This window comes from Arachis ipaensis, chromosome B6 (genome assembly GCF_059453495.1).
Source record: "Arachis ipaensis isolate K30076 ecotype BB chromosome B6, ASM5945349v1, whole genome shotgun sequence".
Lineage (NCBI taxonomy): Eukaryota > Viridiplantae > Streptophyta > Magnoliopsida > Fabales > Fabaceae > Arachis > Arachis ipaensis.
Window position 1 is genome coordinate 33,291,522 of NC_142441.1, and position 72,089 is coordinate 33,363,610.

Sequence of the window (72,089 nt, forward strand, 5' to 3'; positions counted from 1 at the left end):
ATAATCATGATCCATATCCATCACCTTCACTGGTGAATATTTACGGGGGCGAGCTCATCCGGGACTTTCACAGTGCCCGGCCACACTTACGACATAGGGTCAAAAGAGATTCGAGTCTCAACCTGGAGCACGTGGTGGCTAGCCACTGCTTCCTCCCAAGGAAACTCTCATCTCCGATAGTGGAAGTGCAACATTCACATTTATCAATGATTCAGCATATACATGCATTCAATCTCATCCATAGATCAACATCTATCTCAACCATCCGGCTCACGGTTCAGTCCAGAACCAGCCAATATTCATATCATACATAGCCATTCCGGCCCACGGTTCAATCCAGAACCAACCAATATTCATAATCATACACAGTCATTCCGGCCCATAATAAAACAGCACTTCCACCATTCAAAATCATCAAATTCATAAAATCGGCAATTAAGCCATAAATCACTTTTTCTCAAATCATTTCACTTTGAAATCAAGTTTCAACTCTTTTTATCCTTGGCTTTAAATATCTCATTACTCAAATTATCTCAGGCTCATAAGCCACTTTTATTCAAGGAAAGTTCCCTTTTAAAACAAGCCACTCTCGGCTTCCTCTTTCCAAAACTTCCAAAACCATGGAAAGTTAAAGATTCCTTTTGAAATATTCAAAACCACCCATCCAACAATGGGATTTTTGTAACAAAAGTTTCTCGGCAAAGTCCCAAGTCCTTAGGGGAGAATAGCATAACTCATTTTGCCAAATTCATTTAAAATCATTAAAACCTTGGCTTTCCGATTTGAGTAATAAAATAGGATCTAAGCCAAACCGAGTCACGTAATCATTTACTTCTTTCAAAGCCGTTTCAATTACTTAGGCAAAACCAACTTCAACCCCCATGATAAATTCTAGAACGTTTCAACTGTTCAAAATTGTTTTAGTCTTGCGAGGATTCAGAATTCAAAGAGTACTTAAAACCTTTCTCAAAACATTTCAAAATGAAACTTGTCAATAGACATTCAGGTCCCTTCAAAATCATTAAAACTCTTTAATTGAAACCCCCAAGTCAAATTCAAAGGCATAAACCCTTTTCACATTCAAACAGCTTTAAAACACAAGTTTCATCTAAATAACTTTCTCCTGAAAGAGATACAATGCCTTTCTTAAGAAGCAAGACTAAATCACAATTTCCTCTTTACTAACTCATTTCGAAAGCATGAATCATCCTTTTCTTGATAATTCAAATAAAATAGTAGAAGTCTTTAACTCATTATTTGCCTGACAACATTTCAATAAAGACTCGGATTTTATAGAAATTTTGGCAGCACCTCCCCTATAACTTGGACTTTGCCACCCGCTTCGGGTCCCAACTAAACCGTTTCACAATCCTTTTCAACAACCCAAATTTCAAAATTAGTCCAAGGCAAGCCAAAATCCAACAGTCATCTCAATTCCATATTTCAAGAGAACCGTTTCAACATCAAATCATTATCGGCCGAATAAACTCATTTCTAAAGCTTTAAAGAAAAGGTTCAGCAACAATCATTTATAAAAAATCAGATCATTTAAAGCCAGCCAAGCTGAAATCAAGAGTGTATTCTATTTTACACATTCTCAAGAAAATCCATTCAATTCAAATCAATTTCAAACGGATTCAACTCGATCTCAAAGCTTTAAAAGAATCAATTTTAAAAGCATTTCGTTTCACAAAGCCACACAACAGTCGAGTCAAACAAACACCCATAATCATACAAAACAACCAAACAATACATAAGACTGATACAATCACCAAATACACATCCTCACATCAGTACCCAACTGTAATAATTCCAATATACAAAATATAGTTTTCGAAAAGTGCCCCTACCTCAAAACGCAATTCCATAACCCAAACGCCTCACAGAGTCCTTTCCGCCTCAACCCGAACTGACGGCAACCAAAACCTCAGCTCCCAGCCACTTTCGCAATAACCATAGCAACTCTAATCGCAACATATAACAACCAAAACTCAATCTTATAGCAATTAACGCCACAAACCTCAGTGTGAGATAATAGAACCATAACAAAAGGGCTTTCAAATCGAAACGCTTACCAAACCGAAGAAGGAACGGCTAAACCGAAACAGCGGCGATCTCTGAACCGGTTCGGCGGCAGCCCGGCAGCCACCTCAAGCGGCAGCGATGACCTGAACCATATGCAATGACAATGAGGTTCCCAGAAACTCAACGGAAAGGAGAACCAACGTAAAACCCTTACCGATAGAATTTTCCAGCGATGGCAAAAGCAGCCAGAAGCTCCGGCGGTGCTCCCGGAAGTCACGGAACCACTCCGGACGGTCAGAATCACAAAGACGCATCTCCCTTTTCCGGTCGCGACACCTGAAGCGGTCCAAACCCCTTTCTGACGCGGCAACTTGGCTTACCATCATCAACAGCGGCGAGCTCCGGTAGGGGCAGGGGCGACCCTAGCGACGGCGACCACCACGGTGACAGTAGTGATGGCAGCAGTGTTGCTTTTCTCTCTGGATGTCGCGTTCACTCTCCCCTAGACCCGAACGGCGACTGACCACCTTTAACGGCAAAGGAGCAAGTGACAGCGGTGGCTGGGCGGCGATAGATCCGAAGCAGAGAGGCTCGGCCGCGTGAACAGAGCCTTCCCTCCGCCGATCTCCCTCTCTCACATTCGCACAGTTCATGGCAGTGGTAGAAGTTTTGTCCTTGGCGACGCTGCAGCGCGGTGACATATCGGCAGCAAGGCGCGGCTCTACGAAATGGCGATGCATGCGAAAACGGCGGTGGTGAGGCAGCAGACGTGACCGGCTGGATGACGGCACGGCATGGTGGCGAACTGAACGGCGGCGCCAAGCCCTTTCCCTCTCCTCCCCTTCTTCTGGCTCAATCCCCCTTTCCTGATTTGTTTCGTTCCTCCATGGAACAAGAAAAGGAAATCGTGGGTACTGCTCTGGGCTTCAAGTTCGGTGAACTTGCTGAAGGTGAAAGGGAAGACAGGGTAGGGTTAAGGGGAAAAACTGTGTTGAGGGAGGTGAGGCTGCTGCCTTATTCCTTTTCCCCTACTGCTGCTGCGCCTGAATGGAGAAAGGGGGGAAAGTGTATTGCTAATGGTGAAACCGGGTAACCGGGTCAGTGTTTTAGGGTTTTATTTTGAAAATTAGGGTTAAGGGCATTATGGTAATTTCACTCAAAAATAGGGATAATATAGTAATTGAAACCCAAATTAAATCCAACACTAATTGTATATAGAAAATACTATTTGCTCCTCATTTTTATAAATTATTTTCAATAAAATGTCCCAACCAAATAATTAGAAATAATATACTTAATTTCTTCATTTTCCAAAATAGTAATATTAATATTTAAAATATTAATTACTTAGTTCAATTCATATAAAATTCTTATTATTTCACAACTACCAACTTTATAATTCAAATATAGAAAATAATCCAATAACTATAAAATTGGATAATAATCATAACTCATCTCAAATCCAATAAATCAAAACTTGCCTTAATTACCTTTAATAAAATAATTTCTAAAATTAAGGCTATAAATAACCATAGGATTTGAGACTTGATCATAATAAGACTTTTCAAAAGTTCTGGGTCTTACATTCTACCCACCTTATAAAAATTTTCGCCCTCGAAAATTGATACAAAACGAAAGAAATTTCATATCAGTTCACCCTTGAACACATTTAGGAAAGAAGCAAAAATATCTCAAAATATAAACATATGTACGGTTTTCAATTACTTAGATTATTGTATGCATAAGGATACAAAGGTAGGAATATGGTTGCAAAGCAAACATTACAAGGTAGGCTCAAATGCAAAAGATGTCATGGTTCGAGTATGTGGTAGTAAAGCAAGGCATTGAAAGTTATAACACAGGATAAGGTTACAACGACGTGCTCAACATCCACACACTAATCTCATCTCAACCTCAGAGCTTCAACTCTCCAACTCCATCAAGCACTTTACAACCTCATAGCCGATTATAAGCCTAACGACCGCAAACTCGTTCGCAAGGAACAAAACACCCACAACTCTTAACGTTGCATACCTACCGCTTCAATTTTCGTATGCACACATCACGTCTTAAAGAACTAACGCATCGCGTTACTACATCTACAGATCGCACGTGATATCAAAACAATTCTCGAGTCTACTCAGAAGAATACGAGATCTTAGAAAGGAGAGACAAATGTCAAAGACAATACTCATAGATTTGAAAGAATATATCCAATTCCAGATAAACAAGGATGCTCAAGCAATGAAGTTTGCTAGACACAATTCAATTGAGAACTTCAAAGATAACCCTTAGATCAAAGAAGTTCAATAGGATCAACAAGAAGAAAACCAGCGCATCATTTTGAAACAAACTCAAGCTGAGTCGAGGAAGCATGAGGTTTATAGAAGAGAATATTTCAAACCCAAGACAAAGCTCACAGAACTCAAGAGCATGATTAAAAATACTTTCGAATACATTGTTCATGAAAGAGTCGAAAAATTGCGAAAAAACCACTTTGCAGCCTAGAAGAAAAGTTGAGCAACAAACATTCTTCAAGAGAGTAGCAAAAGCATAAACGTGGCTTTACTTCAATACAATTTCATGTTTGAAGTAGATCATGTAGAGTTTTAAAAACAAAATGCACACAAGTTTGGCTAAGAGCTAAAATATTTCCTCAAATATTTTAGAAAGATAGTTAGGTGCATAACTTAACCAAAAGTAATTCATAAAACTCGGAAGAAATCAAATGCTTGTTCAAAAATTTCCAAAGTCCATATTCAAACAAGCGTGTATAACATTCATAGCAAGGACAAAAAGAGAAAATTAAGCTCTTTTTAGAAAAAGAAATTCCGAGATAAAAATTTGCTTACAATTTGGTAAAGGAAATAAGTGGTGCGTTACAAACAAACCGGTTTCTACTAAACAAGGAAACTTTCCAAAACCTCATTTAAAATAGTGCATGTCAACTTTAAAAACATTTTGTCAAAAATTGAACAATGGTTTCAATTATAACCAAGCAACTGAAAAATAAGTTCGATTTGGAACTTCTTCAAAGAGAATTCAATCTGCTTTATAAAATTCAAAACAAGATTCCAAAAGTATACTTGAAATCACCATATCACAATAATATTCAAGAAGATTAGGATGTACTTGAAAAGGAGTCAAGCCATACAAGAAAGGATCTTAAATCAAGATAGTTAAAACAAGATCCACTAGGCTCGAGACATCAAACAAGTTTTAAATTGACCCTAAAGAATACAAAAGTCATAGAAAAGACAATTCAATGATTAGTGATTTCTCAAGGATAAATCTTTGACTAAAAACTCTTGTAAGACAATGAGAGGATAAACGATGCACTAATTTGAAACGAATCAAACTAACTCACATAAGAATGAGATTCACAAGAGAGGACAAACCAAGATCTATGATAATGTTCACAAGAGGTAAACGATTAGTTAAAAATAAGGTCAAGCATGACATTCATGAAGATGGAAGGCCTAAGAGAGACTTTAGTCCGTTCATAAGATGAAAGCCATGAGTCCAACATTTTCAAAAGAACAATGGCATAAACCATGTAGCGGGCTAAATCAGACTCAAATCAAAATGAATTAAGTAAAGTTTATCAAGCGAAACTCAACCGGGATAAAAGCGAGAAATCCCCTTTCTTTCCAGAGTTTTGAAAAATACCCCAAATACATAATCAATTGAAGATGTGCATTGGAACTATAGTAAAATTACTAGAAAGTCAATTTACTTTTAAAGTAAGTGCAATTCTGTAAACCAGTAAAAGTAGAGGCGAGGTATTAGAGATAAATAGTTGTTAAACTGTATAAGAAATCTCAAAGTTTCATATATAGATAAGTATATATCTAATCAACAGCAATTTTTATAAAACCTCAAAATTGGCTATAATCACTGTCAAACAAGAGAAAAACTTAATCAATAATTTTTCAAGAATGGACTCGGAATCCGGAGTTAAAAGGCACAGCGCATTAAGACAAGTTCAAAGCTATATCAAGGAATATTTGAATCAGGAAGAACTCAAACAGAGAAAGACAGATGCAACAAGAATTCCAAACAAGCATATGCAATTGAGATCAAACAATAATGCATATGAATAGAGAAATATAGTGGAAACATCCAATTACTTTTCAAGAGGAATATCAAACAAGAACTTCAAGCTAGGATATGAAAGAACAGGTCGACTCGAATAGAATTTCAAGACACACAACTGAATAGCCTCGAGAAATAGTTTCCAAATTTTCCAAAACCCGCGATTCGCTTTACTCAAAACTCGGATTTCATCTATGATAACCCATCAGTGCTCTCATATACACAATTCACTAGTATTAAGCCGGCCAAACTTAATACCAAGAATTATGCAATGCAAGACTAACAGCGTTAATCAATAGATCGTCATGTGCATAAAGCTCTAATCCTCGTCCTTCGACAAGACCTAATACATGACAAACGCTCAGAACATGCAACTGAAGCATAGTTGGTCCATTCCTCAGGCTCTACAGGAAAGACCGCTCTGATACCATAATGTAACACCCTAACTACCAAAGCTCATGCTTCCGGCTGCGCGACTCTGATAGCTCGGACATTACGACGACACTTATACTATTTTATACTAAAATATGAGCCTGTTTAAAACTTTAAACCGTAATACCGCTCCCAAAAATACTTTCGTTCAATGACGTACATCCATAAATACCATACAACTTACAACAACTCATAAAGAGTACATCCATATATATAAATACATATATATAAATATTATTACAAGCATTACCAAATACAATTCCTATCCCTCTTACAGAATATATCAAGATAAAGGCGAGGGTATAAATAATAATCTAAAGCAATACAGGGCATTTCAACAACAACTAAATAAACCCTTCGTAACTTCTGCGCTCATATCCTGAAAGGGGAAAAATGTTGGGGGGGGGGTGAGAACATCATCCTCGAAAGGGTTCTCAGTAGAGGGTTTTTGAGAATTACTATAATAGGATACGTGAAGATAACCGCACCAGTGATTTATAATCGTCTTATGCCTCTTTTCAAAAACAACGGTTTACCATAAAAGTAAAGTCAGAAATCTTTTCTAAAAGAGTAACCGTTCAATTCTCAAAAACTCAAAAGCCTTTCAAAAAGGTTTAACCATGTTGAACCAAATTAGCATTTCATACTTTTCCAAACCAGAAACACAAAAATCGAAATCAACCATCGGTTCATCTCATTCCAACCACGGCCCTAGGCCCAAACAATCCAACCAGCAACCAATCACCACAGTCCAACAGAGTCCCAGTAGCAAACACAAATAGGAAGATGCGAGCACAAACAAACAGTTATTGCAAGTAGAACAATTAGCAATTAATCACATAGGCAAACCAAGTATAATATGCACACCCAAACAATGTCACATAGATGCATATGATGCATGCCTGTCCCTAGTGGCTGATGATATCATCTGTCGGTTATAGAGCTAACCCGACAAGTCCTGGTAGCTAACCATTGGACTGTCCCTCTGTCGCGCATCCCCAACTCGAGTTATACTCATCATAAACTTGATCATAATCATGATCCATATCCATCACCTTCACTGGTGAATATTTACGGGAGCGAGCTCATCCGGGACTTTCACAGTGCCCGGCCACACTTACGACATAGGGTCAAAAGAGCTTCGAGTCTCAACCTGGAGCACGTGGGGGCTAGCCACTGCTTCCTCCCAGGGAAACTCTCATCTCCGATAGTGGAAGTGCAACATTCACATTTATCAATGATTCAGCATATACATGCATTCAATCTCATTCATGGATCAACATCCATCTCAGCCATCCGGCTCACGGTTCAGTCCAGAACCAGCCAATATTCATATCATACACAGCTATTCCGGCCCACGGTTCAATCCAGAACCAACCAATATTCATAATCATACACAGCCATTCCGGCCCATAATAAAATAGCACTTCCACCATTCAAAATCATCAAATTCATAAAATCGGTATTTAAGCCATAAATTACTTTTTCTCAAATCATTTTATTTTGAAATCAAGTTTCAACTCTTTTCAGCCTTGGCTTTAAAGATCTCTGGTATGCGAAATCGTGATCACTCAGATTTAGGTTTGTAAAATTATTTGTTCGTTCTTTCCCTGGCAATGGCACCAAAAACGGATGCACAGAACCATGGTCCAAACATAACTTCACAACTTCGCATAACTAACCAACAAGTGCACTGGGTCGTCCAAGTAATAAAACCTTACGTGAGTAAGGGTCGATCCCACGGAGATTGTCGGCTTGAAGCGAGCTATGGTCACCTTGTAAATCTCAGTCAGGCGGATATCAAATGGTTATGGAGTTTTCGAATAATAATAATAAATAAACAGAAAATAAAGATAGAAATACTTATGTAATTCATTGGTGAGAATTTCAGATAAGTGTATAGAGATGCTTTCGTTCCTCTGAACCTCTGCTTTCCTGCTGTCTTCATCCAATCAGTCCTACTCCTTTCCATGGCTGGCTTTATGTAAGGACATCACCATTGTCAATGGCTACTTTTCATCCTCTCTGTGAAAATGGTCCGATGCGCTGTCACTGCATGGCTAATCATCTGGAGGCATCGCCGTTGTCAATGGCTGCATCCCATCCTCTTGTGAAAATGGTCCAAATGCTCTGTCACAGCACGGCTAATCATATGAGTTTCTCGATCATACTGGAATAAGATTCACCCTCCTTTTGCGTCTGTCACTACGCCCAACACTCGCGAGTTTGAAGTTCGTCACAGTCATTCAATCCCAGAGTCCTACTCGGAATACCACAGACAAGGTCTAGACTTTCCGGACTCTCATGAATGCCGCCATCAATCTAGCTTATACCACGAAGATTCTGAGTAAGAAATCCAAGAGATACTCATTCAATCTAAGGTGGAACGGACATGGTTGTCAGGCATGCGTTCGTAAGGGAATGATGATGATTGTCACATTCATCACATTCATGTTGAAGTGCAAATGAATATCTTAGAAGCGGAATAAGTTGAATTGAATAGAAAAACAGTAGTACTTTGCATTAATTCATGAGGAACAGCAGAGCTCAACATCTTAATCTATGGAGTGCAGAAACTCTACTGTTTGAAAATACATAAGTGAAAGGTTCAGGCATGGCCGAATGGCCAGCCCCTCTGATCTAAGAACCAGACGTCTCAAGATGTCTAATACAATAGTAAAATGTCCTATTTATACTAAACTAGCTACTAGGGTTTACAGAAGTAAGTAATTGATGCATAAATCCACTTCCAGGGCCCACTTGGTGTGTGCTTGGACTGAACTTGATTGTTACACGTGCAGAGGCTTCTTTTGGAGTTGAACGCCAAGTTGTAACGTGTTTTTGGCGTTCAACTCTGGTTCGTGACGTGTTTCTGGCGTTTAACTCCAGACTGCAGCGTAGAACTGACGTTCAACGCCCTTTTGCGTCATCTAAACTTGGCCAAAGTATGAACTATTATATATTTCTGGAAAGCCCTGGATGTCTACGTTTCAACGCAATTGGAAGCACGCCATTTTGAGTTTTGTAGCTCCAGAAATCCATTTTGAGTGCAGGGAGGTCAGAATCCAACAGCATCAGCAGTCCTTCTTCAACCTCTGAATCTGATTTTTGCTCAAGTCCCTCAATTTCAGCCAGAAAATACTTGAAATCATAGAAAAATACACAAACTCATAGTAAAGTCCAGAAATGTGAATTTAACATAAAAACTAATGAAAACATCCCTAAAAGTAACTAGATCCTACTAAAAACATACTAAAAACAATGCCAAAAAGCGTATAAATTATCCGCTCATCAATCTCATTACTCAAATTATCTCAGGCTCATAAGCCACTTTTATTCAAGGAAAGTTCCCTTTTAAAACAAGCCACTCTCGGCTTCCTCTTTCCAAAACTTCCAAAACCATGGAAAGTTAAAGATTCCTTTTGAAACATTCAAAACCACCCATCCAACAATGGGATTTTTGTAACAAAAGTTCCTCGGCAAAGTCCCAAGTCCTTAGGGGAGAATAGCATAACTCATTTCGCCAAATTCATTTAAAATTATTAAAACCTTGGCTTTCCGGTTTGAGTAATAAAATAGGATCTAAGCCAAACCGAGTCACGTAATCATTTACTTCTTTCAAAGCCGTTTCCTTTACTTAAGCAAAACCAACTTCAACCCCCATGATAAATTCTAGAATGTTTCAACTGTTCAAAATTGCTTTAGTCTTGCGAGGATTCAGAATTCAAAGAGTACTTAAAACCTTTCTCAAAACATTTCAAAATGAAACTTGTCAATAGACATTCAGGTCCTTTCAAAATCATTAAAACTCTTTAACTGAAACCCCCAAGTCAAATTCAAAGGCATAAACCCTTTTCACATTCAAACAGCTTTAAAACACAAGTTTCATCTAAATAACTTTCTCCTGAAAGAGATACAATTCCTTTCTTAAGAAGCAAGACTAAATCACAATTTCCTCTTTACTAACTCATTTCGAAAGCATGAATCATCCTTTTCTTGATAATTCAAATAAAATAGTAGAAGTCTTTAACTCATTATTTGCCTGACAACATTTCAATAAAGACTCAGATTTTATAGAAATTTCGGTAGCACCTCCCTTATAACTTGGACTTTGCCACCCGCTTCGGGTCCCAACTAAACCGTTTCACAATCCTTTTCAACGACCCAAATTTCAAAATCAGTCCAAGGCAAGCCAAAATCCAACAGTCATCTCAATTCCATATTTCAAGAGAACCGTTTTAACATCAAATCATTATCGGCCGAATAAACTCATTTCTAAAGCTTTAAAGAAAAAGTTCAACAACAATCATTTATCAAAAATCAGATCATTTAAAGCCAGCCAAGCTGAAATCAAGAGTGTATTCTATCTTACACATTCTCAAGAAAATCCATTCAATTCAAATCAATTTCCAACGGATTCAACTCGATCTCAAAGCTTTAAAAGAATCAATTTTAAAAGCATTTCGTTTCACAAAGCCACACAACAGTCGAGTCAAACAAACACCCATAATCATACAAAACAACCAAACAATACATAGGACTGATACAATCACCAAATACACATCCTCACATCAGTACCCATATGTAATAATTCTAATATACAAAATATAGTTTTCGGAAAGCGCCCCTACCTCAAAACGCAATTCCATAACCTAAACGCCTCACAGAATCCTTTCCGCCTCAACCCGAACTGACGGCAACCAAAACCTCAGCTCCCAGCCACTTTCGCAATAACCATAGCAACTCTAATCGCAACATATAACAACCAAAACTCAATCTTATAGCAATTAACGCCACAAACCTCAGCGTGAGATAACAGAACCGTAACAAAAGGCTTTCAAATCGAAACGCTTACTGAACCGAAGAAGGAACGGCTAAACCGAAACAGCGGCGATCTCCGAACCGGTTCGGCGGCAGCCTGGCAGCCACCTCAAGCGGCAGCGATGACCTGAACCATATTCAATAATAATGAGGTTCCTAGAAACTCAACGGAAAGGAGAACCAACGTAAAACCCTTACCGATAAAATTTTCCGGCGACGGCAAAAGCAGCCAGAAGCTCCGGCGGTGCTCCCGGAAGTCACGGAACCACTCCGGACGGTCAGAATCACAAAGACACATCTCCCTTTTCTGGCCGCAAAACCTGCGGTGGTCGAAACCCCTTTCTGACGCGGCAGCTTGGCTTACCATCATCAGCAGCGGCGAGCTCCGGTGGGGGCAGGGGCGACCCTAGCGACGGCGACCACCACAGTGACAGCAGCGATGGCAGCAGTGTTGCTTTTCTCTCTGGATGTCGCATTCACTCTCCCCGAATCGAATGGCGACTGACCACCTTCAACAGCAAAGGAGCAAGTGACAGCGGCGGCTGGGCGGCGATAGATCCGAAGCAGGGAGGCTCGGCCGCATGAACAGAGCCTTCCCTCCGCCGATCTCCCTCTCTCACATTCGCACAGTTCATGGCAGTGGCAGAAGTTTTATCCTTGGCGACGCTGCAACGCGGTGACATATCGGCAGCAAGGCGCGGCTCTACGAAACATCGACGCATGCGAAAACAGCTGCGGTGAGGCAGCAGACGTGACCGGCTGGATGACGGTGCGGCATGGTGGCGAACTGAACGGCGGTGCCAAGCCCTTTCCCTCTCCTCCCCTTCTTCTGGCTCAATCTCCCTTTCCTGATTTGTTTCGTTCCTCCATGGAACAAGAAAAGGAAATCGTGGGTACTGCTATGGGCTTCAAGTTCGGTGAACTTGCTGAAGGTGAAAGGGAAGACAGGGTAGGGTTAAGGGGAAAAACTGTGTTGAGGGAGGTGAGGCTGCTGCCTTATTCCTTTTCCCCTACTGCTGCTGTGCCTGAATGGAGAAAGGGGGGAAAGTGTATTGCTAATGGGGAAATCGGGTAACCGGGTTAGTGTTTTAGGGTTTTATTTTGAAAATTAGGGTTAAGGGCATTATGGTAATTTCACTCAAAAATAGGGATAATATAGTAATTGAAACCCAAATTAAATCCAACACTAATTGTATATAGAAAATACTATTTGCTCCTCATTTTTACAAATTATTTTTAATAAAATGTCCCAACCAAATAATTAGAAATAATATACTTAATTTCTTTATTTTCCAAAATAGTAATATTAATATTTAAAATATTAATTACTTAGTCCAATTCATATAAAATTCTTATTATTTCACAACTACCAACTTTATAATTCAAATATAGAAAATAATCCAATAACTATAAAATTGGATAATAATCATAACTCATCTCAAATCCAATAAATCAAAACTTGCCTTAATTACCTTTAATAAAATAATTTCTGAAATTAAGGCTATAAATAACCATAGGATTTGAGACTTGATCATAATAAGACTTTTCAAAAGTTCTGGGTCTTACAAACAACATCTTGAAAACAATTTCTCCTAAACTTCTAATTATTTGGACTTAACGGGATACGTGACATATAATCCTCTTATATTTGGGTAATTAGGGTTTTTGTGGCATATAAACTAGAATTGAACTTAACCTTCTAATTAGAATCAAGTGACCAAGGAATTAGCAGTTGATGAAGGTTAGAGGAAACTAAAAAGGTCTAAGGAATTAGGGTTTAGTCACATATAGTTTGTCATGAATTGAGTCTTGCATGATTAAAATAGTTAGTTAGAAAAGTCAATCCAAAAGATAGATATCTCTAAAACTTTAACTGTTTTCTCCATATATATTCACCTCAATTTATTGCTTGCTTTCTAATCTTTTGAATTTACTGTTTGATGCAATTGAATTCTCAACACTCTTTTCTGTTTGTCTAACTAAGTAAGTCACTTAACCATTGTTGCTTAATCCATCAATCCTCGTGGGATCGACCCTCACTCACCTGAAGTATTACTTGGTACAACCCGGTGTACTTGCCGGTTCAGTTGTGGTATTCTAATTCCGCACCAGCTATATGCAAGAAATTTGTTGTAATGCTTTCAATTTGAAATGATCTTGCTCATTTTCGGCATAGTTTTCACTTTCCAACTCAACTTATGCTTGGTGTAATAGGATCCATGAATGGTTTTATTCTGTTGTCATTGAAGATCATGTTCCTCTTCTATAATTACGGTTTGGTTAATTCAGACGAGTGAGCAACCTTGTTAGTAGCTAATTCTGGTTAAAATAAGATTGTATTATGTTAAAACTCTTTATCAAAGTATATTTATAAAGATATTTGAAGAGGAATATATTATTCTGAAAAAAATTTAGAATGATATATGAAGAGGTACATCACTACATTACATTATTTTGATAACTAGAAATACAAAATACCACAGACTAAGTTTGATCGTAAAAAGTGATATATTTTAGAAACTAAAAAATTTATTGAATATATAATCCAGCAACTCCAATACACTGCATGTATCTTGGCACTAGTAGCAAGCACTCAGGTCAAATGAGTCCATCCCAGATTAGAAGTGCAGAGCAAATCTGCATCAATATGCAACCAAATGGATGTATCATGTATGTGGATATTCTACAAAATATATAGAACCATAAACGCACTAAAAAAAATCAAACTGCATTAACAAATCAAAAATAGAACAAAAAACAGAATTAGAACATCACAAATAGAATCATTAACACAGAAATTGAAATCAGACTCATAAAAACAAATTTCAAAATTTTATAACCCTCATAAATATAACAAAAAAGATTCAAACAAACATATAACCAGAAAAAAACAATTGAATGAAATCAATGAAGCAAATTCATACAAAAAATTGAACAAAAAGATAAATGGAACAAAAAAATTGAATTAAATCAATGAAGCAAATTTATACATGAGGCTGAGGATCCATTGGAACTGAGACCTACGTCGCCGCTACTTGCTAAGGACTGAGGAGTGAGAACGACGATGGCAGAGAAAACAACAACACTCTGAGGTTGATAACGAACAACGCAAAGAGAGATACCGAGAATGAACGACGCGGAGAGAGAGGCTAAGAACGACACCGGGAGAGGGACTGAGAACGGAAGCAATTGCTGGGCTGGACTGCGATGGCACAGATCCAGAGAAGAGTAGTGGTGGTAGTGATAGTGGTTCTGTGTATAGAAAGGAGAGTGTAGTGAGTTTGGGGTAAAGAATTTAGGGTGGCTCAAAATGAATTTTAAAAATATTATATTTGAGTAAATATAAAAAATTAATAATTATTATTAAACCTCCTTATGAGTCATATTTATGATTTATGTATTGTGCACATCACAAATACTCAAAATACTTGAGCTTACTGAAGACAAACTCAAAACTCATTTGAAGATTATCTTACTCTTTTGTCTTTCCTAATATAAAAAAATATTTTACAAAGTAAAAAGAACGACATATAAAAACTAAACCGATAAATTGTTAAAATATTTTTTAGCAGCACGTTGTTAGTTTTTCTATGATTTTTTTTTTTACTTATATAATTTGTTTATACAAGGTAAAAAAAATTTCTTAAATAATTATTAAAACTATTATATCAAAATGTATAAAATTATTAAATTATAAGTTATTTTTTAGAAAATTGTAAGCCGTAAAATTTTCAAAATGAAATTTTTAAATAGAATGTTAAGACAAAATTTAAAAAGAGCAGTAGTAGTAATAATAATAATCAACATGCATGAATAATAAGCGACATGCATGAGGAGAGTAAAATATTAGGATTATCTGTTATCAAAGCTACATATTTATGTATTTTGTAATAAAATTATATTTATAATTTTGTAAATTTTTTAAGAGAATCATCTGAATAAAGCGTGTAACTGAATTGGGTTTTTTTGCCAGCTTTTGGATAGTATTTATTTATTTATTTGTTTGTTTATTTATTTTTCTAAATTTTTTTAATAGGGTTGTATGAATAAAACATTTTTTAATAAATATATTATAAATACGTTGACACTGTATGTTGTATTTTTTATGTATTTGTAATGAGGTTAAAAAATGCAACCAACATATGTATTGTATTTGAAAATTCAAAAAGTTACTGTCTCTATTTCAATTTTTAAGTCAGAGTTGCACCAAATTGAAACATCGCTCTTAATTATTATTATTTAATTTTTTTGAGAAATATATCTATTATTAATTTTTTTTTCTGTAATTCTTCTACCACTTCAACGCAACCTAGAGCCATCTCTTACTTCCAGCCCAATCGAGAGGTTTTATTATCGAAGCCCAGTCAAACAAAAAATTAAGGCAACACTGTTTACGGAGCCCAAAACTATTAACTAACATTACATTGCAGAAGACGTTGCTGAACCATTATCACCTGAACAAAGCCATTAACATCCTTTGGACAAGCCCTGACACATATATGCTCCGAATCCAGTGCACCCCACGTGTTAATCAGCAAGAGAAATACAGAAAATATTTTTATCTCTGTATCAATTTACATCTGTACACACTAGTACTCCCCTCATAAAAAAATGCTTATAAATTAATGAAAGATTAATTTCTATACTTGATGAAGAATATTCTAGTCGAAAGCCAAGAAATTAATAGACAATTGGTTAGGATGATAGATAGTCCTTTTTCTAACCAGTAATGTTAGCTTTAAGTTTATCAGTGTTTTAAAGAGGGAATTTTTTATTTAAATTAATAAAATATAATTTTTATTGAAATGCGTATTATATAGATAAATTATAATTTTACATATACATTACACATATTGGGTATATAATCTGAAAAATCAATAATAACTGAATTCGAATACTGTGTACCCAAGATACAATACATATTAAAAAAAAAAGAAATTGGTTGCACTCGAAATATGTAAGACCCAGTTAATTAACGGCTAATTAACCCATATATGAGAATTTATTCTAGAAAACCAAAAATGATATTTTTATGGCTTAATATGATAGAGGAAATTGAGACGAGAATTTCGGTACCAATTTTATGGAAATCGGACCAAGATTGGACCGAACGGGCCAAACCGGTCCAACCAGACCCAAAGTGGGCCCTTGGCCCAACATAACTAAACCAAAACCCTAGTTTTCAGCACTCTCTCTCCTCACACAACACTAATACACGCTGAAAAAGAGAGGCCATGGAGGGAAGAACACTCTCTCAAGTTCTATCTCTCACTTGATCTTCAAACCACCATAACTTTTGATCTAGAGCTCCGATTGCCGCTCCGTTTGTGGCCACACGTTCACAGCGGAGAGCTCTACAAAACCCATACAATTAATCTTGTGGTAAGCCACGTTTTACTGTTCGAAATTCCAGCCCTTGATTTCGAGTTTCATGAGCAAAAATGTTGAGATTTTGGGTTCTTTGATGTTATAGGACCCAACTCTCTTGAAGGAGAAGGTTAATCTTGTCTCCTTGGACCTTGGGTGTGGTAAGATTCTCAACCCTAGTGTAATTTGTTGTTCTATGAGGTTTGGGTATTGAGATGTTGTGTATGGGTATGATGATTGTGGCTTAGGTTGTGTATATGTGAATATTGGAGCTTGATTGGTGATTTTGGAAAGCTTGGAAGAGGGTTTTGTGTGATAAAATCTGTTCTTGGAGGTGTTGATACCTTGAGAGCTTGTGGACAAGTGGTTTGGAAGTGCTCCGGTTGAGCTTGGGAAATTGGCTAAGGTATGGTTTCGGTTTCCCGTATCTAATATGTAATGTGGTAGGAAATACTTAGGCTAGAGGCCCTAAGATAGGCATTGAATTGATGATGTTGCGGAATGGTTGAGATATATGATGTGATCATATGTGTGATTATGAATATTGATGCCTTGATTGTGTGATATGTGAGAAAATGCATGTTGTGATATATGCTTGATGAATGATTGAGGTTGAATTGATGGGTGGTGCCATATTGTTGGTGAGTATGATGATTATGTATAAAGATGGTTGATTGGAAATTGATATTGTTAGAAATTGGGATGAGAAGGATGTATGACATAATATTGTGTTTATCCTTTGGCCTTTTGATTGAGAAGTGTTAAAATGGTTGGAGGTAGTTTTGAGAATTTTGGTAAAATGTCAATGCGTGAGTTGAGGATGGCTTGTTGTTGAATTTGGTACACTTTGATTGATTTCAAAGAAAAGGGATGAAATTGGCATGTTTTAATTGATTTTGAAAAGAGTTGAAAGTGGCTTGTTTTGAAAATGGCACTTTGTGGTTTTGAATGAAAATATGGTTTTTGGGCATACTTTGACGGGACATAACTTGGACTACGGATCTTTGATTTGTGCCAAATCTGTTTAGAAATGAAATTGGATCCGGGATGTCCATGCCGTTCGAAGAACGGGTGAAAAATGATTTAAAATGAGAGAGTTATGACCGTCGGAAGATTGGGGGTTGAATCTGTGAATTCTGCAGCTTTTAACTTAGAAAATTTTTAGCAGAATGACCCCTCGCGCATAGGCGCACTTGGCGCGTATGCGCCGTTCTTCGAGAAAGCATCATCCACGCGTGCGCGTGGAGTGCGCGTACGCGTGGCCCTGTTTTCATCCCAAAGTTGATTTTTGAGTTTTAAAAGCCAAACTTCATACTTCTAAGCCTCCGATCTCACCACTTATGTCTTAAATCATTATGATATGCCTAGCATGAGGAAAAGGGCTAGTGAATGTGGTAACTTGCGAGTGAAGCAAGGGAAAAATGAATGATCCATGAGGATCAAAGATGATTATGTGAGATGTGGAGGATGGCGGTGGAAGTGCTTGTTATGCCATGGGCCGAATGGCCGTAATTGTTAATGAATTGGCTGGTTATGGATTTAACCGTGAGCCGGATGGCTGGATTATGCCGTGTGGCGGCGGAGCCATGTTTATGGCTAAGTATAAATGCATATATGCTGTTGAATGAATTGTGAATGTTTGCACTTCCACCATTGGAGATGAGGGTTTCCCTGGGTAGTAGCAGTGGCTAGCCACCACGTGCTCCAGGTTGAGACTCGAAGCTCTTTTGACCCTATGTCGTAAGTGTGGCCGGGCACTGTGAAAGGCCCGGATGAGCTCGCCCCCATAAATATTCACCAGTGATGGTGATGGATAAATATTCACCAGTGAGGGTGATGGATATGGATCATGATTATGATCAAGTTTATGATGAGTATAACTCGAGTTGGGGATGCACGACAGAGGGACAGTCCAATGGCTAGCTACCAGGACTTGTCGGGTTGGCTCTATAACCGACAGATGATATCATCAGCCACTAGGGACAGGCATGCATCATAAGCATACTACATGAATTGTTTGAGATTGCCTATTTGACTGCATATTACTTGCTAATTGCCTAAATGCCTTATCTGTTACTATTTGTAAATCTCTTGTCTGATATAACTGTGTTTGCTATATTATACTCCTGCTGGTGGTTGGGAGATCTGAAGGAATTGGAAAGGGAAGTATTAGTTAGACTGAAGAATCTTTAGTCAGTTGCCACTTACGGTTTAGCTTGTTTATAAGCTTTGATATTATCTGGAGGAAGTTCTAGGATTGCCTTCGGCTTTCCTCTATTATTATGTATTATATATGTGGAAGCTATTACCGTGCTGGGGACCTCTGGTTCTCACCCATGCGGATTTTGTGGTTTTCAGATGCAGGACGCGAGGCTTCTCGTTGAGGCATGCTGGAGACTTCTGGATTAGCGAAGATCCTTTGTTCTCGGGACTCTGTTTTGGTTTATATATCTTGTTTAGATACTTTTATCTCCATTAAATAATACAAATTTTGATGACTCCTCTTATAGGGGGTTTTGGAGAATAGGTTTCTGTATTTGTGTCCCTTTGGGTTTCCTTTGGGGTTTCCTTATTTTAACATATGTATATATTGCTATGCTCAGGCCGGTTATCTTCGCGGCCGGATTTTGAGTCTTGATATTCCTGTTTTTGACACTCTTTTGTATACATATGATCTTGCGTTAGCTTATCCTTTGCTCGTTACGTTATCGATCGGAGTGTTGCGCGTTCGAGATTACGGTTTTTGTTTACCCCCTTTTTCTACAAAGGCTCCTAGTTATAATCAATTATTCATACTACTATACGTACTAAATTTTTGTTTTAGAGGTCGTAATACCTTGCCATCTCTGAATTATGACTTAAGCATAAGACTCTGTATGGTAGGGTGTTACAAAATATAATATAATTGCATAGTTATATATATATAGGGTGTTGAGTACCCGAAAAAAATCAGAAAAAATTTTGGTCAATATTCCCAAGATACATGTACAGTTATCTAAGAGTTTCTACACCCAAGATAACTACATAAAAAAATTCCTATATAAAGAGCTTGTTGGCTCGAAGCTCATCACACTACATCCATCTAACTACTTTCTGTTCTCCTTCTCTTTCTTCTTTATATACATGACTAGTAATTAATTTTTTAGTAGTTTATCCCAATGAGATCATAAGAAACGATGAGGAGTGAATGATATTTGAGTGCAATTCACCTGTAATGTTGCGCACTTGATGTCTTGATTCTCTAAATACGCTAAAGAATGCCATCTTGAGCAACATAAGGTATAACATGTGATAGAGTGATATGTTGCTGTTCATGATATAGGTAGTGGCTGTTGGCCGTCCTCTTCGATCTCATAGGCAATTCTGGTAGCAGCAACACCAATTCACTTTGCTGAATCTCGCGATAGTGTCAACGAAGATGGGAATGAGTCTAATTCAAATTACGTTGCTGAAATCGGATTGTCTAATGAGAGTGATTCCTCTTAGGAGTATGTGCTGGAGACTCCAGCTGGTGGGATGCTTGGATTCTTCTTCCTCTTCCTTTAGCCATTCCACAATTATCAAAAGTTTTAAGCCATTGTTACACTCTTAACTTGGAAGAAATGTAACTAGATGATTCTTTCAATCTTGGCGAAAGGAAGATTACAACACAGATGATGACGTGGAATTTCGGGTGGACCATAGTTTTAAAAGTAGAGATGTTGTTCTCATGGCAGTAAAGAACTACAACATTCGAAAGAACGCTAAATATAAAGTTTTGGAAACGTATAGGCTGAAATATCATTGTCGACACAAACAAATATTTGCTAGGTGTCCACGGAGTCTTCGTGTAGCACTTGGCAAAATTTGAACTACTGGTAAATGTCGTCCTTTGCAATTTATAAAATTAACAAGTAAATATTGATTATGTTATATATTAGATAATGGAATTTATGAGTACTTTTGTAGGGAGGTGCGTAGGTTTGGGGGCCACATACCTATTTGGCGCCAACTATATTTCAAGACCATGCTCAGTTGGATAGTAGTCTGATTTGCAATGCGATCCTACCAATTATATATTTTGATCCCTCTGTTTCCATCCCAGTATTGCAAAGTGTAATGCAACAGAGTTATCATTTTAAGCCATCATATCGAAAGGTATGGATGGTAAAGTAGAAGGCGATTGCTTATATTTTTTATGATTGGGAATAGTCGTATAATAAGATTTTCATCCTATTACAGGCTTTGCAACAATGCTTCCCTGGCACCATACATGATTGCATTATTGTTCCTTATTACAATATGAACATAATTGACAGAGATTTGTAGGAAGCTTCATAAGGTGTTTTGAGTCTTCCTTCTATGTGTCGAAGCATTTAGTCAGTTGACGATACACATTTATATGAAAAATACGAGGTGTATTGTTAATATCTATGGCCTAAGATTGTAATAACAACATTCTGTCCACAGCTTTTGCACTAGTGGAGTCTGAATATACTGAGTTATGGTCATTTTTCCTAACAAATTTAAGGCAACAGGTTACTCCATAACAGGACATTTTTCTTCTCATATTTGATAGATCTCAAGCCATACGCGTTGCCCTTAGTGCACTCAATAGTAGTTGCCATCCTCTAACAGCTCACCATGCTTATTGTATACGTAACATGGCTTCCAACTTCACTACCCAGTTCAAGTCGACAGAGGACAAGAGGTATATTATCAATGTAGCATATAGTCCAAGCAAGGAGATATGTAAGTGGTACTTGAACACCTTAAGAGGGTTATAAAGGGATATGTTGGAGCGGACATTGAGGTTTCACTACAAAAAAAGGTCTATGGTCACGGTTTCTAGTGAAAAGGGTGACCATAGGTCTATGGTCATGATTTTTGACTTATGGTCACGGTTTTTCTACCGTGGCCTATTCTGGCATGGTTATAGGTCTATGGTCACAATTTCTATGGTCACAATTGCTGTGCCTAAATTTTGACACTTTAGGCCACATTTTTTTACCGTGACCATAGATTACTTTATGGTCAGTCTTTTGTAAAATCGAGACCATAGCCTAATCTATGGCCACCATATTTTAAAATCGTGACCATAGGCTGATCTATGGTCACAGTTTTAGCGTGACCATAGCTTATCTATGGCTGCCCTATTTTAAAACCGTGACCATAACTTACTTTGTTTTCTGATATTTATCTTTTTAAAGTATAATCACATTCCAAAATTATGATAATCACAAAATAAGTCTAAAAAAGAAAAATTCAAGAAATTTAAATCATAAAATTTACATTATAAATTAGATATGTTTTTAGTCCAAATAACACAAATTAAAATAGGGTGTGATTTATCCATTACATGTAATACTGGGTAAAGTCTCTTAAAAAAAATATAAAAGACATGAAATATTACATTTACATAACTAAAGTATATATGGGATCCATCCCATCTCATATTTCGATGAAAAATAATATTTTCTTCACATCAAGTCCTCTTGCTAGCAAAATAAATAAACATGTTAGAACAGGGAAAAAATACTTTCGATAACACAGTACAGTTGAGTAATGAATATGTGACACAAGTTTAATAAGTCAATCAACAATAAAAAGGACTATATTAACAAATAAATCAACAATAGAAAGCTGGTACCTGTAAAAAAAATTTTCAATGACAATAGAGGGAAAAAAAGGTGATGCTGGTCACAATTAACAGCACATCTAAATGAAAGTCTCAAGACAAAACCATCAAAGAGTTTGAATATCATGCATCATATAATTCCAGTAATACAATGAGAAATAAACTTAAAAAATTACCACAAACTAGGCTATTTTACTCACATGATTGTAAAGGCACTCATTTAGACAACCCAACATAAATAATGTCAAATCAATTTTAAGACTAAAATCATTACACATATTCTATAAGGAATGGTTGACTACCCACCAGCAATTCATTCATACCAATTGGTCAACTACAAACATAATCAAGAGGTACTTAGCTAGCATTAACTTGCATACACATGAAACTTTGATATGCTTTTTATTTATGAATGATAATTATAAGTTTATAGAACATGAAAGTTTGATTTGCTTTTTATTTATGAATTATGATTTTTTTTTTGAAAATTAAATTAAGAAGCTTATCTACAGTTTAATAGTTTTTAGTCTTTTTTATTTTTTAATATTGATGTTTATGTAACTTACAATACACGTATAGAAATTAAACTTCTCGATACAAGATATGTATCTTGATTGCATTGTTCTATTTTCTGCGTATTTTTAAATTTGGAACTCTCTTTAACTTCTTAAATTATTATGACAACATCTAGAATATATCAGAACTACAATCAAGAAAATATGGCAGCAAGTGCTCAAAATGGAGATATATGTATTAATATACAAAGCATATCTATTTCATAGCTAATTGATAGAGACATGTTCACGTTAATTAAACATCATAAACTAGTGAGAGCACACAAATTTCAGAATCAAATCATTACAAGTCTAAAATATTATATTCTTGATTATATAGTGAAGATTGGTTCACTTTAATCTCTACAAGTAACAAGTTATCATATATAAAATTTTGTATAATCAGAATTCATCTCCCTTGAATGAAAGAGGAGAACCCAATGGAAAGCTTGTATCAATAAGTTTGGGATTGAGAAACACAAAAATCACTGTTATATCATCATGGAAATGTCTTCTTACTCCTTGTTCAATCTTTTGGAGGTCTACAAATCTCATTTTTCTCTTCTTTGCTGCTTCTCTTAGTGCAACTTTCACTAGTCTTCTTGCAATTCCCTATAACAATGAAAATGCTTACTATTGGTTTGGAATAATTTGCTTACATAAAGAGTGACCAACCAATTAGGTAGTACACAGATAGTAAAAGACTTGGAATTTGGTAGAGTCAATTTTTTAGTTTTGTCTGATAAAAAGAATTATAATAGAAAAAGTGGAAAGAATTATAATGTTCAGTGATATGTTCAATAACAATTGAACTTATGACAACAAATTCAGCTCAACTCAGTGATATTATCTAGCAACAAAATTCAACTAAGTATTCAATAACGTTATCCAGCAACAAAAAACTAAAGCTCAGTGATAAATTCAGTAACAATTCAACATACGACAACAAATTCATCTCAATCATAATTTGCAACAACAAATTCAACTATGATAATTTTCAAATGCTCAGTATTCAGCAAAACAAAATTAGCTAAATCATAATTTCTGCAACAAATTCAACTTTCAACAACAAATTCAAGATGTACTAAAATGAAATTGAAAGAAAAATAACAGGGCCAAAGCTGAAACTCACTTGCTCAGAGACCAACTCATGGCAAAGGAAGCGTTGATGGCTGAAGCAGGAAGATGAGCCTACGACAATGACAGAGCGCGACGAGCTTGCGACGGTGACAGAGCGTGACGAGCTTGCGCGGCGACGAATTTAGAAGGGAACTATGGCTCCAACATTGGGATGGAGGTTGTAGGTATGGTCACTTGACGACGAATTTCTTAGAGCATATCAATAGTGTTTTAAGGGGAATGAGGAACTTTCCCGTGGCGGCTATTGTGAGGGCAACTTATGAGAGGCTACAACAGCTATTTGTACATAAAGGTCATGAAGCGCACGCTCAGTTGCAAGGTAGCTAGGTTAGCTGACTTGTTCGTAAATAAATACCCCCTAATCAACATCAATAAGTAACATCAGACATACTAGTAGAGAGTATCTGGATCTGTCCTTTACGGAATATGTACAACTCTATTTTTGAGCTAAGTCATCTTCAGACTGAAATTCTGCTTCTTGTCCTTTGACTGCGGTGGAGGTTTGTCGCTGAGCAAGTCCTTAACCCACTGTCATATTACTACTGGAAATCTCTAGTGCAACCCCCAATCGACTTACCAGCTGTGCACAAACTAAGATGGTAAGTCACATTCTAGAGTATAAGGGTGACCTCACCCCAAAGGAGGTGGAAACTATAGGTCTCAAACCTCCACCACTCGACAAATGCAGAAAGAAATGCATTTTCAAATATGAAACCCTTAGTTCTATTGCGCGTACTACGTGTCCAAACCCAACCTCTCTAATGTAAGGTAGTAGGATGCCAGACGGAGGGATAGATAACGTCACACCACATGGCAAGAGCAACCGAGACGTCTATAAGAATAAGATTGATTAATCTTTTTGTAATTGCGTATAACAATGCGTTAATAACTAAATTATAAAAGTTAATCTTATCTAATTCATGAACTTTTGGTATTTAATGTAATTAAATTTTTGAATTAACTAATTAAATAATTTCATTAAAAAAAGTACAAACAGTCTTCCAACTAATATTACAACACCTAAATTATTAATATCCTAATATAAGTATGTATTTGGTTAAGAAAAATAACTTCATCTAAATTTTAAAAATTAATTAATCATATAACAACATTAATTACTAAAATCTTAATATAATTAAGTATTCGATAAAAAAAGAACTTCATATAAATTTTAAAATTAATTAGTCATCTTTTAATATTTTCTTCTAACTAATTAAATCCAACGACCTAAACATATCTATTAATTAATTAAATCAAAATATGTTAACATGTCAACTAAATAACTTTGAGAGAATCTCAAGAAAGCTTTCTAAATTTGAAAAAATCAACCAAATGAGCCTTCATCTCGGCTGCACCTATATAGGTGCATCTGTACATATCTCAGGTACTAAGATCTCAAAAACTGTTAGAACTATATTTCAAGTGTACAAACCTCAGTTCATACATTTATTATATGTTTCAGGTGCACTTAGAATATCACTACAAGAAAGAGTGTAATTATCGATGCCAAAAATCAACGGCCAAAATCTTCGTCGATAATTTTCAACGGCTTGTCGTCGATAAAATAAAAAAAAATTAAAAGTAAAATATTAAAATCGACAACATGGTCGTCTGTTATTTTAGAAATTCAATGTTAGCATATATTGCCCATAGAGATGGGGTGAGATATTTTTTCCTTTAAAATCGACGACCAAAGGATGTCGATAAATTTGAACGATGAAGATTTTTTCAAAATTAGATGAATGGTTTAGATTTATTATATAAAATAAACGGCTAAAGTGTTGATTTTTTTTTCAAATAAAATTGACGGTATTGCTATCGATTTTTATGAACAAAATTTTCACCCGCGTTTACTCCCCGCGCCCCTGGTTTTGCCCCAATTCACCTCAATTTACCTGAGAATTTAACCCCAATTCGCGCCTTCTCCATTTCACCAACCCTCCCTCTCCGATGCCGTCGCGCTTCTTCGCTCTGCTGCCACTGTGTCGTTGCTCTGCTGCTCCCGCACCCATCGTCGCCCCGTCACACTCGCGTCGCCGTCCCTCTGTCCCCTGTTTCAAATAAAAAACCGTCGTAGCACCTCCTTCTCTATATGAATCTCCAGCAATATGTCACATGAAGTATTACGAGTGCTACTTTAATTTGTAACATATGATTTCACAGTTCTATTAGTCTGGCAATATTGAATAAGGTTCAGTTTTCCTTTTCTCTTTACTTTTCTATGTTGTTTTCCTTGTTTTGTGAATTGTGATCCTAAATTTCCGATTTTCGAATGGAGTTCTTCATCTTTGCTCTGCGAATTATTGATTTCTTTCTTTTTTTTTTTTTTGTTCTCTGATTTTTCTCTTGGACGCACAATTGATTGAGTTTCGTTTTCTTCTCAGATTATGTGATTCATTTTGTTAATTGTAATTTCTGAGTATGCGATTTCAGTTAATATCTTTAACGTTTCAGAGATGTCGATTATCGGAACAGGTATGCAGACTCTCGGTGATTCTCACTTGATCTTCATCTTCCTCTCTTCGAGTCTTAAGTAACAAGCACAAACCTTTGCTATTAGCATGATTTTTAATTTCTAATTGTTCCTCTCTTTATTCACTACAACAAAAACGCCATTTAGCGGCGGTTCTTGGAGCCGTTTAGTGGCGGTTTTGAACCGCCGCAAAACATTTCGCGGCGATTCCTGGAGACGCCGGAAGATAGGGCGCGACAAAACGGATTGCGGTGGTTTTAGTCAACCGCTGGAATAACCGCTGCAAAATGCAATTTGGGTTTGGCGGCGGTTATTAACCGTCGCAGTATGTGAAGAAAAATTGCTGTTACCCAATTTGCGGCGGTTACGAACCACCGCTAAATGTCGGACAGGAAGAAAAAATTTTTAGTTTTGCGGCGGTTTCAAAACCGCCGCCAAATTTAAGTTTTCAATTAAAATTTTAGATTTTCTATTATTTTGCCTATTTTGACAAAGAATGTTTATTAAACTTTAATTTTTTTACTTTTTAACTAATTTAAACAAATTTAAACCAAGTAACACAGTTCAATTAATATAACCAACCAAATTAAACATATGCAAACATAACATATATAACGAAATTGTCATAATATCATCCAAAATAAAGTAAGAATGCTCAAGTTGGATAAAATAAGCCTAACATACTAAACCAACTTAAATGTAAAAGGTATCCAAGACCATTAATTGAAATTCAAAATTTTTGTTGTGGGTCGTGATTTCCAGATGAAGATGGCCCTGCGCATGACGAGTCCAGTGTACCGCCCACAAAAGCCAGCTCTTCAGCAATCTCAACCGGCAAATTGCCTCATAACTGTTGGACTACATATCCCAAGACCTTATGTATTGACTGTCTCTTCGCCCGCTCTTCTTCTAGCTTAGCCGTCAATTCTGCAATCATCCTCTTATCCTCTGCATTGGACTCTACAGAATCCGACGGTTGTCCAGCAGCGTTACCAAAGACTTGGGTGGGACATGGTCCAGCACCTAGGGCACGAACTCGTCCTGGGTGCTCCTTTCCGAGAACTTGTGCTAGCGAGTCATTCTGTGAAAGGTGTTTAGAGGATCCATCCTGCCTCTCAACATTCACAATTGCTTCCTACGAATATACAACATTGGAAAGGAAGAAGTTAACAGTAGCGCAATATATACAGTAAGCTATATATTGCTTCAAATTTTCAAACATGACTTACACTAACAACACGCGCATCGGGGTGGATATACGAGCTATCTTTTTTCTTATGAGTCATGATAAACAACTCTCCTCTACCAACGGGCCTTCCTTGCTCTCTCTCCTATATCGTTGATATTGACACAATTTAGTAAACAACAACAACATTTTTCAAGAAGCTTAATCAAAATCTTAATGCAAATGATGACTTATTACCACTTCGTCTTTTTTTCTTGCCAAGGTTTTGGAGCCCCCAGTATGTGTGTAAAGTTGCTTGCTCCGATTTAAAGTGTTCTGTTTACACTTTTTCTATGAACAAATTACAAAACAAATGAAAATGAGAAAGATATGTTGAATATAAAATGTAAGGGAATTACTATGTATACACATGTTTTATGTGGAAATAATAAAATATACCAAGGCTTACCTGTGTTTCTTCATTCAGGCGATAGTCAACAAACTTTTTCCAATCATTTTTGTCTATTCCTTTCGGGTGATGCTGAAGATTTTCCTCATAAGTCCTTATTTGTTTGTAACACCTATGAAACAAGTGGTGCCTTGAATCCTTTCAGTTCTTTCCTATCCTCTTCAAAATATCACGCTTTATTTTTCCCCCGGCATCGTCCTCATAGTAAAAGACCCGCTGCAATTAGTTTACATTGTAGTTAACGAAGACCATCAAACAAGTATAAGATTGATATATTTAAGACATGCCACAACCATTACAGGCTAATTTAAATTGTTGAAGTATGACCCTCAAATCCAATACAAGCAGTCACACTTACGTATAAATGAGAAGTGCTTAAATGATGATGTGAAAAACACAATATGAAAATTTTACTAACCATATAATTTACCCATGCAAAAGACCTAAAAAAAACTAAAAACTAAAATTGCTTAAATTGTAGAAGCTTAAAGTTGTACCTTAAGCATGTCGTACGCATGATCCCTCTTTACTTTGCTCACCAGCTTCCAACTTTCTAAGTGTATGGGGAACTGGGAATAATCCACACCCAAACTCCCTATGAAACCACTCAGTAATCCTGCTGCTTGACCAATCGGTTGCAGCTCACTGTTAAACGGGAGTACTATCTTCGTATTGGAAGGGAGGGCTATAGCCTCCTTCACGCTCAGCTTACAAACTTTTCTCACACCGTCCTCTAAGAAGTGTATGGGAAACAAAATTACTCTCTAATCATTGCACAAAAGAAAAATAGAAGTAAATGACTATAAAGATAACTGTTTATGAAAATGGGAGGATAAAAATGTTTACCGATAACAGTAACTTCCCAGAAATCTGTATCTTTGGTTTTCTTGTTGTTATGCTGACCTTCGACTTCTTGGGCAGCAAACAAGTCGTCGATGTGGTCATCAAACGACGGAACTTCTCATCCGCCTCTGGATCGTAATCCTCGTCTTCTAATTCATGATCAGCCACTTCCGCGCGATGCCGAGTCTCTATGTTGTCTGTTGGAGTTTGAGGGTCATCAGCAGTACTCGACTGTGCATTCCTATGATCGATGCACGGTGCACGAAATGGTTCTTTCATACGGGTTGCCGGAGCTCTATTAGTTGAGGATGATATCCGAGGAACCCTATCACGTGGGAACTCCTGTGATGTCTGAGCTCCTCTAGTCGTGGTCCCAACCTTAATGCAATGTGAAACCATTTAGAATTATATCTTAGAGAACTAATTAATATTGAGAATTATTTTATTTCATAAACTAATAATTTTGCCGGGAGGAAAATTAATGCGGTTCGATGAGTCAATTGAAGGACATATAATTTTCACATAAGGTTACGTCAAGAAAAGTTAACCACAAACACTAACCGTTGTCTCTTCAGTACTGGCATTAGTTCCGGCATCTTTCGGGGGTTCCCGTATAATGTTGTACCTTGGTTTCCTAGGCATCCTTAAAAACCTGTATAGAAAACAATATTAGTAGACAAATTATATTAATATTAGATAGTGTTCTTACCTGCAATTCCACATATATAGATAGTATTAATATTTACTATATATAGTATTTCTTACCTGCAAGTCCACATATATAGATAGTGTTAATAACATTTGGCTAATAATTGATGAGTTTAATTTTTGATGCATTTATACGTAGATTGATGTATTTAAATTATTTTTTAAGTAATTTTTGTTGTATATTAATTATTTTTATTAATATGGTAATACATAATTGGTTGTCTTCGACATAAAAATTAAAGTTATAATTGGTTAATATTGGTTAATATACTAAATTTTCTATATTTTATCAATTTTATACGTATGAATTTAGTATATTTTGCATCCACACGGAATGTGTATGCTAATTGACAGAGGATATGCACACATGAATTATTATATAATTTATTGTCTGAATGGTTTAGGCTTGTTACCATTTAATAAGGTGTCAAATAATTCAGATCTTATATAATTATATTCTTATCTTATAGATAGGAAACATGGAAGGTATCATGGTTTCTCAACATGTGTGATTATTCATTGCCACTCATCTTCTCTTCTAACATAGTTTTATATACATTAACAGTATGGTAGCTGATGTTCATCGAACATTGCTATATGGAGGTATCTTTTTGTACCCTGCTGATAAAAAAAGTCCTAATGGAAAACTACGGTATGTCAAGCCCTGCATTACTAAATTTTTTATTGGCCCTACATTATTAATAATTTAATATTCTTACTTTTGTTCTATATATGGAGCCAAACGAAAAAGAAGACCAAGATGAAGAAACAACCTTAAATAATAAATTATGAAAGAATGTAAGAAGAATAGTATTAAAAAAAGAATAATGGAGAAATATTAATACAAATTATTTTAAATTATTTATTATATCAACAGTCATCAGACCTTAGTTATAATGTGAGAGAGCAGACTCAAGTAATCTAAACTAACAAATTCGGTACCCGTTAAATAATTAAAACAAATAAATTCAAGTTACGAGAGTGAGGCACTAAGTATTATTAATTAATCCATTGATCCCCTAATACTTCCTTCCATTTTCAAAGCTAGTATCTAATCACTGTCATGTAGAACTGCTTACGGATAAGATCCCCTATGTTAATGATCTTAACTTGCTTGCAAAGACAGTACCCAATGACACAAAAAGAAAAGAAGAGGAAAACACACATTAATAAAATTTTAAGTCTTGTCCTTGCTTTAGATGTTTATATTTGATAGTAATCATGATTCATGACTTATTGTAAAAAGGGATGAGAGATAATATTAGACGAAAATGAAAAAGCTTAAATAATTAGTATTCTTTAATGTTTAACCTGTCTAACTTTCATTTGCATTAAATAATATATAGATATACTCCATTTTAATATATCTTAGCGTTTAGTTCACAACCTTTTGAGCTCTACGTCAATTGCAGGTAAATATTAAGATCTTGTTCTTCTCCTACAGATGCACAAACAAGATGCAAGTTCACACATCAAAGTATTCCAATCAAACAGTGCTCGAGCATTGCCATCTCTTAAGTCTTAACCAACGATAATAATGCTTTATTTGTTTTATCTATTTACTTAAAAACTTTGGTAGGGTCTAAACTCAATCCATCAAAACGGTGGCATGTGATAAAAGCACTAGCTAGGATCTATCTTTATTATTATATAATGTCAAAAATCATCGAGTTTCATGCCTTTATCTGTAAGGATTGGATGCTCAATCCTTGAGAAATTGATAAACTGTTAGTATTTAGTCAATGTCATTATCCAAATAAAATCTGACGTTACCCTCCCTCTCATTTAGATGGAATTGATTGATAGGCATATAAAGCGATGGCTTTAGTTTCCAGAAAACAAAGAATTAAGTGAAGTAATCTGAGCTGAAAGTGTTTTCCTTGTTTCAACGGTTTAGAAGAGACCAACATTCGTTTTGGGATAATCTTTGAATTCTAGATCTGTAGTTCACCCAAGTGGAAATTGAAATTACTCCCTCAAATTGCTAAGCTCTTATATCTACGTTGCAATTATGATTGGTTTGTTCTTTTGGTTTGAAATGGAAGAATACTAGATTCAATTTTATGAATATAAAAAGCATATCAGAAAGTTTGTTTGAGAGGGGTGAAAAATGGAATCTTGTGATTAGTGTTTATCTAGCTCAGGATAAAGTTCAACACTGGTAATCTGATGTTCTTTGAATTGTTACTTATGGGTAGATATTCCGGGAAATGAATAGAATCTTTATCAGATTTGATTCCATTACTTGGAAGTCACATATATGAGACTAATTTTAAAGACCTTTCACATCAATAGAGCACTTCTATCCACCAAAAAATTAAAATTACAGACTACAGAGCATTATACTGGTTTACTACAAAGGATCCGATCCCTTTCATCAGTTGAACTAATGAGGTTTCAAATTCATCTAGGTTTAGATAAATGAGCACAGAAAAATATATTTTCAATAGTTTTACTAATGTTGATGCTATTGTTAGTTTTTGTTATGTGGAAATGTGTGTGACCTAAGTTGGTATCGGAATCATACTTACTCTTGAGGTAAATTTTTACTGATCTGTCTTTTGGTGCAAAGACCAGATCACTGTATGTAGTCATCTTTCAACAGGGGATGATAAGGTGTACAACATATAATTTAAACATATATAGCTGATTAAACAATACTTAAGCAGTTGCTTTCTAATTTTACCTCTTTGTTAATTAACAAAGGACAACTTTTAAAGAAAAGCGTTTATCTATGTATACAGTAGTCTTTACCTATATAAATAGATGAACAAAGAATATAAAGTTTTTTCTGTTAAATAAAGATTTCAGATATATTTTCAATAGAATTTTGTATACTTTTATTTTTTTAGAATTTTATAAATTTTTTTCTTATATTAGTACTGATTATCATATTGATTGCACATATTTCGCTCCTAAAATTTATAAATATATAATTTTCTTTTCACATATTAGTATCTCGTGACATATTCTGCCATTATTTTTCAAACTGGATTTTTAGCTACCGGTGTATCTCTTATAATATTTAATTAAAATTTATTTTAAATAAATATTTTCATAATTAAAACGAAAAAATGCCCTAAACAAAGTAAATCAATTAAAAAAAACCCGCAAACATGAACTCATATGAACATAAATTAATATTCTTTTCGTTCGTAGCCTATGGAAAGTCGAATTAAAATGAGATTAATACAAGTAATAATATACCCAAAAAGCAGTTTTGAAACAGAATAAAACAAGTTAAGGATATAAAAAAATTGAATTTTTTATCTTCCGGCAAAAAAGTGCATCAATTCAGAAATGTAACACGAGAGGTTCATGAAGCTAAATCAGAGTAATTTGGATACTGTAGATTACTTAATGTTGAACGATATGTAAATGAAATCTTAAGTAAGATAAAGAAAAGAAGAAAAACAATGTACCTTAACTGCGGAAAGACAATCTTATGGGATGTTCAGCAACGGAAAAAACTCTCGAAGAGACAGAGGACTGAACTCACGTAACTGGTTTGAAATGGAGAGGTCTCTCACCTGCTGAGAATGACATGCAACTGATAGGAGAGTTTCATATATATAGAAATTTTGGGGTGTATGGATAAAATAGAAAATGAGGAGAAATAGGAGGAGATCACAACAACATTTGACAAATTGATTTAACGTTAATCAATTCAAATAGTTTGTTTTTGTATTTTCTTATCACTTTTAAATTTGTATTATGCAGTTCCTTTTTTGTTGCACCAAATCTGTTATGAAGTTACCGTATTAACTTAAACAAGATAACTATTGCTTCTTTTAAAAATGTAATCTGAACCACCTGCATAATTTAAATGGACTTAAACAGTTAGGATAACTTAAAAGTAGTGAATACTGTTTGAATTTCAAAAGTTTGTTGAAATATTCAATTATAAATATCTGTGATTCTCAAATGTTATAAACGTGCTTATTTAATTATATAAATGTCACTGATAAGCATTACAATCAGTTGACATAAATTCAGGAAAAAATTATTTCTGAAGCCAAATTCACCTATCTGGTTCTCCTCTTATTGGGTTTCTCTATAAATATTTTTCTATATGCTACTTTAAACTATTTCACATTAAATTGTTTTGATTTCTCACGACGAATCTCGTTTTTTGTTTTTCAGTTTGTTGAAGTAATTAATTTTCACACCAAAAGCCAAGTAAATGGATCTTCAACCAGGTAAGTAACATTGTGTTTCTGTGTCTCATGTATGTTCTATTTGAAACCTTGTTTTGTAGTTTTTCTAATTTCAGTCTAAGAAAAATTAAAGGCCCCTTTAAAAAATAAGGTTTTAATTGAAAAAAAAGTATATCACCAACAAAACTTGTTCCCAATAGCATATAAAAATTAACAAAATTCACAAAGTCAAATACAATTCATTATCAGTACCTTAACCCAGCAGCTCAAATAATATTATCAACACCAAATTAAGAGAACAAATCAAGCAAAACGTCAATATCAAATTTTTCAAAAGGGGCATAATGCTGAATAGATGACCAGAGGTAGGGACAGAGAGACATCAGATAAACACTCATTATAAAAGGATGACAATCTCAGCAACTCACAATACGCAGAAAAAAATAAAATCTCAACACTACCCGAGTAACTAAATCAGTAATTTTTTTAATTAAGAACAGATCAATAAAACAAGAAAAACCAAACTCAGGCAGTGTTTAAGCTAACCAGAGGAAGGGACAGAGAGACAGAGAGCGAGATTGACGGCGACAAAATGCGAGCTCCATGGCAACGGCGAGTAGAACAGAGACCTCGACTGCGACGGTGAGGATAAGAGAGACTTCGGCGTTGACGGCGACGAGAAGAGTGAACTCGGCGGCGACGGCGAGGAGAAGAAATAGCTCGACAATGGTGACGGTGAGGAATCTTCAACCCTGCGTCTGATAACCAGACGACGTCGACGAAAACAGATCCAAATCTAATCGACGATGAGGTTAACGCGGTGCTATAGAGCGGTGAGGGCTGCTGTGGTTGCGCTGGGCGATGGCTGCGGAAGGGGTTAAGAGAAGCGGTGGCGGCTAGGTTTTGTTTCTTTTTTATTTCAATTTTCAGAGTTGGGGCTGGGAGGAGTGTGGGGCTTGCGGGTAGTCCATTAGGTTTATTGTTTTTTTGTTTTTTTCTTAATAAAAATCAAACATTATCGTGTTGGGGGATTATTCAACCCAGACAAACCATAATTAGCAATCGTATATTTTTTTATGCCTTTAAATAAGTAATAATTATAATAAGAATGATATTTATTACACTATAAATCGCTATTATTATACTTATAATACCTATACATATATTAAAATCATAATTGCGTATAATAGCCGTAATTTATAATAGTTACAGATATTTATGTATTAATATCCGTATAAATATTTATAAATGATATCTTTATTAATGAACATAATATTATTCTTATCATAATTTATTGTATAATGTTTATTATAAATATTATAACTATTAATATCCTTATTAATATAATTATAAATATTATATTAATTATAATTTATTACAATAATTGCTTATAGTTTATAACCATTAAAATTTTCGTATATTAATTTACAACCTATAACATTATTATATTATAAGGATATTTTAATATTAATAGTATTATTTAGTATAAAATTATGTTATTAATTATTATATGGTATAATAATTTTTGCAAGTTATAAAAATCTAGTAAATATTGTCTTCGCTCAATTTTCTTTGTTGCTAAAACCAATTCTATCACAATATATAAAAGGATTTAGTATGTGTTTGGATTTCAGTTTGCAAACGTCAGTTTGCATAAAAGTGATTTTACAAAATTGATTTTGATGAAAAGTAAGTTTGGATTAACATGATTTATGTTTGGCAATATTTGTATCAAAATTGATTATAGTAAAATAAATGTTGTTTAGATTATACTAATCAAAATTAATTTTAGACAAAAAATTAATATTAGAGGCATTAATTTAAATTATTTTTTTATATACATACAAAAACAGATCTCACAAAAACAATATAAAAAATATTTATTATATAAATAAATAAATACATTAAAAAAATATGAAAGAGTGTACTATAAATTTTATAATGTTAAACAAAAAAATATTTTAGTATTTTTCTAGCATTACCCGTACTCCTTGATTTAGAATTATTTTGGACTATAAATTTTCATTATTTATGGATCTATTATTACTTTTAATTAATTTTTTTATTTATTTTTCGTTTTTTATAGGATCATAGTTTATATTATACAAATTTTTTATAATAAATGTAGTATATAATAAGTACAATAACAAATTTTACAAAGTGAAAAAAAAAATAAAAAAATTAATATAAAAGAAAGATAGAGTACATCAAAGAATAGAAAAAAAATCATACAGATATCAAATAATAAAAATTTCATAAAACCAACAACATATATCATATAAACAAAAAAATACAGTAAAAACTAAATAAAATTCATATGAATAAAGTAAATAAAAAAAATTCATACACAACATAAATACAATGTAATAAAAGATAGAACAAAAAGAATTTATATGAATAAAAAATAATAAAAATATCATAAAAATTAATAAAATACCTAAAAAATTATAGCACTACAAAAAATAAAAAAATCAACAACATTCGTCATATGAATAAAAGAAATATAATAAAATAAATAAAAAATCATATAAACAAAGTCAAACAAAAATTAAAAAAAATCTTAAAAAATATATATATAACAAATAGTATAGAAAATGATAAAGACATTAGTTACACACTGTTCACTTTGAAGTACATTGACAAACTCTAAATAATAACAATGCCAAAACCATAAAAAATGCTAATAAGACTATATGTGGTGCTATTTTATGAGAGTATTATTCGTCATAATTTCTCGTATGACAGTAAGCGAAGGAAGCATATTTTTTATATTTTGCAAATCATTTTAAATTTCATATCAATTGTAATTCGCTAAAACTAAGTTGCTAGCTAAAACTATATCGTCATAATTCTGATGGATGCAAAATTTTACCAGTTTGTTCTCATCATATTTTCTTACGTCACTATTAATTAGTTCGATATATTTTGATACTATACTAGATATTGATAAAACCTGGATTTCAAAATCACGGAGTAGTGTGGAATATAGGTAAGGACTGAACCATTTTTTAGACTTTGCGTTTGCGAATACATCCTCTGATGGCATGATAAAGTGTCCATGTCCTAAATGCGGGTTTCAACTTATGCAAACAAGAGAGGATGCATATGACCATCTATTGTTACGACCATTTCTCCCTGGATATACTATTTGGGTGCATCATGGTGAGAAGCCGGTTGAAGAGAGACCTGGATTGGGACAAGTAGATGACAATCTGATATCCCAAGTGAATCAAATGCACCAAATGGTCAACGAGGCATTCAATTTCACGATACAACATGGGAGTGAGGACATCACAACAATCGAACATGCAGAAGATGATGAAGACGTGTTACCGAGCCTGTATGAAGGTCCAAGTCACACGGCACGGGATTTTAATAATCTACTGTCAGATGGAGAACAGGAGTTATATCCCGGATGCGCAAAGTACTCCAAATTATCATTTTTAGTGAAGCTTTATCATATCAAGTGTATGTGCGATGTGAGTGACAAGGCAATGACAATGATTCTTGACTTACTACGGGACGCATTCGAACAAGCAAAACTTCCAAAGACAGTGTATGAAGCCAGGAAGACAATAAGAAAGCTGGGTATTGAATACGCCAAGATAGATGCTTGTCCAAATGATTGTATGCTGTACCGAGGTGATGATGCGAACCTGACTAGGTACAAGAAATGTGGGTGTTCAAGATGGAAGCAGAAGACTAAAAATGGCTCTATTCTTAGGCTCAACGTACCAGTGAAGAGAAATGGAAAACCTATAGCAGCCAAGACCCTTCGTTACTTTCCCCTCATACCACGACTGCAGCGGTTATTCATGTGCAGCAAGACATCGAGTGATATGTTATGGCATAAATAGGCGTCTAATAACGATGGTTTCCTTAGGCATCCAAGGGACGCTGAAGCATGGAAAAAGTTTGATGCAAAGTATACTAATTTTTCGGCGGATCCGCGCAATGTTCGCCTAGCCTTTGCGAGCGATGGATTTAATCCCTTTGGGAATATGAGCACAAAGTACTCCATCTGGCCTGTGATTCTTATTTCGTATAATCTACCACCCTGGCTTTGCATGAAGCAGACATCTTTCATTCTATCCACGCTTATTCCTGGGCCGAAAATGCCAAGTAACAACATAGATGTTTATTTGCAGCCTTTAATAGATGAGTTGAAGAAATTATGGGATGGTGTTGAGACCTATGATGCCAAAGAGGGAAACATTTTCAAGATGCGTGCGGTACTGATGTGGACTATCAGCGACTTTCCAGGATTGGGAAACCTATTCGGCTGGAATACGCACAGTGGGTTAGCCTGTCCTACGTGTAACTTGGATGCTAATCCACATCGGCTGAAAGACAGTCAAAAATGGTGTTTCATGGGCCATCGACGCTTTTTGAATCAGGGACACAAATACAGACTAGACCGGAATAGATTTGACGGGCAGGTCGAAGGTAGAGATCCGCCAAAGAAGTTATCAGGAACAGATGTATTGAGGTAATAGTCTAATGTGCACATTTCATTTGGGAAGAGTTCAAGTGTGACATCCAAAAAAAGACGCAATGGCCAGGATACGGATGAAGATGACTCACATTGGAAGAAGAAGAGTGTTTTCTTTGACCTCCCGTACTGGGAGGATCAGATGTTGCATCATAACCTCGATGTGATGCATATAGAAAAAAACGTGTGTGATAATATAGTCTTCACTATCTTAAACGATAGCGGCAAATCAAAAGATAATCTTAAAGCTCACAGAGATTTACAATGCATGGGAATAAGGCCTGAATTATGGCCGGGGGAAGGTGGTAAATATCCTTTTGTGATATTTGCAATGTCAAATTCACAAAGGGATGTATTCCTGAAGACTTTGCAGAATGTGGCCTTTCCAGATGGTTACTCTAGCAATGTTGCTCGTTGTGTTGATTTGCGACAACGCAAGTTATATGGGTTGAAAAGTCATGACTGTCATATTCTGATGGAACAATTACTCCCAATTTTAGTGAAGAATGCACTTCCGAGTCCGGTGTCCAATGTGATTGCAAATTTGTCGTCATTTTTCCGAGAACTTTGTGGGAAAGCCATAAACCCTATGCAGCTTGCTGAGCTTCAAAATCATGTTATGCAAACCTTGTGTCAGATGGAAATGATTTTTCCTCCATCCTTCTTCACCGTCATGGTTCACCTCACCGTGCATCTCGTTGATGAGGTTACTCTTGGTAGACCAGTACATTATAGGTGGATGTATCCAATAGAAAGGTTAGCTTACTGATAAACCCCTTTAGTACATTCAGTTCAGTTAATTGTGTATATACTGAGCGTTTTATTGTATTTATATAAAAGGTATTTAGGACGTCTGAAGCAATATATTCGTAATAGGGCACAACCAGAAGGCTCAATTGCAGAACGCTATTTATCTGAGGAAATCATGACTTTCTGTTCTAGGTATTTGGATAATATTGAGACTAGAATCAACCAACCAGGGCGAGTTGATGATGAGCCTGTTGACATTCTTCATAACTCGGGGGAGAGTATGTTCCCAGCTACTGGCAAGGCATTAGGGGTAGTTTCGCATTTCGAACTCACTCCAATGGAAAAACATCAAGCTCATCGTCATGTGCTAGTCAACTGCGATGCCGGGGTTCCGTTCCTTGAGTAAGTATACGCATGTATTTCTAAAACACCAATATAACTCTTTTCTCCCGATGACTAGTTGGACTAATTTTCTTCTCTCAAATAAAGTACATTTAGGGAAAAGACAAAGCAAAGCATACGTCATCAGACAAGGTCGCAAGCTAAGATAGATAGTGTCGTCCATGCAGAATTTCCTCGGTGGTTCAAGCATGAGGTTGACAGAATACTAACCTGACTAATGTTTTTTTAGCCTGGAATTAGTACATATGCAAACCGATTTTAATATAAAGTATGAATGTTATGTGGTTCCAGGTTCTTATGGAAAGTACAGTTCAATCAAAAGACCTGAACTTGCTTGCGTGCGGTCCCATGATTTAGGCCAGACGTTTTGGGACGTACAATGTTAACGGGTACAAGTTTAGAACTATCTCAAAGGAAAACGGTATGAAAACACAAAATAGTGGAGTATATGTATCATCTAATACAAGAAGTTATGCAAGCATGCGTAATGATAGAGTAGCTGTTGGTGGTGTTCCATATTACGGAAAAATTGTAGACATAATTGAATTAAATTACAGCTGTTCCTTCACAGTGGTATTGTTCAAATGTGTTTGGGCTAATACCACTACTAGTAGAGGCATCAAACAAGACCATTTGGGACTTACCAGCGTTAATTTCTCTCGTCCAATACACACTGGTAATCGTGAAGAAGATGAACCGTACATATTGGCATCAGGGGCTCAGCTTGTATACTATGTGGATGATGAAGTAGCTAAAGAATGGAGTGTTGTGGTTCATGTGAAACCAAGGGATTTGTATGACATGGGAGAAGAGAATGAAGAAGCTGAAGTTGGTTTTTCTCCACAGCCAGGGTTGAACATGTCAGCGAAAGGTGACATTGGAGATTTACTATTGACAAGGGAGGAAGATATAGAAGACCTCATAGAAAATGCCTCAGAGAATTTCGATGATGTTGCATAATGCATTGTATGAAGCATTTTAATGTAATTTAAAAATGATCTTTCTGTCATAAACTAAGTTAAATAATCTCAGCGTTGTACGTTGTTTTCTTTGGTTACTTTATACTTGTGTAGTTTTTTTTTTTTTTTTTGCAGTTAAATATTTATGTTATTGTGAATTCTCATGAGTAAAAGCATACTTTTTGGTTCTTTCAACGATTTTAATACGAAAAAGTTAGTTTACGTTAAATCTTTATTCCTTCTACAGTTGTTGTGTTTTTTAGGGTTGCATTTTTCATAATCTTGCTATGTATTAAGCAATATAATTTCATTAGTTTTACGTTTTGAAAACAATAGTGAATTTAACATAACGGTGGAATAGGATCGATGAAAAATGAGGACTTTTCGTCATTCTCTGCAAACACAACAATTGCTACAGAGCTTCTATTTAAGAAAATTGCCCAAACTACTAACAAGGGTGATGGTAATTGTCGAAAATTTGCGTTTTATTTTAAAATTGTCTTAGCATCTTGTAGTTTGGTTTTTTGTCTAAGTCAGTATTTAATGACTCCAGAGTTCTCAATTTCTTCTATGTATACTCATTCTATTATGTGCATGTTGATATTTTCAGTCTTACTTGAATATTCTGGAGAAATAGTTCGTGACAGTCTAGATGGAGAAGAGTGTGATTCAGAAGACATTTTAGATGATGTATCCTCTGTCGCAATCGATAGATCCATGCAGTTTGATCTGAATAAGGTTCCAGATGAAGAGGATGAAACTTTAGAAGACCAACAGGATAAACAAGATGATATACATGTTAAGAAAAGGTGCTTTGATCGGAATAAAATGCCATGGTATGGAGATGAAATATCAGATCCTCTAAAACGTGAAGCCCATAGATTCATAACAGAGTATTTTTTGCTGGGTCAATACGATGTTGGAGAGAAATTTTGATCTTTTATTATAACAGTTACGCTGATTTCCTTAGTTTAATGATTTGGGTCGCAGTTGTACATGTTTATTCTTGATTTAGGTTTAGTAAGGCATAACTTCAAAGAGGAGTAACTTTGATTTATGCTCTCTAGAACTTTATTTTAACTTCATAAATATCAGAGTTTGATTTTATTTTCTTCTTTTACATCCATGATTGAATGCAATTTTTAAATGCCAATAACGTAATCAAGAAAATCTTAGTGGTAAATTTGTTCACATGAGGTAACATATAAAGGTTACAAGTAACTTGTGAATTTTTTATCGTAAAACGAATGTAGAAAAAGTGTATGTAGCTTCAGATAGTAATCTTCACTTAACTAGATTATACCCAGATGGTTACTTCTAAAGAGAACAATGCAATATGTGGTAACACGTATTTTGCGGCGGTTTAAACGTAACCGCCGCAAAATGCCTAACAAGAAGACACCGGCGGACATATCCCGGCGGTTTTCGAAAAGACGCCACGAAATGTAAACCGGACCGGCAATATAGTGGCGGTTTGAAGAAAACCGCCGCTAAATATAAACCTGACAGCAATATAGTAGCGGTTTTAACAAAACCTTAACAAAACCGCTGCTAAATGTCGGCCTGATTGCAGCCCCAACCTCTAACCGCTGCTATATGTGTCGCAGTTTGTCTTTTCGCGGCGATTTTACAAAACTGCCGCAAAATAAGCGTCGCTATCTTAAGGAATTGTTGTAGTGATTAGTTTATAATATTAGTGTTTTTGTGAGTAGTCTCTATTACTGGTTATGGAAGCTGCTTAGAGGAATTTCAAGCTTTGAAGTTTTTTAATTTGATGCTTGTAAAACAGATGGAATGCTTTCTATAAAAACCATGAGTTAGTTTGCTTCTTTTTCACTGAATATATGCACACACGTCAAGCAAAAATTAGGAAAGAGATAGCTATTTTCTCATCTGCGTCATTACAGAAGTAATGTGCAAGCCTTCTGTATAAGCCTCTGGGCAAAATTGTTTTACTCTTAGGTACATGTTGTATGAACTCCTCAATTTTCATCAACCATGTGGGTAGGGTGCTATTCTGTATAATTGTTCTACATCATGGCTTAACATTGACATAGATTTTAATTATTTAATAGCAATACTGTCTTGAATATATTTGTTATCAGGATTCTAATTGTAGTTTATGCAAATTGTAGGTATTAATGATACTGAGATACATAACAAATTGTAAATTCTAACTGTGACATTTAATTTGTTTGTTGCAAACTTGCACTATGAAGGTCGTCTAGCTATGGTTTTGTGGCCTTCAAATCCAAGAAACAAGCTGATTCAGCACTTAATGAGTTCCAAGGAAAGGTAACTCTCAAGGTTTTGTACTTCACCTTATTTACTTGAATTAGGATTCATGAATATTGGTAGTGCTTATTCTTGTATTTTTTTTAGTTATTGTCTTGATTCTTGAACTCGTTTTAATTGGAGTGTTGTGGGAAATATTTGTTCTTATGCAGATATTTATGGGAAGACAAATCAGGGTAGCTCATGGTAGGCAAGGAGAGTAAAACATCTGAAGATACAACTTCTGAGTTGAATGGTGAAGAAGCTGCCAAGGCTGATTGATACCATGGTTTCTCGTCTAGATATCAATATTGTGAGTGCTGGTATTCCCTTCTTTGCTCATTCTTTCAGCTCATGCTAAATCTTGATTGATTTAAAGTCATTTACAAGGGATGAAATATATCTTCTTTTCCTTCATAAGTCATAGCCTAATCGTTTTGGGGATTCTGGGTGGTTGGGAAACAATCTAAGACATTGATCTGCTAGCAACTTCACTCTAGTATATGCAAAAACTATGTTATATGTGAAATTGGTTTTATCCTAAACTTAATTTAATTTGGGGTTATGTAATGTTATGCTTCTATTCAAGTTAAATGTCACAGCTAGAATCTTCTTATGTTAGAATCTTCATTGTTGATGAAGATTCACACTGCTATAAATTAAGTTACATTAATAATGCCAGTGTTTGGTTGGTTCCATAGGAAGGTGCTTCAAGTCATGTTTGAGTTTGTCTTAAAAATTAGACTTTCTAATAATGCTGTCAGGTATAATAACATTGCCAAGTTTGCGTATGTTGCAATGGGATGATCCAAGTTCACAGTAGAGAAAGACTCAAGCCAAAGCGATTCTCCAACTTCACAAAATGCTAGTAATGTAAAAAGACTAGTTGGCATGGGAGAGTAAGGTTCAAATCCTTAGTTTCTTTGTTCTTTTCTATTTTGTGTTAATTATTATTGGATTAATCCATGGTAAAAAGATTCAGCTACGTTGTTTAATTCACTCAGGGTCATGATTGGAATAGGAGAGCATGTGTACTCAATATTCCTTCTAAGTGTTTTCTTTCTTGAATATTTAGAGATTTAAATAAAGCTATCACATTGCTATCAACCTTGATTTTAATGTTTGTCTCATACAACACACCCACTCTTTAGACATAGATAGAGGTGCTTATTATAACAATTTTTTGTGCAAAACTGCATTAATTTGTTTTCTTGATCTTCCTCGTTGATCATTGAATTCAACAATGCTTGAATAATTTTGGAAGCTCTAGTGAATGATATTTTAGTAATACAAGCTCTTTGTTTTGATGCAGGTAATTTATTATAATTATAATGGTGATCTGCCAAAAGCTCTTGATCACTTTCTTCAGTGTGCAAATTGGCAAAAAGCTCACACCGTTTTCGTAATACTGATTAATTCTTATAAAAGACCTGTGCATTATCACCTATAATTTTGGGGTACTATTGTTTTGACCCATTATATTGTTTTGTATAGATGAAAATTGCGAGATTTTTTCTCCTTAAATCCAAGCAAGTGCATCATCATAAGTAACTACTTTAATATCTTGTGCAGCCAAACACTGAGATATGGAGGATTGCAACTTCCATGGAGAACCAAAAATCTGAAATTGATAATTGGAAGCCAGGAGGTGGAATATATATTTCATATTATTTGATGAGAAACTCACTTCAGGGAGACACCAATGCGATCACTCAATTGGTATGCCAATTTATAAAAGGAGATCCCCTTATTATCATTCATGTACACATTGATTATTCTGGAAGTGCAAATTTATCACACCATAGAATGGTATTTGGGGTACATACAATTAGGAGTTATGAAAGTATGATTTGTTAAGTTAGTTTACAGTCAAATAAAAATAAAGTTGGTAGCTATGAACAATTGGAAGATCGGATTTTGGCTGTGTTTTCATGTAGCTATTGGGCACACTTATTTATATGTTAAGATGATTGGATTCTTTGGTTACTAGTGAAGCAAGTAATGGATCCAAATATTAATAGTAGAAGCAAAATATATTGGAGATCTTGTAAAAGGAGAAACAAGATATGAAAAAAACTAATAATATATGGCTATTAAAATTGACGGTAATGTTGTCGCTTTTTAAATTTAATATTGACAAATATCGACGACTATGTTGTCGATTTTTAAAGTAAAATAGACAAAAGAAAATGGAGAATATGTCGACAATTTAATAATTAAATCGACAGCTAATTTGTCAATTTTAATAAATCAAATATCGACACAAGAGTCGTCAATTTTAGATAATATTATCGACAATCAACATGTCGGTTTTATTAAATATGTAAAAATCTTAAAATTATATTATCGACACGGTAGCCGTCAATTTTATTGAAAGTTTATCGACAACCCAAAAATCTGTCGATTTTATTAGCTTTTTGAAAATTGACACATTTTAAAGCGACGGCTAACATCATCGATTTTACCGTCGATTTTTAGTATTATCGACAGCTTTGCCGTCGATTTGGCCATCGATTTTAACGATGTTTCTTGTAGTGTATGTAATGTCCTCATTGTTTATTCTGGTAATTGACTATCCAAAATGTACATTTTTACTTCAATGGATCTCAGTATTCTAAATGTGACACATTATGTATATCGATAAATCTTTCACTGTTTATATATTTCAGTAAATATTATATTTTAATAAAAATTCCTTAAAGAGCCATATTTTCTAAGAAATCTCAAAGCATTGAATAGGATTAGTTAGACTATTACACTACACCACATTCGGCAGTTAGCGGTGGTTATGGAGTTGGATAGCAACGATTTTTAACCGCTGCAAAACGGATAGCAGCGGTTGCCAACCCGCTGAAAGATAGGGGTGCGGCATAACCTTTAGCTAGATAGTATTTTGCCGCGCTATGTTTTGGCAGAGATTCTAACCACTATTAAAACGTAATCAAGCCTACTTTTAGATGGCAGCGATTGTTAACCGCTGTAAAATGCTATCTGTCAAAAAGCTGTGTTTGTAATATAGCTGCGGATTTGTAACCACTGTCAAATGTCATGTAGTTTTTTTTAATCCAAATTTTTAAATATATAATTCCTTTTATGTTCTTCCACTACGTAAGTTGCTTTAATTTATTAAAAAAACCAACAACCAATTAAACTTAAAAACACAAAATAGAACAAAAATATATACGCAAAAGTCAATCATTATAATAGTAATTTGTCTTCAGTGCATTAATGTCTGTAAACTAGAAATAAATAACTCAAGAGTCATTAAATAGTGAACAATTTAAAAGTGTTTAGATTCAGGTGGATCTATTTCTGTTGAGTTGATTCCATGATTTATAATTCAAATCATTAGTGCCAGAATATCATCTTACACAGGATAAGGTCGGTGCACTTCCCAAAGAATCCAGATCTGTAGCTACGTCAGGTGACAAATTATCTCCTTGTTGCTGGATTAGGTATATTAACAAACTTTCCATTGTCTGTCTCTTTGCCTTCTCCTCTACTGCCTCTGCCTTTAGTTCTGTTGCCTCTGCCTTAAGTTCTACAATCTTCTTTTGATACTCCTCAATCTGCACACCAAAGTCCGACTGCTATGGAATATTACGGAAACACTGAGTGGGACATAATCCGAAACCTAGTCCACGAACTCGTCATGGGTGCTCCTTTTCAAGTACTTGTGCAAGGGAATCGTTTTGTGAAAGTTCCTTGCTAGATGCATCTTGGCCCTCAATATGTGCAATTGCTTCTTGCAGACATGTGAGATTCGGAGTTACACTAATTTTAAATCCATTTTTGTAAATTCAAAAAGAAAGGTGAAAAATTAAAGAACATGACTTACACCAACAACACACGCATCTTCATTTATATATGAGCTATCCTTTTTTTTATGAGTCATGGTTCATGTCTCTCCTCTACCAATAGGCCTTCCCTGTCGTTACTCTTATAACATTCATGTGGACACAATCATATAACAAACAACACTATATTACCAAAACCAAGGCAAAAATCTGAAACTGAATTTAAATTGATTACTTCTTTGTGTCTTTTTCTGGCCATTGTTTTAGAACCTCCAGTATGTGTGTAACGTTGCTTTGAACGATTTATAGCATTTTTCTGCACTTCTCCTACAAACAAAAAACAAATATAAATGTTAATGGGATAAATTAATACAATGTTAGAGGTCTATGAAATAGCCATACATGGTTTTGAGAAAAAAGCATAAGGTAAAGGTATTTTGAGTAGATGTTTTTCTATTATCACAACAAATTCAGCATATTTAGCAATAATTCAGAGGGTTTGGAAATGAATAGAATGAAATACAACTGAATATTTGTTACCTTTGTGTCATCCTTCAACTGATATTCAAGAAACCATTTCCAGTGATTTGCATCTATTCCTGATAGTTTATGGCTGGCATTTTCCTCAAAAGTCTTTCTGCTATCATAAAACCTATGAAACAAATTATTTCCTGTGTTCTTCCAATTTCTTCCTATCCTTTGTATGATTCCCCACTTTATTCTTTCTCCTCGATCAACCTCATAGTGAGATTTGCTAAACATTTCACATAATAAGTTAGCAAAATCAATGAATGTAAATAATCTTATTTGGGTACGTGAAGAATATCAATATTACCTTACTTGGGTACGTTTGCAACTTCTATTAGATGAACCAATGAATATCACTATTTCATATCATATAAATAATCCTTTATTAAGGCATATTTATTTGTCTATATAGCATTTTTGTTTTATTTATAAAAATTTCATCATGAGTTAGAAGAAAGCAGTTCAATTGTATGTTAGAGAATAAAATGACAAGTATGGCGTATATATTTCTTTTCAGTTCAGAAACTATTATATATTATCTTTGTTTCCATATGAATTTAAAATATAGCTATATGTTATAAAATTTTGTAGATACTGCTTACTGACATAATATACAATAGACATTAATAATATATTATTATTGAAAGACATGTAACCTAAACGGACAAAAAAAGCACCAAAATGTTACAAACCCACTCATAGATACTTTATTTTAGACCACCTGCATGCACAATATAATCTATATAATATTATATATTATATTCCCTCCAATATGCAAAAACTATGGTTTAGAATTTTCGAATACATCAATATGAGATATGATTGTGAATCTTACTGTGGAGAATTCCAAAAGAATCGCACTGATCTAATGCTTATTGATGCCTATACTTTCTTGGAATCTTTTTTTATTGGATGATGCGATCCTTTAGAAATTTTTCACCATCTCTAAACTTCTCTTCTTCATGATCCCTTTGTGATGTAAATATAAAAAACAGCTTCAATAATTCTTAAGGATGGTATTTTGTAAGTATAATGTATTTGATATCCTCTTATTCTATCTATTTCAATTTTATATATATCTATTCATCTTGAATTCCTTAGGTTATAGGTTCTAAATAACTAACTATGTTTCTTCATACAATTTGATATATGGTTACTTCAATTATATATAAACTACTTGCACAGGTGTGTTATATAGAGAACCTTTTTTGGTAGGTTCTAGGTTATATATGGCTAGTTTAATACAACAAGAATGTCCTGCTTTAGTTTCTTAGATAATCAAATCAGATGCTCACACCAGAAAAAAAAACAAATGCAATTGATTTCCAAATGAAGATAGGATGATGGTATAGAAACTCATCATGTTAATGTAATATATAGTCAATACATTATCATAATATTGTTTAATTAGCTGCATTTCTTAGATTCACCAATAGTCAAAGTTATTCAAATTTACTATTTAGTGGGAGAAAATTAATACTTGTACTAGAGATAAGATAAGATGCATGATAAGGATCTTCTATCATATAGTGTGCCCAAAATCGCAAAATCATCAACCAAATACGTCGGTTCACAATTTTTTATTTCTCTTCACATTTAAGCAAGTGTTAATTTAATTTGATTCTTGCATTGTGTCATGTGTGTGCGTCTTAAATCTTCTCCTTGCAGTATTGATTTAAAAGAAACAAAAAGAAATATTTTACACTCAAATTAAGTTTGAACAAACTTAAATTAACTTTAAGCAGTAGTAAAGCCTTACTATATTAAAAAAGTTTAAAATTACCTTAACCTGGTCAAACGCATGTTCTTTCATAGCGTTGTTCATTGTCTTCCAACTATTTTTACAAATCGGCAACTGTTGAAAATCAGCCCCCAAACTCCCCAAGGACCCGCTTAATAGGCCCGCTGCCCGACCAATAGGTTGAAGCTCTCTGATATATTGGAGTACGATCTTCCTTCCAGGAAGAAGTGCTAATACCTTCTTAACAGTCAGATCCATCTGTTTTGTCACACCATTTTCTAATCAAGAAAAAAGGCGTACAACATTAGAATTACCCAGAGAATTAGAATTCAATGAAAAGATTAATTATAGTTTCTAAGATGCTGGCAAAAAAATTACCAATGACATCAACTTTCCAAAAATCGGTGTCCTTTTGTTTGTTGCTGGCATTGCCCTGATGTTCAACTTCTTGCGCGGCAAACAAGTCGTCGACATGGTCATCGAACGACTCCACCTCATTCACCTTCAGGTCATAATCTTCATCTTCTGAACAGACATCGGCAACTTCATCGCGATCCTGATGCTCTGTGCGTGTTGCAAGAGCTCAAGTGTCACCCATGTCACTTGACGAAGCCAACCATGTTTCATTGCGCGGTGGTCTAAATGGTACATCATTACCACGAGAATGTTGAATACCGTTGTTAGATTGCGGAAGTGGAAGCGCTCTAGCATGCCGCTTGTGCGGATTTAGAATGTCCACAACTGAACCGGCAAGTGCACCGGGTCGTCCAAGTAATACCTCAGGTGAGTGAGGATCAATCCAACGAGGATTGATGGAGTGAGCAATAATGGTTAACTGATTGGTTTAGTCAAGCAAACAAAAAAGTTGGTTGTGTGGGTTTTAAGAGCATTAAACAATAAATCAATAGTAAAGAAAGCAAATAATGAGTTTGGTGTAGAAATTAATGGGACAAAGCAGTTAGGGTATTGGAGATGTTTACTTTTCCGGATTAAGGTTTCTTACCAACTATTTTAATTATGCAAGATTCATTTCATGGCAAACTGTAATTGAATAAATCCTAATCTCTTAGTGATTTAGTCTCCTCTAATCTTCATCAACCGTCAATCTCTTGGTCACTTGATTCCGATTAGAGGTTAAGTTCAAATCTAGTTTATGGCCACAAAAACCCTAATTACCCAAAGCTAAACGGATTATATGTCACATATCCAAATTAATTCAAGTAATTAGCAATTTAGGAGGAATTTACTTTCAAGCTGTGTTCAGGTGAGAGACCTCTCCCAAAGGTCACAAGAACGCACCTAGAATAAGGGTCATACTCTCGTTCCACCAAGATTCATAAAATTAAGAACGAAAGTAATCCTTGAAACTGAATCAGTACATTAATTAAAATAGAAGAATAATAGTCCTAATCTATAGAAATAAATAGAGCTCGTAACCTTAAGCAAGAGGTTTAGTGACTGATGACTTACAGAGAAAACAAGGGTTCTGAAAAGTGTGGAAGAGAGAAGATCCCCCTAAAGGGTGAATCTTTTTTCCTTTTATATCTAACCTGATTTGATTTGAAAATAAAATAAAATAATAAATCCTAAAACTAAAAGATATTGTTTTTAAATAAAAATTACAAAAATAAAAGATAAGATAACTAATAAAAGCTAAATCCACTAGAGATGCTCTAAAAGTGTGGGCTTTAATTTGGATTGCCTGGCGCTAAATGCCCAACGCCAGTTGGGCATTTAGCGCCCATAGGAGGCAGAGGAATTGTTGTTTTGTGGGGTTTGTTGGTGCTAAACTCCAGTTGGGCATTTAGCGTCCAGAGTGGCAGCTCCCAATCTTCTCCTTTTTGCACAAAACTCTGCCAACTTACTTCGAATTTCACCTAAATTAATAAAAACACCAGAAAAACTCAAAGTAGCATTCAAAGAGGATTTTAACACTAAAATATAATAAAACTTAATAAATTCTAACTAAAAACGACTAGAAAACAAGGGAAAAAAGGGTACAAGATGCTCACGCATTACCGTTGTGCACTTGAAGTATCACCTCCCATATCCGTCGTTCCATCCTTTAGTTAAAATCAAAATAGTTAGGAAATCAACCAACCTTTTTCAGTATTCCCACAAATGATATTGACCAAAAAACTATCCTAATAGGCAGTTCAAGAATTCAAGCTCAAACCAGCATTACTTAACTCACCAAAGTAGCTCGGGTTTCATAATCACGGGCAGCACCAGTTCCGGCTGCACTACTAATGGTGTAGCGAGGTTTTCTAGGCATTTGATTAATCCTTTACACAAGATAACGTCATTAGACAATTAGCAAGAGAACGACAATTTATAACTCAATAGTACATAAAAACTCAAACCTTCACCAACATAATTCAGTAACAAAAATAATTATTCCAAAAATGCAGAGGATAAGTTAATTTATTTTTTATGTGCAATGTATGCTTGGGTACCATTATTTGATTGAAGATATTTTTTCAAAGATTTATTTATCCTAAGATTTTTTCAAGTAACGAAATACACATAATTGAACATCTACAAGGTTGACGAAAGAGAAACACAGAGAAATCGTTGGTTCTTTAAGTCAACATCACAAACAAATGATAGAGGTGTGTAAGAAGCATCGTCTTATTTTGTTTTCTTCATATTCATAATGGATTAAATAAAAAAATTTGTGCATAACAAGAAAGGAAAATAATAGGACTAAACTTATTTGTCCTAATCCTTCAAAGGTTTCGATTGGATAAACTCTATCCCTTTCTTTCTCCGTGCGAACTGAAAGATCTTCAATTGTGCACTTTCAGCTTTTTGATCGAGGCTTTAAAAAACATATAAACGACATTCAGTTTTTACTTTATTTAAATTAAACTCAAATTAATTTATTTGCCGATACCATAAAAATAAAATAAAATATTAAAAATATTAATGTTAAGTGAGTTATAAAAAATTCAGCAGAAGGCTCACATTTTTTTGAATATCTGAAAACAAAAAAAAAGTAAAAAAGAAAAACGGTTCGAAAACAAAGGAATATTAAGGGTCATTGTACGAATATTATGAGAAAAGACAGTTCAAATAATTTTCTTTACGGCAACTACAGAGGCAACGAAATTAGGACCCACGTTGACGAGGATTTGCTAATCGATGAACACAGAGACGCCGTTGCAGGTGACTACGGAGGCTGTGATGTCGACAAATCCAGGAAGTCCAAACGACGAAGAGGGGGGCGACCTTCCACGGAGCAATGGCCAACGACACGCACGATGTGAAGCGACGACAAATGATGGCAGTCCGGCATTAATGGGTGTCGGCGCTCTGGAGGATGAAGCTGGTTGGAGTTCTTGCGGTACACTTAAAAGGGTTTGTTAGCTGAGGTTTAAGCTGCCTTAGGGTTTTTTTCTTTTGGGTGAAGGAGGCGCGGAATAGGTAAAGAAGATGGGAGAAACTGACGTCTAAAATCTTGGGTGAATTTTGAATTCGTATCAATTTTATCTCAATCACATTATTCCCTGATTACTTAATTAGCCAACGAATTTAGAGTTTAAGACTTTAAGTTATCATATTTTAAAAACCTGTTTCTCATGATAATTATTTTATCCTTTTATTAACTTAATTCTATTTGAAAAATTATCTTCTATTTAAAAAGTAATTAACTCAAAATCTGGTGATATATAGCAAATACATTTTTTTTATCTTATCTTCAAAACAAACTTTGTTATTAGTTATATTTTAAAGGTGTTTGGAAGTCTATATAATAACTTATATTCTCTCGTATAATCACAAATTCATATTCTCAAGTATTCTTCTTCTAAAATGTTAGGGGCTAACAGTGTTATGTGATTTTCTTTTATTTTTTTCCTCAAGTTCACATTCATCCAAGTATCATATTACCAGTGCTGGATGCTAACTTTTTTCTCCATGTGTATCCTCTAATATTTTTTAAAAATCTCGCTAAGAGAATTTTTAAACTCAATTGTTTTATTTCGATGACCATTTTGGTTGTTTTATACTATATTTGTTGTATTTAAAATGTCGATTTTATGTTAACATATTTATTTATGTATTAAAAATACTAATAAAGAATATATTTTAATTTAAATTGAATAGATAAATTTTTTTCGTTTTCGTTTTTCCCGATTATTTTTGTTCTATTTAAGGAGAAACAATGAATTGATTTTAAAGCCATTTTTTATATCATTGATCCATTTGGTTTTTCTTTTTTTGGATTATGTTTGTTGTTTGTGAAATATTTTTTTAATATTAAATTGTTCCTAAATTATTGTAATGAATATAATAATCTTAAATTATTTTTTATTCTAAAATTTTTGGAAATGTTCTAAAATTGTTCTATTTTCACTCCTAGTAAAACTATATAAATTATATCATGCGAATAAAATATCCTAAACTATTTAGCATTATTTAGTGTTTAACAAGTTGTCTATGAAATATTTTTATATTAACATATATACATATTGGATTTATATTAGAAACAAAATAATATAATATAGTATGTGATGACGAACAATAAGTCCAAATACATGTAAAATATAAAAGGATCTTTGAAAATGTTCGTGTTAACATCTTTTACTACGCTTCGTTCTTCTCGTTTGTATGTAATAATATAATTAGTTTGAAATATCTTCGTTGTATAATAGATATGGACAAAACCTGGATTCTAAAGCCACGAGATAGTGTAGAATATAGACAAAGATTTAACAAGTTCTTAGATCTTGAATTTGCAAATGCATCGTCGAATGGCATGATAAAGTGTCCATATCCTCAATGTGGGTTTCAATATATGCAAATAAGAGAGGATGCGTACGACCACCTGTTGATAAGGCCTTTTCCCCCTGGATATACTATGTGGTTGCATCATGGTGAGAAACTAAATGAAGAGAGCTCTAGTTGCACACTAATAGTTGAAAAACCTACATCCGAGGTGAATCCATATATACAAATGGTGCACGAGACATTTAACTTCACAATGCATCATGGAAGTGAGGAGACCACAACGGGTGAACATGTAGAAGACGATGATCTGGAGTTGCCGTACTTGTACGATGGTCCAAGTCGTGAGACCCAGGATTTTACTGATCTTTTTGCGGATGGAGCGGAGGAATTATATCCCGGTTGTTCCAAATACTCAAAGTTGTCTTTCCCAATGAAGCTTTATCATATTAAGTGTATGTGCGGTGTGAGTGACAAGGCTATGTCGATGATTCTGGACTTATTGTGGGATGTATTTGAGCAAGTAAAACTCCTGTCCACATTATATAAAGCCAAAAAAACTATCAAAAAGTTGGGGATTGAATACAAAAAGATAGATGCATGCTCGAATGATTGCATGCTATATCGGGGTGATGATGAGGACGCGACTAAGTGCAAGCAATGTGGGACTTCACGATGGAAGCAAAAGAACCGGAAGGGTTTCATTGTTAAACTCAAAATACCTGTAAGGAAAAATGGAAAGCCTCTACCAGTAAAGACTCTTCGTTACTTTCCTCTGATACCATGACTACAACGGTTATTCATGTGTAGCAAAACATCAATTGACATGTTATGGCATAAAGAGGCTGATAATAATGATGGGTTCTTGAGGCACCCGAGGGACACTGAAAGCATGGAAAGAATTTGATGCGAAGTATCCATATTTTTCTAATGATCTACGCAGTGTTTGTTTAGCTTTAGCTAGTGACGGATTTAATCTTTTTGGAAATATGAGTACGAAGTATTCGATTTAGCCTGTGATTCTTATTCCGTACAATCTTCCTCCATGGCTTTGCATGAAACATACTTCTTTTATTCTATCTATGATTATTTCTAGTCCCAAAATGCTTGGTAATGACATTGATGTTTATTTGGAACCCTTGGTGGATGAGTTGAAGCAATTGTGGGATGACATTGAAACTTATGATGCTAACAATGGAAACACTTTCAAGATGCGTGGCACTAATGTGGACTATTAATGATTTTCCGAGGTTGAGAAATTTATCTGGGTGGAATACGTACAATGGGTTAGTGTGTCCTACGTGTAACGTGGACGCTAAGGCTTAGCGGCTGACATTCAGCCGAAAAATAGTGTTACATAGGCCATCGTCGCTTTTTGAATTAGGGCCATAAATATAGACTAGACCGGAATAGATTTAACGAGCAAGCCAAAAGTAGAGATCCACCAAAGAAGTTATCTGGAACAGATGTCTTGAGGCAACAGTCTAACCTGCAAGTTTCATTTGGGAAGAACTCAACTGTGATAGCCAAAAAAAGACGCATTGGTCAAGATGCATATCAAGATTATACGCATTGGAAAAAGAAGAGTGTGTTCTTTGAACTCCCGTACGGGGAGGATCACATGTTGCATCATAACTTTGATGTGATACATATAGAGAAAAATATTTGCGACAACGTAGTCTTCACTATCTTAAACGACAGCGCCAAATCAAAGGACAATCTTAAAGCTTGCAAAGATTTACAATGCATTGGCATAAGGCCTGAATTGTGGCCCAGCGAAGGTGGTAAATACTCTTCAGGAATATTCACAATGTCGAATCTACAAAGGGATGTATTCCTGAAGACTCTACAGAACGTGATTTTTCCATATAGTTACTCTAGCAATATTGCTCGTTGTGTGTGACTTGCGATAGCGCAAGTTGTCTGGGTTGAAAAGTCACGACTGCCATATTCTAAGGGAATAATTACTTTTAATTTTGGTAAAGAATGCATTGTCGAGTCTGGTGTCTACTGTGATTGCAAATTTGTCATCATTTTTTCCGAGAACTCTGTGGGAAAGCTGTAAACCCTATGCAGCTTGGTGACCTTCAGAATCATGTTGTGTGATAAACCCATATTTCATGATATATTTTGTGCTCAATTTAAGTGATTTATTCAACCCTTCACCCACTTATTCATGTGAAATTGCATAGTTTTACTTTTCCTTCCTTATTATGTGATATATGTGAAAAACATGTTTCTTATGCTTTAAAAATAATTATTTTAATTACCTTTTATTACCATTCGATGCCGTGATTTGTGTGTTGAGTATTTTCAGATCTCCTAAGGCAGGAATGATTTAAAGGATGGAAATGAAACATACAAAAATGGAAGGAAAGCACAAAATGGAGTTTTTGAAGAAACTGGCAGCGACGCGAACGCATGGACGACGTAGCCGCGTGCCTAGCGCGAAAAGGCAGTGACGCGAACGCGTGACTGACGCGGACGCGCGCCTTGAGCAGAATGCAGATGACGCGTACGCGTGACCGAAGCGAACGCGTGACAAGGAAAACTCCCAGATGACGCGACCGCGTGACCTACGCGGATGCGTGACAGACGCCACGCACCAGAAACTGCAGAAAATGCCCCCAGCGATTTTTGAAACCCTTTTTGGCCCAGATCCAAGTACAGAAAGCACATATTAGAGGTTATAAAATGGGGGAATGCATCCATTCAGGAGGAGGTCGATTATTATTCACTTTTCACAATTTAGATGTAGTTTTTAGAGAGAGAGGTTCTCTCCTCTCTCTTAGGTTTTAGGATTAAGATTCCTCTTAAAGGATTTAGGATTTCAACTCTTCATCAGGTTCAATATTCTTTTACTTTATATTTCTCTTTTACTTTCAGATACTTTAATGCTCTCATTCAATTACTTGTGTTGCCAATTTGGCTTATGAACTCTCTATGTTTAGATTGATTTTCTCTTATTAATGCAATTGAGGTATTTCAGATTTATGATTCTTGTTTAGCTTTTTATATTCTTGGCTTTAATTGATTAACTGGAGGCTCTTGAGTTATCAACTTATCGTGATTGATTGTTATGTCGGCTAATTGACTGGAATTCCACTAACTCTAGTCTTTCCTTAGGAGTTGGCTAGGACTTGGGAATCTAACTAATTAGTTCACTTGACTTTTCCTTGCTTTCGTAAAGGTTAACTAAGTGGGATTAACTTCAATTCTCATAGGAGTAACTAGGATAGGACTTCCGAATTTTCATACCTTGCCAAGAGTTTATTTTACAGTTATTTATTTATTTTACTTGTCATTTAAATTACTTATTCCTTACTTTCAAAACCCCCAATTTACAAAACTCATAACCAATAATAAGAACACCTCCCTGCAGTTCCTTGAGAAGATGACCCGAGGTTTAAATACTTCGGTTATCAATTTTAAAGGGGTTTGTTACTTGTGACAACCAAAACGTTTGTACGAAAGGATTTTCTGTTGGTTTAGAAGCTATACTTACAACGCGATCATATTTTTATATTTCTTTACCGATAGAAAAATCGATCGTCAAAATGGCACCGTTGCCGGAGAATTGCAAATGTGTGCCTTATTATTGGTTATTGTAAATATTTTTCTTTTACTTGTTTATTTGTTTTTGTTTTTTTTTTCCTTTTATTCCTATTAGCTACTATGAATTCTCACCTCTCTCGCTTTGAGTTTGGTTCTAAATTTGTTGAAAGGAGTGGAAGCTATAACAGGAATATGCATCAAGGTCTAAGCAGTCAAAGATGGATGGAGCCAAGAGGATCTGATCAACCCTTTAGGCAACAACACCCTCCAAGATATCATAGGCAAGGACCACTCTACAATGCATACCAAGCTGATAGACATGGTGGACCCCCTTGTAATTACCAACAAGCCCTACCCTGTGCTTATAGACCATCCTCTCAACGTAGCTTTGAACCACCACACTCACAAGCTCCTTTTCACCATTCACCACCGTATGACCCTTATCCACCACAATTCCAATCCAATTACTCCCAAGAACCACCACATTCTTATTTTGATCCCTCTTCCCCAACCAATGAACCCTCATACCCACCCCAACCTCCAATGAATGACAAACTTCGTGTTCTTCTTCAAGGGCAAGCGAGGATGCAAAAGGGCGTATTGGAACTCACTACTGTCTTAACTGAAGTAGTAAATATAATAGCTTCCTGACATCTGAGCGCTCAAAATACTCCCATGGCTGCATGTGGAGAATCAAGAGAAGAGCGTAGCATGAAGGAAACACTAGAAACTCCGGTGGACAATGAGGAGCATGGCTTTGTATTGGAACAAGTGGAGGAAGCCATGATAGTTGTAGAGGAAGAAGTGGTTGAAGATTTAGGAGATGCTGAACCTCCATGGGAATCGAGAGCTGTAAAGGATTCTGCTGAGAAGTTCGAAATTGATGCCAAAGAGGACAGTGCACAACCTCCAAAGCATATACCTTGTGAAAAATTGGACGGAACAGACCAAGAAGTTGATTCCATAGGCAGTGATGATCATGAATCAAGCTCTCTTAATCACGAACTCACATCCGCAACTGAACTCCTTGAGCCTGAAGAATCTTATCCAAGTGAATACAAAGATGATGTCGAGGTAGATTTCTCTCAACCTCCAACGTATGACTTGAGTGATGAGGAAGACATAGAAGACTTTGATCAGGACGCAGTTGCAGTTGAAAAATTTTGCAAGGAAGTGGAGGAATTCACAGAAGAATACAAGGGAGTAGAACTTACAGAACCACTGGAAACACCTGTTCCAAGGCAATTACCACCTAATACAAGCTTCAAGTGGGTACAATCCTTAACCTTTATCTTTACCTTTCCACTTGAATATGGTTTGCTTGAAACAGATGGCCAGCTTAGAGCTCTCTGTGGCTTTAAGAGTAAGAGGGAAATGGCTCGTACTCAGAGCTAGTGTACAAGGTTCAATAAGGTTCCGTGCTTCGATTCGAAGTGCAAGGATTGGTATCAAGTTCAATTGAATGGGTCTCAGAAGACGTTTGGTCATCTTGATGAGAATACAATTTCTAAACCGCCCGGATTGAAGAATATAGATCAAGACAACGGCAGATTTAAAAGCAAAGTTTGGGATTCTGGAATCTATTCTGACATTCGTCACCCTGGGAGCCTGAGAACCTGTTTAAAGCTGCTCAACAGCTTTATATGCCTAGTTTGGGACCCCGGAGGCTATTGGCATTCCAAACATTGGTGGAGATTTCTGGATGAATTTAAGCATAAGCCACCATAACAGGAAGCTCATCTAATGTCCAACTTAACGACTTTAACTAAAAGTGCTAGGTGGGAGACAACCCACCATGGTATGGTCGTTTCTTTTTCAATTTTATTTTGTGTTGTTTGTTTTTATATTTTATTATTTTCATTGAACCTGAATATTATTCATTAGCATTGCATACTGCATAATTGCATAATTACATAAAAAAGGGGCACGCGACGCGACCGCGTTGCTAACGCGTTCGCGTCAGTCGCGAAAAACACCTCCCACGCGTCCGCGTCACTCACACGAACGCGTGATCTGGAAATCGGCGTAAAAATCCAACGCCCAGAAATCTGGGCTGGAATCGTGCGGCTGGTGTGCGTTTAGCACAAAACGGCCCACGCGTTCGCATCCCTGGCGCGAACGCATCACTTGCAAAACACTCATCCCACGCGACAGCGTGAGCGACGCGTTCGCGTCGCGTGAATATTATGGCCCCCTAAATGGAGGAGACAGAGAGTTGCGCTGAAACGACGCTGGAATTGTGCATTTAGCACAATTTATAGTAACGCGGTCGCGTGCCTCACGCGTCTGCGTCATCCATCTTTTACCCATTCCATGCGATCGCATCAACCACGCGACCGTGTCAACCCCATTTCGCCCTAATCACGCGATCGCGTGCTCCACGCGTTCGCGTGGATTTAAATCCACTAACCCCCAGTCACGCGAACCCTAACCCCATCGCGCCCCCATACCCCCCCCCCTTTCTCCTCCCCCTCTCTGCAACTCCCTCCTCTGCAGCCATCACCACCTCCGACCGCCGCACCACCCCCAACCACCCAAACCCACCGCGATGCCCACCCCCCCTCCTTCTTCCTTCTCCCCTCCTTCTCTTCCCTTCTCTTCTCTCCCCTCCGCCACTGCCCCCCCCCCCACCGCGGCCAGCCACGACCGCCCCGCCACTAGCGCCGCCTCCCACCACCACCACCCTCACCCCCTCCCTTCTTACCCACCCCCCTCCACCATTAAACTCTACGCGAAACCCCCTGCCACTAAATAGCTGCCCACCGCCGCGCCAGCCGCCCTTCACCGCCGCGTCAGCACCACCACTACCACACCCCTATCATCTCTCTGTTCCATAAATTTGTTCTTCTACACACCAGGTTCCGCCGAACGCCAATTTCTCTATCACTTGTAGTTATTTGCTTATTTTTCCGATTATGTTCAAATTAGGCTAGTTAGAGATGCATGTTTGTAGTGGATTCTAGGCGGTTAGGTAGCTAGGATGTGGTTAGTGGATTTAGGCCTGATAATTGCACCGTACTTGTTGCTTGTTTTACCTATTCTGCAATTTTGGTCTGGCTGTGATATTTATACTGTTCATATGCTGTTCTTCACTGTTTCATGTTGCTATTACACTGCTTTTTCATGTTCATATTACTTGTGTCTATTTACAGCTTTATTTTAATTTATATGAATTGTTCTGCTTGCTGTTTATTACCTGGAAACATCCAATTTTAGCCGGAATGCTGCCCAATTTTCTGCAAATTATTTCCTTCTCATTCATGTATTGGTTTTGGCAATTTTGAATTTTGCATTACTTAGCTTTTACCAAACCAATTCATGAATGCACGGGATAGCATTCTTATTCCTTCTTAATTCCCTGGATAGTAAATCGCATTATTGATGATTTCCTTTTAATTTTTGCTACTCTCATCTCTATTTGAATTATCATCAATAACCTGATATTTTTGCTTGAATATGAGTTTCTCATTCTTTAAATTTGTGAATTTCTTGTTACCTAGGAAACATTTATCATGCCACTTACTTTAACTTTCTTTCTCCTAACTCACTGCTTTCCACTTTCTAACCTCTTTTTCACTTTTAACCACTTTTAACTTTCTAACTTCTCCCTTTGCTTTTTAACTAACTCCTTCAATTTTTTAACTCATGGCATGATTATTGTTTCTCCTAATTAACAGGTATTCTACTTATAATATATTTTGGATTGTGATTTCTCATCTCAGATTTTTAACTCCGAAACAATCCAATATGTACATTTATTTAACTCATTTTATTATTCTACTGCTCTTTTGCCACTATGTGCTTATATTGCTCTTATTCTATTTGCCTACTTGTTTTCCTGCTTTGTTCTTCATTTATATCCTGGAATTTCTACTTTTCAGGATGTCTGACCCTCAACGAAAAGGAAAAGGCAAGGCAACCACTTGTAAAAGGAAAAGAGGTGAATCTTCTATGTCTATCTTGGACATTATGCATGATGACTCCTGGCGGGAAAAGCACTTTACCCTGCAGGAAAAGGCTGACCAGCTCCTCCCTGCCAATGATCCAGTTAAATTTGCAAACAGATACTGTGAGCTGAAGTATCCAGTGTTTGCCACCTCTAGGAACCTGTACCTGGAAAGAATTCTAAAAATTTCAGAAGAACTACAGCAGTACACCTCCGATCAGATAAAACAGAGAGGCTGGTTCTTCTTGGAGAGAAACTTGATAGAGGTCAATGCTTCCTGGGTAAGAGAGTTTTACTGTAACTATTTCAAGACTTCCCTGGATGCAGTGCACCTCAGAGGGAAATAGATACTGATCACTGAGGAAGTCATTGAGGATATTCTGTGCCTTCAGCCTAAATCAGATCAGCCTGACAGTTACCAAAAGGCTGAAGAGGACATCCGCTTTCTGAGATTTGACTGGGATGCTGTCAAGCAGAGGATAGCCTTTGATTCTACTGACCCATGGGTCATGGGAAAGAACACAGCAATGCCTAAGGGAATCAAGCTGATGTATCTGAATGATGAGGCTCGGCTCTGGCACCAGATCCTGAGCAACTTTGTTATGCCAAGCACTCATGAGACGGAGCTGCCTGCTGCTATGATCACCCTCCTCTGGTGTGTGATGGAGGGTAAGGACCTGTATCTTTCACGATTCATTCGGTATTACATGGCCAGGATCCATGTCAGAGGCACTCTCCCTTTCCCATATCTGATTACCCAGCTCGGCCGTCGAGCTGACGTGCCTTGGGAGCTTGCTGATGAGAAGCCACCTGCTGCAGACTGCAAGAAGATTATCCCTCACAGCAGAAAGTTTCAGACTTTGGGTTACAAACCCCCATTCCTCACCGCTTCTGATGAGACAGCCACACCTTCAGCTGCCCCTTCTTCATCTAGTGCTGCCCCAGCTACCACCACTACACCTCCACCTGCCTCAGAGCCCGTTTACCACCTCGTGCACCGCTTATTTCAGCAGTTGGACCAGATGGAGCGCCGCAACCGGCAGCGATATGAGAGATCTGAGCGTCGCAACAAGCGACGCTATGAGCACCTCAAGTTGATGATCCGATCTGGCGGCGACATCCCCTCCGAGCCTGACACATCATCAGAGCCATCCGAGGAGGAGGCGGACGAGCATGAGGAGGAGACACATGCACAGAGAGAGGCTGAGTAGGCAGGACCAGAGCAGGCTACGCCACAGCAGGAGGAGCCACACCAGATTCAGGCCGCAGACCCAGAGATTCCTATACAGTCAGAGCCTCCACTGCAGCAGACAGATCCTCCTAACCTTATCCTGTCTGCAGATCCTCAGGCCACCACAGAGACTCCAGAAGCCCATCCTTCCAGTGATGACACTCCTTCACACCCAGCTTGAGTGAGCATCGAGGACGATGCTTTACTTTAAGTGTGGGGAGGTTGCCATCCCTGTCGTATCTTTTTGGTGAACCACTACAGACTCTTTTATCTTATTTTGTTATTTTCCTGTATTTTTATCTTTATTTTTATTTTTTAGTACTTATGCATTGCTCTTTTGCTGTATTTCTACTTTATTTCCGCATTTTGCACTTTAGTTTATATCTTAGCCATTTAGTTTAGTTTGCAATTCTAAACTTATTAGTTATAGAATATGTGGATTCATTAGTATAGTTTACCCTTTTAGCATATAATAGTTTGATTTAATTGAAAATAAAAGGAGTAAACTAGAAATCTTAGTAAATTAAAACAATCCACACACCTTGTATATATAGCATTACATGTTAGTTAGTTAACAACATTTCATCAAGGAACAACACTAAGATTTTAAGGGCCACCCTAAGATTTACATTGAGAATAATGGGAACTCTTAATTTTTACTTGCATGACATGTATAACTGATATATGATTTTCGAGCTGGAGAACACACAGCCTGTGAGTTTTGAGCTTAATTGTATCGTTGCATTCGGACCATAAATTTCATTCCTGTGTGTTTTACCCTTCTTTTTCATTCTGATGTTCTTTACTTTGTTTTAATCTATATGTCCAATTATAGAATATAGATACATACCAAGAGATGATTGAGGCCATCATTTGAATTTTTCCTCACTTATCCCAAATTAGCCTACCTTTTACATCACCCTTGTTAGCCCCCTTGAGCTTTTTAATCCCCTCTTGCTCTATAAACCACATTACTAGCCTTAAGCAGAAAAACAAAATAAAAATCCCAAGTTGAATCCTTGGTTAGCTTAAGATAGAAATTGTGTATTGTTTAAGTGTGGGAAATTTTATGGGAACATGGGATGATAGAAACAAAGTAGGAATTTAAAAAGAGTAAGCTATTTCAAAAACAAAAATTTGGGAAGCATGCTCATGTGAGATCAAAACAATGGGATTACCATGTGCATTGATTTTAAAAAAAAGTATTTTTACATTATTTAATTAAGGGAATACACAAAGAAATTTCCCAAAATGCAAAATAAAAAGAGTCAATGCATATAGGTCAAAAATTTCAAAATTAAAATTAATGTATGAGCTTGTAATCCAAAAGGGAAAATGTTGGGTAAATAGGTTAAGGAACTTTAAAATCATATATAGTATGTATGTTAGGTGAGATCTTAGACTAATCAAGGATTCGCTTATTAGCTCACTTAGCCTTATACATATGCCTTCACCTTTACCTTGGCCCCATTACAACCTTGAAAAAGACCTCATGATTTTTGTATGTCTGTATTCTATAATTGTTGATTGGTTAGATGAAGAACAAAGTTATAGAAAGTAAGGATAGAAAAAGAATAGAGTGATTAACCCAATAAACACTGAGTGACTAGAGAGTAAACACAAAATTCAGTGAGGGTTCAATAGCTCATCACCATATATCTCTGCTTAAATTGTTAATTGTCTTGCAAGTTTGTGAAATATTTTTACCCATCTCAATTGTAAAAGTGCTTTAGCATTATTTAAGGTTTGGCTATGCATATATGATTCCTTGAGGATATGAATTAATTTAACTACATGTAAGCTTTATATACAAGTGAATAACAATTAGAATTGCATGATTCATTTAGGTAGTTGCATTTAGAATAGATTGCATTGCATGAGATTCCACCACTTTAACCTTACCTTACTCTTTATCTTAGATTTAGCATGAGGACATGCTATTATTTAAGTGTGGAGAGGTTGATAAACCCATATTTCATGATATATTTTGTGCTCAATTTAAGTGATTTATTCAACCCTTCACCCACTTATTCATGTGAAATTGCATGGTTTTACTTTCCCTTCCTTATTATGTGATATATGTGAAAAACATGTTTCCTATACTTTAAAAATAATTATTTTAATTACCTTTTATTACCATTCGATGCCGTGATTTGTGTGTTGAGTATTTTCAGATCTCCTAAGGCAGGAATAATTTAAAGGATGGAAAGGAAACATATAAAAATGGAAGGAAAGCACAAAATGGAATTTTTGAAGAAACTGGCAGCTACGCGAACGCATGGACGACGTAGCCGCGTGCCTAGCGCGAAAAGGCAGTGACGCGAACGCGTGACTGACGCGGACGCGCACCTTGAGCAGAACGCAGATGACGCGTACGCGTGACCGAAGTGAACGCGTGACAAGAAAAACTCCCAGATGACGCGACCGCGTGACCTACGTGGATGCGTGACAGACGCCACGCACCAGAAACTGCAGAAAATGTCCCCAGCGATTTTTGAAACCCTTTTTGGCCCAGATCCAAGTACAAAAAGCACAGATTAGAGGTTATAAAATGGGGGAATGCATCCATTCAGGAGGAGGTCGATTATTATTCACTTTTCACAATTTAGATGTAGTTTTTATAGAAAGAGATTCTCTCCTCTCTCTTAGGTTTTATGATTAGGATTCCTCTTAAAGGATTTAGGATTTCAACTCTTTATCAGGTTCAATATTCTTTTACTTTATATTTCTCTTTTACTTTCAGATACTTTAATGCTCTCATTTAATTACTTGTGTTGCCAATTTGGCTTATGAACTCTCTATGTTTAGATTGATTTTCTCTTATTAATGCAATTGAGGTATTTCAGATTTATGATTCTTGTTTAGCTTTTTATATTCTTGGCTTTAATTGATTAACTGGAGGCTCTTGAGTTATCAACTTATCGTGATTGATTGTTATGTCGGCTAATTGACTGGAATTCCACTAACTCTAGTCTTTCCTTAGGAGTTGGCTAGGACTTGGGAATCTAACTAATTAGTTCACTTGACTTTCCCTTGCTTTCGTAAAGGTTAACTAAGTGGGATTAACTTCAATTCTCATAGGAGTAACTAGGATAGGACTTCTGAATTTTCATACCTTGCCAAGAGTTTATTTTACAGTTATTTATTTATTTTACTTGTCATTTAAATTACTTATTCCTTACTTTCAAAACCCCCAATTTACAAAACTCATAACCAATAATAAGAACACCTCCCTGCAGTTCCTTGAGAAGACGACCCGAGATTTAAATACTTCGGTTATCAATTTTAAAGGGGTTTGTTACTTGTGACAACCAAAACGTTTGTACGAAAGGATTTTCTGTTGGTTTAGAAGCTATACTTACAATGCGATCATATTTTTATATTTCTTTACCGATAGAAAAACCGATCGTCATTGTGCAAACTCTATGTCAGTGGAAATGATTTTTCGTCCATCCTTTTTCATTATCATGGTTCACCTTACGGTGCATCTCGTTGATGAACTAAAACTTGGTAGCCCGGTACATTATCGGTGGATGTATCCAATAGAAATGTTAGCTTGCTTATAAACGAAATTAATTCTTGCAATTCATTTCATTGTGTATATACTGAGCGTTATGTCTTTGTTGTATAAAAGGTATCTAGGTCGATTGAAGCAATACGTGCGTAATAGGGCACAAGCAAAAGGCTCAATTACAGAGGGCTATTTATCTGAGAAATTTTTTACTTTCTGTTCTTGATATTTTCTAGGGGCTGTTTCACATTTTGGACTCACTCCAATGCAAAAAGATCAGGCATTTCGTCATGTGCTAGTGAATTGCGAGGCCGTCGTTCCGTTCATTGAGTAAGTATGCACACGTTTTAATTTGAAACACAAGTATAACTCATTTCATACAGTCAGTAGTTGGATTAATTTGTTGTTATGTCATAAAGTACATTTAGTGCAGAAAGGAAGCAAAGATTACGGACTCAAACAAGGTCGCAATCTAAGATAGATAGTGTTGTGCAAGCAGAATTTTTTTGCTGGTTCAAGCATGAGGTTCATAGAAATTTAACCTGACCATTGTCTTTTTAGGGTAGAATTTGAACTTTATGAAATTCAATTTTTTTATCAACGATGGATGTTATATGGTGCCTAGTTCCAATGGACAGTACGCAGTATTCGAAAGAAATGAAGTTGTTGGCATGCGGTCCCATGCTTCAGGCAAGACATTTTGAGGCGTACAACATCAATGGGTACATGTTCAGAACCTTCATAAATGAAAACGAGCTGAAAACCCAAAATAGTGGAGTTTATGTCTCATCTAATAGAAGAAGTTATGCAATCATGCGTGACAATAGAGTGGTTGTTGGTAGTGTTCCATATGATGAAAAAATTGTGAACATAATCGAATTGAACTACAGTTGCCATTTTATAGTGGTTTTGTTCAAATGTATTTGGGTTGATACAACTACGAGCAAAGGCATCAAACAAGACCATTTGGGCCTTACCAGCGTTAATTTCACTCGTCCGATACACACTGGTGATCGAGAAGAGGATGAACCGTACATATTGATATTAGAAGCTCATCTTGTATACTATGTGCATGATAAAATAGATAAAGAATGGAATGTAGTGGTTCATGTAAAACCACGAGACTTGTATAACATGGGAGGAGAGAATGAATAAGTTGAAGTTGTTTTTTCTCCACAGTCAGGGTTGAACATGTTAGCGACAAGTGACATCGGTGATTTACAGTTGACAAGGGATGATGATATAGAAGACCCAATAGACGATGATTTTGAGAATTTTGATGACGTGGCATAGTGGAAATATGGAAAACCTGAACGTCATTTATAGAGGATCTGTGTGTGTTTAATTTAATAGTGTTTATGATGTACATAGTTCGCTGGTTACATTACTATCTGTATTTTCATATTTGAATTAAGTTTTTATTTCTTGTTAGTTTTCATGAATAAAACCAGTTTCCCTTTTCTTTCTACGTTTGTTGCTAGCAAAAGTCAGTTTCTAAATAAGTATTGATTTCGTCATTATTGTTGTTGTTTTTAATTTCTAGTGAAAAAATCATGATATCGAGTAAATGATCTTGAATTTCAATATTGTTACCACTAACCAATATAATCAACATAAAATGGTGGTGTAACAGGAGAAATAAAAACGGAGGACTTCTCATCATGCTGTGCAAGCACAACATTTGCTAACGAAATGGCTATGGCTTCTCCATTCTCTTCATTGGAACATGTAATTACTGTTACTAGAGACATGTGGTTCTATAAATTAAATGTTAGGTTTTGGTTGGAGGCTATTTCAGGACGATCTTGTTCTAACGAATACTTACAAATGGCGAACAAAGCTACTATGCAAGTTTGTTCGTTAGGTATACCTTTAAAAACTTGAGTTAAACTACATTTGAATGATGTATATTTTAAGTTGATATATGCTTACAAATTTTCTGCAATAATAGTTGTTATGTTAATGTTCAAATTTGTAGGAACTTCATGAATGGGGATCAATGTACGAAGAAAAATTTGGGTATGCTTTTGTGACATGTGCAGCTGGTAGGACCTACATATACTTGCTGAATTAAAGGTTAAAAATAAATATCTAGCATAAAAAGTGCATCGTAGAAAAATAGTATGCTTTACGAAAAAGACCATGAACTATACATTTTATTATGATGTAGGCGTGCTTTAGAAACACGCATGTTATTGAGTTGGATATTACTTCAAAAGAGGAAATGAAGTATATAGAACTTTCTATTATAGAGCTTCTTTCTAAGAAATCTGTCCAAACTACTAACAAAGGAGATAGTAGTTGTTAATTTTTTTTTGTTTAGTTTTAAAGTTCCTTACCATTTCAAAGCATACGTTTTTTTCTAAATTATTAGCTAATGACCTGGGAGTTATCATTTTCTTTTGACTAGACTTAGATTGTTGTATGCATGTTGATATTTTCAGTGTCAGCTGAATATTCAAGCGAAATAATTAATGACACACTAGATGGGGCAGACACTGATTCAGAAGATGATTTAAATGCTATCTCCTCCGGTGAAATTGACATAGGCATGTTGAGCTCAATAAGGTTCCGGAAGAAGACAATAAAACTTTATACATCCAACAAAGAGAAGATGACGTACATGCTGCAAAAAGGAGCTTCAATCTGAACAAAAAGCCATGGTTTGGAGATGACTTATCAGATCCGTTATCACGTGAAAGCTGTAGATTTGTGACAGAGTATTTCTGGCCAAGTCAATATGATGTTGAAGAGAAATTTTGACTCATTACTTGTTTGTCTACTTCAAGAATTCTGATCTTTATGCTCTATTGAACTTTGTTTTAACTTTATAAAATCAGACGTTGACTTGATTTTTTCTTTAACATTTATGCTTGAATGCAAACTTAAAATGCACTGATAGTACACAAGGAAACCTAATTCATAAAATTTTTGCACATTATTAAGCAATATATGTTTTTTTAAATCATGAATTATTTTTTACATAATACAAATAAAAAAATGTATGTAATGCATAACATATTTTTGAAAAAAAAATTTAGAATTTAAGTAGATTTTACATATCAATGTTTAAACATAAAAATTTGGGATAAAAATATATTGCGGCGGTTGAGAGAAAACCGTTGCTAACAGAGTATCTGGTATTGACCATTGCAACAACCGTTGTGAAATTGACATGTTGCAGCGGTTAAAGCAAAACTGCTGCAAAATAAGGAGCTTTTAGAAGCCCTTACCTGATCTATCGCACCAACCGCTGCCAGATTCCATTTAGCCGTAGTTTTTGTAAACCGCCGCTATCTACCACTTTTCTTGTAGTGAATTACTATGGTTTTTCTTTTGGTAAAAACTTACATGCAGTTGTCTTTATGTGAAGTTGATAGCTGAAAATCATTAGATGATTTGATAGATTTGACTAAATTATCATCTAATGATTATCAATTATCAATTTCATATGAAAACAACTGTATATAAATTTCGATTTTTTTTTTTGGGTCAATGATATTTTCTTTTTATCCAATCATTTAGGGTTTTTTTATCTGGGTTTTACTACATTGGGAGCCCAAAATTCAGGCCCAATGTTGGACACAACGGGAGAAAAGGTTGTGCTAAATTCAGGACCAAAAAAGAGAAAAGAAAGTGGTACTAAATTCAGTCGTTCTCCCGCAAAGAAACGAAGCAAGCGAGAAGACTGGAAAAACAATTCCCGCCAAAAACTGTGGAAGAAACCACCGCATCGGAAAGAAGATGCACATAATAGGGGAAGAATCGCAGCCGCAGCAGAGGTGTGGATATGGAAACTCCTCCACCGATCCATTTGGTTTACTTTATATACTCGATGTTTATTTCCCTCAGCAACTGTTCACTGTCCAAGATTCGTGGCTCAACCTCACTTCTGCTCTTCTCTCCTTCTTCTCTTCTTCCTCCGGCCAAAGCCTGGCTTCTCAGGTACTCTGCGTTGTTTACTCTTCCCCATGCAATTCGCCACAGTTAGGTACATTTCTCTTCTCTTCATTGCATTCGCTAATTAACAATTAGTGTTTTAAGTTTTAGTTAATGAATTTCTCAAGAACTAAAGCATCTGAAAAAGCATTTGTAGCAACGACATTAAAATCGATATTTGTATTGGATTCACGCAGTAATTTGTTAACAAACTCGGAGACAATTTACATGAATGTATTAATTTTGGAGAATTTGTTAGTAAGAATCAAATATAAACATGTATAAGTGCTATTGATCTAGGTACATTGATATTGAATATTTGAATGTTCGATTGTGGTGTGGCCGTTTAATTCTTGCAGCATGATTTCAGGTGAAAAATGATTATGGAAACTTTGTCCTGTCAGTAGACTTTCAGCAACTCAAACAAATATGCCATGTTGAGGAATTTTATGCAATGTTGAGGGAGAAACCTAAAATTGCTATCTTATGCATGAGTGCCGCACTTCACAAGGTATACTTGAAGTTTCGTTTCTGATCACAAACTTGAGCAACACAAGCTCTTTATCTCATGATTATTTTACTTAAAATTGGTAACAGGTTTTGCTTTCCAACTTGGAGAATGACAAGCCGGAGCTTGATGCAAAAGTAGATATCCGTCTTCATAACTGCCCTGAAACTATGATTGCTCTAAAGAACTTAAAAGCAGCTTTCATTGGTATATCATAAATTCGTTGTATTTATTTTTATGCTTAACTATGAAATTTGAAGTTTTTTCACCGTATTGAAGACTAAAATGCATTTTAATATCCTTTTTGGTGATTTGATAGACAAGCTTGTCTCAGTTCGTGGTACTGCTGTGAAAGTCAGCACTGTCAGGCCTCTTGTAGTAGAGCTGACTTTCAAATGTAGTAAATGTAAACAAAGTATTACGCGTATATTTCCAGACGGCAAATTTTCACCTCCATCAACTTGTAATTTGCATGGTTGCAAGAGCAAAATCTTTATTCCATTGCGATCTACTGCTCAAACTATTGATTTTCAAAAAATAAGGTGAGGGTTGCGGGGACTTATCATCTTTAATCTCTTCTTCATGTGCCACTTTTTCCTGTCCTCCCCCATTCATGCATGAAAGCATATGTTAAACCGATAGTTGATCATTTGATGTTTGTGCTGAACCAGAGTTCAAGAGATATTAAAACCTGAAGATCATGAAGAAGGGCGAGTGCCTCGAACAGTGGAATGTGAGCTTACTCAAGATCTTGTAGATGCATGCATACCTGGTGATGTGGTGACTGTTACCGGAATTATAAGAGGAATTAACACTTATATGGATATTGGAGGAGGTATGGTAGACACTGCATGTTGTGTTATCTACCATATATGGTGTCCTAGATTAATGCTTATGTGGATGCTGATGTGGAGCATGTCTAAGTTTCTGCACATTGTGCACAGATAACCATTAAATTTAAATATCTCAATTACTTTACGTAAGATTCAAATTTATTGTCTTGAGTTGTTTCTCATGTCTGATTCAGCTTGTTGGTATTTATTCAGGGAAGTCAAAGAACAGAAGCCAGGGGTTTTACTACTTATATCTGGAAGCTGTATCTGTAAAAAATTCGAAGTCACAGTCCACTCCTGGAGATTCGCAAGAAGCTAATCCCAAAGCTAGACCATCTGAGCTGTTGGATCTGTTTTCATTTTCTTCAAGGGATTTAGAATTTGTAGTGAAGTTTGTGGAGGAACATGGTTCAGATTTGTTTCGTCAAATCCTTCAATCTATATGCCCATCCATCTATGGCCATGAGCTTGTTAAAGGTAAATATGTATCACTTGAAGCATGCCTCTAACTTGTTTGCATTCAGTTGCTTGTTGATTTGCTGGGAGGATGAGTCTTGGTACATTGTTTATTACAATGTTGCTTCCTTATGACTTGTTGCTGGTAGCCATGGGTTCTTCTCATGGAAATCTTCCCCGAGAGTCCAGACTGTACAAGTGCCCAAGTCTTATGCATTAGGATATCCTTTTTGTGACATGTTTGGTGACAGGTTTTCATGTGCTTTCTATAAGTTTTACTTTTTTAGCATAGCCTTGTTCATATTTCCTAGAAAAAAGGTTGTAATTTCACTAGCCTGACATGTTTTTGCTCATGTTTAACTTATGAATCTCTTCGCTGAAATGTGAATTGTAAGTAACGGTCTTGGAAGTAGAAAATGCAACTCGTACTATTACAGTATTACGGTACTCCAAATGTGTTATCTCTTGGTCATATGTTTGAAAACTAGCTTGCAATCAATAAAACAATTCTATTTTGCTATCATTTCAACAGCCGGGATAACTCTTGCATTATTTGGTGGTGTGCGAAAGCAT

The 72,089-nt window shown here is 35.7% G+C and overlaps 5 protein-coding genes across 9 annotated transcripts in view; 2 read left to right on the forward strand and 3 right to left on the reverse strand.

Moving 5' to 3' along the window:
- Positions 1–27,368: 27,368 nt before the first annotated feature.
- Positions 27,369–28,293, reverse strand: LOC107648166 (uncharacterized; the record flags this gene model as incomplete). Its single annotated transcript, XM_088490596.1, has 4 exons — positions 27,369–27,659; positions 27,754–27,855; positions 27,948–28,040; positions 28,159–28,293. Coding segments are annotated over 4 exons (621 nt in total), but the record flags the coding sequence as incomplete, so codon positions are not given.
- Positions 28,183–29,400, reverse strand: LOC148555086 (uncharacterized). The gene is made up of 4 exons (XM_088490597.1): positions 29,229–29,400; positions 29,005–29,115; positions 28,656–28,891; positions 28,183–28,374 (listed from the first exon to the last, which is right to left on the reverse strand). Exons 1-4 carry the CDS (start codon positions 29,398–29,400, stop codon positions 28,300–28,302), a joined length of 594 nt encoding a protein of 197 aa, XP_088346723.1. The 3' UTR covers positions 28,183–28,299.
- Positions 29,401–36,910: 7,510 nt separating this feature from the next.
- Positions 36,911–39,514, forward strand: LOC148555087 (uncharacterized). Its single transcript, XM_088490598.1, has 4 exons — positions 36,911–37,674; positions 37,750–38,347; positions 38,390–39,114; positions 39,199–39,514. Exons 1-4 carry the CDS (start codon positions 36,911–36,913, stop codon positions 39,512–39,514), a joined length of 2,403 nt encoding a protein of 800 aa, XP_088346724.1.
- A 6,863-nt stretch (positions 39,515–46,377) lies between these two features.
- On the reverse strand, positions 46,378–49,067 carry LOC148555088 (uncharacterized). Its single transcript, XM_088490599.1, has 5 exons — positions 48,852–49,067; positions 47,389–47,399; positions 47,081–47,294; positions 46,776–46,856; positions 46,378–46,488 (listed from the first exon to the last, which is right to left on the reverse strand). The coding sequence occupies exons 1-5, from the start codon at positions 49,065–49,067 to the stop codon at positions 46,378–46,380; spliced, it is 633 nt and encodes a 210-aa protein (XP_088346725.1).
- A 20,212-nt stretch (positions 49,068–69,279) lies between these two features.
- The window catches only part of MCM8 (minichromosome maintenance 8), a 6,792-nt gene continuing 3,982 nt past the window's right edge, over positions 69,280–72,089 (forward strand). For 4 of the 5 annotated variants that reach the window (XR_015885633.1, XR_002348631.2, XR_015885634.1 and 1 more), the window contains exons 1-7: positions 69,280–69,725; positions 70,090–70,230; positions 70,317–70,434; positions 70,547–70,769; positions 70,899–71,062; positions 71,274–71,537; positions 72,049–72,089. The exon at positions 72,049–72,089 is cut by the window's right edge and continues 55 nt beyond it. Coding sequence is in view for 2 of the 5 variants with exons in the window: in XM_016352478.3 (XP_016207964.1) it covers positions 69,525–69,725; positions 70,090–70,230; positions 70,317–70,434; positions 70,547–70,769; positions 70,899–71,062; positions 71,274–71,537; positions 72,049–72,089 (1,152 nt within the window). In the remaining 3 variants the exon portion in view is untranslated. Of the gene's footprint in view, positions 69,772–70,089; positions 70,231–70,316; positions 70,435–70,546; positions 70,770–70,898; positions 71,063–71,273; positions 71,538–72,048 lie in introns of all 5 variants that reach the window. The other variant, XM_021104372.2, reaches the window with a different exon arrangement.

Coding starts and splice junctions, on each gene's coding strand:
- LOC148555086 (XM_088490597.1), bottom strand. CDS start 29,400: ATGGTTTCACATTGCATTAAGGTTGGGACCACGACTAGAGGAGCTCAG. Junction 29,116..29,228: donor TCATAGGAATGCACAGTCGA/GTACTGCTGATG, acceptor GCGGATGAGAAG/TTCCGTCGTTTGATGACCAC. Junction 28,375..28,655: donor ATGCGTACGACATGCTTAAG/GTACAACTTTAA, acceptor AACTAATTGCAG/CGGGTCTTTTACTATGAGGA.
- LOC148555087 (XM_088490598.1), top strand. CDS start 36,911: ATGATAAAGTGTCCATGTCCTAAATGCGGGTTTCAACTTATGCAAACA. Junction 38,348..38,389: donor AGAAGTTATCAGGAACAGAT/GTATTGAGGTAA, acceptor TCATTTGGGAAG/AGTTCAAGTGTGACATCCAA. Junction 39,115..39,198: donor TGGATGTATCCAATAGAAAG/GTTAGCTTACTG, acceptor TTTATATAAAAG/GTATTTAGGACGTCTGAAGC.
- LOC148555088 (XM_088490599.1), bottom strand. CDS start 49,067: ATGGATCTGACTGTTAAGAAGGTATTAGCACTTCTTCCTGGAAGGAAG. Junction 46,857..47,080: donor AGTTGAAGGATGACACAAAG/GTAACAAATATT, acceptor GGAGAAGTGCAG/AAAAATGCTATAAATCGTTC. Junction 46,489..46,775: donor CCAGAAAAAGACACAAAGAA/GTAATCAATTTA, acceptor CATGTCTGCAAG/AAGCAATTGCACATATTGAG.